This window comes from Erythrolamprus reginae, chromosome 11 (genome assembly GCF_031021105.1).
Source record: "Erythrolamprus reginae isolate rEryReg1 chromosome 11, rEryReg1.hap1, whole genome shotgun sequence".
Lineage (NCBI taxonomy): Eukaryota > Metazoa > Chordata > Lepidosauria > Squamata > Dipsadidae > Erythrolamprus > Erythrolamprus reginae.
Window position 1 is genome coordinate 18033104 of NC_091960.1, and position 71369 is coordinate 18104472.

A 71369-nucleotide genomic window follows, 5' to 3' on the forward strand; every position below is an offset into this window, starting at 1 on the left:
CTCTTCCCTGGTGCCTGGGGTCTCCCATAAATATAAGGGGTGCTGGGAGAGCATTCTGGTCAGCAAGATAGCCCAAAACAAGAGACGTTCTGGGAGGGGTGCAACAAAAGAGGAGGATTGTTTTTACTTGACGGGTTTCTGGGCTGGCTTAGCAGAGCCCTTTCGAGGAGTCCAGCTGACCTCCAAGCAGGTCGTGAGAAAGAAGGGGCAGGCCAGGGTCCCAGTGCAGGAAACAGACTGGAACGAGAGGGGTTGGGGATGCCGGTAACACATCCCTTCAAGATGAGCCCATGAGATAGCAGGCTACAGGAAACAGCTGTCAGGGTGTCCTAAAAAGCAGGCACTGAGAGGGGGGGGGGGAAACTGGCCACCAGCTGCTAACATTTGCTCAGCATCCTCCACTCCTCCTCCTCTTCTCCCTCTCCACTCCCCATCTCCCCTTCTCCCTTGTCTTCTTTGGCTAACCAAGAAGAACAAGGCTGTATACAATGCGCTTCTGCCTCTGTATATCCCGAGGATGATAAGGTCCCTTTGTTGAAATGCATTTTTTTTTTTGGTTCACTTCCACGATTCTTTGATGCACCTGACATCCAATCTGAACCTTGAGATGCCGGGCATGCGGTGAATCACCTCCCTGGCGCCAGTGATCTGCGGCACACACGACCTCACATCCTGCCCAATCTGACTGACACCCTTGCCGTTCAAAACTCTCAGGCGGTTGAAGAGTTTGGTGGTTATAAAAAGCCAGATTGTCCCACAGCTGCTGACGTTTCTTCCTTTTTCCTCTTGATTCTACCGGGGCTCTTTTTTGGAAAGCTGCTGTTTCTGATTTCGGCTGCCAGAGATCGGCTGGGCCTCCAGCCAGGAGGAAGGCGGAGAGAGTGAACTTTTTTTTAAAAAAAGTATTTGATCCATTGGTCCAAGGAAGTATAAAATCTTGAATTGGGCTACGCTTCTGGGAGCAAAGGAAGGGACTGTTGCTGGTAGAAAATAAATACATTAAGATGTATTATTATGTTGAACACCTTGATAAAGGCATTTGAATGCAAGGAGTCCTTTTAAAAACTAACTGCCCTTTTGGAAGGAAGAGGATACAATTAACTATGTTGTAATTGCATGAAATAATTTTGGAAATCCCTTCCTTCCTTCCTTCCTTCCTTCTTTCTTTCTTTCTTTCTTTCACTTTCTCTTTCTCATCTATTCTCCCTCTCATCTCCCTCTGGAATCAGCTCCCCCCAGAGATTCGTACTGCCCCCACCCTCCTTGCCTTCTATAAGAACTTGAAAGCCCACCTATGCTGCCAGGCCTGGGGTCATTAGACCCTAGCTTCTGGCTGACGAGTAGAAAATATGTCAGTTGTTAAAATGTGAATGAATGATTTTAATGCTCCAATGTTTTTAGAATAATTAACTATATTAATTGGATTTTAGATTTGAGTCCTCAGAGAGGGGCGGCATACAAATCAAGGAAGGAAGGAAGGAAGGAAGGAAGGAAGGAAGGAAGGAAGGAAGGAAGGAAAGAAGGAAAGAAGGAAAGAAGGAAAGAAGGAAAGAAGGAAAGAAGGAAAGAAGGAAGGAAGTAAATAAACAAACAAACAAACAAACAAATAAATGTGTGTCCAGTCACACGGCCAAATTAAAAAAATCTATTCTATTCTATTCTATTCTATTTTGTATCTTTGAACTTTGTAAAAAACAAAATAAATAAAAGTGCACATGTATGTATACATTAGAGTAGCTGTCCCATCCTTCCTTATTTCTATCGCTTTTAAGGCTCATTCTCTCACACCTACCCTCCAGGTTCAGAGCTCTGACATTCTGACATCATATAAAAGCCACAGATTCGGGGAAAGAAAAACCTCGGCCTGGAACTTCTCTCAAGCAACAACTGAAAACATGCCTAACCCCCGACACTGTTTTACCCCACTGCACGATTCAGCTCTGCTGAAAACTGATGTGGGTGGGGAAAATGTACTAGACTAATGCCATGACCAAAAGCAAGCACTCCTAGATTCACTGGAAGGGAAGAATGAGTAGAGCAGGCAAAGTCAGAAGGTTGACATATCTGCATTCAGAAATTTAAAAAAACCCAACAACACTAAATGGCCCAAAGCCAAAAAATAGCTTTTTTCCCATGAATCAAAAATATATTTTGAACAGGTCCAAAGACGGGCTACAAAAACGGTGGGAGGTTTTAAGCATAAAATGTATCAGGAAAGACTTAATGAACTCAATCTGTATAGTCTGGAGGACAGAAGGGAAAGGGGGGACATGATCGAAACATTTAAATATGTCAAAGGGTTAAATAAGGTTCAGGAGGGAAGTGTTTTTCATAGGAAAGTGAACACAAGAACAAGGGGGCACAATCTGAGGTTAGTTGGGGGAAAGATCAGAAGCAACGTGAGAAAATACTATTTTACTGAAAGAGTGATGGATGCTTGGAACAAACTTCCAGCAGACGTGATTGGTAAATCCACAGTAACTGAATTTAAACATGCCTGGGATAAACATGACTCTGAGGACAAAGATAAACCTCCAAGCACTTCAAGGACCCTCTAAAAGAATGTGAATGACCAGCTATCTGAAAGGAGTATAAATCCTTCCATTCCCTGCCATCCTGTCAGAACTGAAGAAGCTTCTTGGATGATGATGATGACGACAACAACAACATAACAACAACAACAGAATTGGAAGGGACCTTGGAGATCTTCTAGTCCAACCCCCTGCTTAGGCAGGAAACCCTACACTACTTCAGACAGATGGTTATCCAACATCTTAAAAACTTCCACTGTTGGAGCATTCACAACTTCTGGAGGCAAGATGAGCCACTAATTAATTGTTCTAACTGTCAGGAAATTTCTCCTTAGTTCTAGGTTACTTCTCTTTTAGTTTAGTTTCCACCCATTGCTTCTTGTTCTACCCTCAGGTACTTTGGAGAATAGGTTGACTCCTCCTTTGTGGAATCCCTGAGATATTGAAACACTGCTATCATGTCTCCCCTAGTCCTTCTTTTCATTAAACTAGCCATGCCCAGTTCCTGCAACCTTTCTTCATAGGTTTTAGCCTCCAGTCCCCTAATCATCTTTGTTGTTTTTCTCTGCACTTTTTCTAGAGTCTCAACATCCTTTTTGCATTGTGGCGACCAAAACTGAACGCAGTATTCCAAGTGTGGCCTTACCAAGGCATTATAAAATAGTATTAATGCTTCTGTGATCTTGATTCCATCCCTCTGTTAGTGCAGCCTAGAAGTTGGCTTTTTTGGCAGCTGCCTCACACTGCTGGCTCATATTTAAATCTAGGACTCCAAGATGAGAAGTGAAACGTCTTCAAAAGAAAAAAAACACAAGAAAGTCCAATTGCTCCTGAATGACTGAGAATGTCTACAGACATTTTGAACAGTGACTTGTTTCCAAAGTAAAATAGTCTCTCTTGAATACGGTTCAACTGTGGAACAAGCCCACGGGGTGGTTTGCTTAGAAACAAGACTGAAGGGGATTGCCACAACCACACTGTGGAATGGCTTTGGGACTTCCTAACCCATGTTTTACTTTTACGGTTCCCCATTGATTTTCTGCCAATGTTGTCTGGCGGAGCCTAGGGGAAGAGCCTTCTTTGTGTGGGGCCCGGCTCTTTGGAATCAGCTCCCACCCCCGAGATTCACACTGCCGCCACCCTCCTCGCCTTCCGTAAAAGTTTAAAGACCCATTTATGCCACCAGGCTTGGGGCCACTAGATTTTAGCCCTCTGATCAATGAATGTTTAATATGTTTATTTGAGTGGATGGTGGTGAATGTTTTTTTAAAAATGATATTAGAGTTTTTAAGTCTTTTTAGCTGTATTAATTGGATTGTTATGTTGTTATGTTGTTCTGATATGTTGTGAGCCGCCCCGAGTCCTCGGAGAGGGGCAGCATACAAATCCAATCAACCAACTAACCAACCAACTAACCAACCAACCAACCAACCAACCAACCAACCAATCAATATTGATGTGTCTCAAGCTTAGCAGCTCTAAGATAGGTGGAAGAGGAATTCTGGATGTTGAAGCCCATATGTCTTTTAAAGTTGTTAAGCTTAAGAAAGATTGGTCCAATGCCTGGGGGCCGTGAGAGTTAACATCACAGTCCCTGCTCAAAAAAATAAAGGAAACACTTAAACAACACAATGTAACTCCAAGTAAATCAAACTTCTGTGAAATCAAACTGTCCACTTAGGAAGCAACACTGATTGACAATCAATTTCGCCTGCTGTTGTGCACATTCAACTTTGTGCAGAACAAAGTATTCAGTGAGAATATTTCATCCATTCAGATCTAGGATGTGTTAGTTGAGTGTTTCCTTTATTTTTTGAGCAGTGTAGTTCACTTGATATGTATGAGTGTATGATTTAGTCTTGGGAGGTTTTATTGTTATTATAATTGATTGATTAGTTTAATGGAGTTTTACTGTTTAATAGTTGACTTTTTACTGTGCTATTATATTGTTGTAAGCTGCCCTGAGTCCTATGGGATTGGGTGGCATATAAGTCAAATTAATTAATTAATTAATTAATTAATGCTCACCTGGATATCTTTTTTCAAGATCATTCAAGGTCAAGCAGAGGTTGATGGATCATTCTTCTCTCATCTACTCAAAATTCCCTCTACCGGTTCTCCAGAACCTGTCAGAACCTGCTGGATTTCATCCCTGCCCTCCTGCGCCAGGTTGGAGCAATGGTTAAAGTGCAGCACTGCAGGCTACTTCAGCTAAGTGCTAGCTGTAGTTCAGCAGTTCAAATCTCACCATTGGCTCCAGGTTGACTCAGCCTTCCGTCCTTCCGAGGTGGGTGAAAATGGGGATCCAGATTGTTGGGGGCAAGAGGCGGATTCTGTAAACCATTAGGGTTGTAAAAGCACATTGCTATTTTCACTAAACTTGGTCTCCCAAGTTCCTGCAATTATTCTTTGTCTATTTTAGTTAAAGCCCCCTTGCAGACCCCAGTAGAGAACCCCAACCCACCTGCTTGTAGGCAGGCTCCCTTCCTCAACACACATAGACACACAACACAGAGACTTTCCCTGTACATTTCTGACACATTCCAAGAAACTACGGCTGGACCACTCCTCCTTGCACCCAAAGGCCCTCCCGGTCCAGCTTTAAAGTTTCCTTAAACAGTTTCTTTAAAAGTTTCTTAAAACTTTAAACAGTTTTAAAAATAAACTGTTTCAACTCCTACCCTCAAAACGTCGCTATGGAGCACCACACACCAAGACAACTAGACACAAGAACAGTTTTTTCCCCGAATGCCATCACTCTGCTAAACAAATAATTCCCTCAACACTGTGAAACTATTTACTAAGTCTGCACTACTATTCCTATTAGATTTTCCCCATCATTCCTATCACCCATTTCCTCCCACTTATGACCATATGACTGTAACTTGTTGCTTGCATCCTTAAGATTTTTATTAATAGTTATTGTTTCCTGATTGCTTATTTGACCCCTGTGACAATCATTAAGTGTTGTACCTCATGATTCTTGACAAATGTATCTTTTCTTATACGTACACTGAGAGCATATGACTCTGCCGTATGATTCTCAGCCACCGGTTAGGTCCCACAGAGTCAGCCTTCTCCAGATCCCGTTAACTAGACAATGTCATTTGGTGCACCTTAGGGAAAGAGCCTTCTCTGTGGGGGGGCCCAGCCCTCTGGAATCATCTCCCCCCCAGAGATTCGCACTGCCCCCACCCTCCTCGCCTTCCGTAAAAGCTTAAAGACCTATTTATGCCACCAGGTTTGGGGCCATTAGACCTTATCGCCCTGGCTGGAAGAGTGTAGCATGTTTTGCTGTGTGAATGGAAATGAATGATTTTAAATCTTAGCAGTGTTTTTTAAAGTTTTTTAGCTACGGTATATAAATTGGATTTTTAGATATGTATATGATATATTGTTTTTGATGTGTTGTGAGCATAGTTCCCTCTAAGCTGAGCAGTGAGCAATGGCTCACTTAAAAATCATCATCAACTCAGAGTTTTTCAAACCTGCCCAGAAGCCGAGAGGGAAAGAGTGAGAGGGAAAGAGTGCTGCCCAGTCCCGAAGGGACTGCTGCTCAGACACTATACTTTTCCGCCCACCCCCCCAAAAAATTAGAGGGAACACTGGTTGTGAGCCACTCGAGTCCTTGGAGAGGGATGGCATACAAATCTGCCTATCAAAGACTACTTCAGCTTCAACCACAACAACACAAGAGCACACAACTGATTCAAGCTTAATATTAATTGCTCCAAACTTGACTGTAAAAAATACGACTTTAATAATCGGGTTGTTGAAGCGTGGAACTCATTACTGGACTCTGTAGTATCATCCCCTAACCCCCAACACTTTACCCTTAGACTATCCACAGTTGACCTCTCCATTCCTAAGAGGCGTGCATAAGCGCACTAGAGTGCTTTCCGTCCCCTGTCCTATAGTCTCTCCTATATCTCATATATCTTCTCTACTATATCCTCTATAACCTTCATTATATATTATTAAATAAATAAATAAATAATAAATAAAGACAAATTCCTTGTGTGTCCAATAAAAAAATTCTAATTCTAAAGAAATCGCCCCCCTCCCGGGGGAGACGGTTCCTCCCCCACCCGCACCCCCAATCTCTTTAATCTGTTGTTACAAAATAAGGCTTCTTTTGTTGTGGGGGGGAGGAAGGGGGAGAGCCCGGGCCAGGGGTTGGGAAAGCGGAGCGAAAGCTGCCGGCGAGGGTCTCCGCCTGGCTCGCTCGCTAATGATGCCGGGTCCCGGGAGCGAAGCAGACTCGCTGACGCCAGCCTGGAAAAAAAAAGAGAGCGAGAGCCCCAGCCACACAGGCGGAGCGATGCCGGTATTGTTTTGCACGGCCTTACAAAGCTCAGCACCTGGATTCGGCTTGACAATGTTGGCATCTCGCAGCCTTCGCGGGCGGCGGGTCGGAGGGGGGAAGAGAGGGACGGGCTAGAAAGACACAGCCGATCTGTGCAGAGGGTGAGAGGAGGGAGATGGGGGGTGGGGGTGGAGAAAGGCCACCTCTTTTGAATTTATTTTTTATTTGTTTTCTCCAATACACAATAATACACAATGAAGGTTATGGAGGATATATACGAGTAGAATGTATCAAAGAGAGTACAGTGATCCCTCTATTATCGCGAGGGTTCCGTTCCAGGACCCCTTGCGATAATCGAATTTTCGCGAAGTAGCGGTGCGGAAGTAAAAACACCATCTGCGCATGCGCAGATGGTGTTTTTATTTCCACAGCAGCAGCGAGGAGCCGAAGATTGGGTTTCCCCGCCGCCTCGCTGCTGCTGCTTGTCCGCGCGCGTGCCGCCCGCCGCCCGCCCCCCGCGCTGTTGCTGGGGCCGCTTCTCAGCTGAGAAGCGGCCTGGGGGTTTCCCCGCGCGTGTGCTGCCCACCCGCCCACGCCGTTGCTCGCGCCTTACCGGGGCAAAAGGGGGAAGACCCAGGGAAGCCTCTGCCCGGCGGGGAAACTCCACCATCTACGCATGCGTGGAAGGGCACGCATGCGTAGATGGTGGAGTTTACTTCCGGGTTGAAAACTCGCGATATAGCGTTTAGCGAACATCGAGATCGCGAAACTCGAGGGATCACTGTATAGAAGAGAAATATAGGAATAAAATATAACTAGAGAGAATAGCAGGAAATATAAGAGATAAAAGAGATATAATAGATAGATGATAGATAGAAGAGATAGAAGAGGAGATATAGGAGAGACTATAGGACAGGGGACGCTAGGCACTCTGGTGCACTTATATGAAGGCTCTTGATTTTTCACTGCAGGAAGGCTGCCAAGGAAGAAGAGCGCTTTCTGTCTTTCCCTCTATCCAGGGGACAGAAGGTTCGCCAGCCCCAGAGAACCTGTGGGCCACAAAGTGTTGAAACAAAGGACAATGGTCAGGATTGTGCAGAGCATGCGTGCATCCAGGAAAGCCGTTTGGGCGGTTCATCCCTGAAATGATCTGCAGACAACCCCGTTGGGTAATTTTGGCCCCAAGGAACCAAAGTGGGCACAGAGAAAGCCATTTGGGGGTTCGTTCCTGTGATGATCTCTCATGCACCCCATTGGGTAACCTTGGCCCCAAGGAACCAAATTTTGTGCCAAGAAAGCCATTTGGGGTTTCATCCCTCAGATGATCTGCATGCACCCCCATTGGGAAACCTAGTTAGCCCCAAGAAACTAAAGTGGCTGCAGAGAAAGCCGATTGGGGGCTCGCACCCAATGATCTACATGCACCCCATTGTGTAACCTTAGCCCCAAGGAACCAAAGTTTATGCCAAGAAAGCTATTTGGGGGGTTCGTCCCTGATATGATGTGCATGCACCCCTGTTGGGTAACCTTGGCCCCAAGGAACTAAACTGGGCACAGAGAAAACCTCATTGGGAGCTGGCACCCAATGATCTCTCATGCACCCCATTGGATAACCTTGGCCCTAAGGAACCAAAGTATGTGCCAAGAAAGCCGTTTGGAGATTTGCACCCAATGATCTACAATGCACCCCATTGTGTAACTTTAGTCCAAAGAACCAAAGTGGGTGCAGTGAAAGCTGTGCGCAGTTGTGTGTAAATGGAGCAGCTGGCCTGGGAGGGATGTTGTGGGAAACTCAGGTTCAGATCTTGAATGAAGAAGAAAAATGGAGTAGGCTCTTTGGTTTCCTTTGAAAACTCAGCCCAAAGTGCAGTGCCTTGACTCCAGCAAAGGAGGACAGAAGAACAATCATAGCAGAAGAGAAGCAAGCACTCCACAAAGCCAGAACTGCAAATGCTGTGACAATGAGGCCCACACGTCTACCCAACATGTGGCAGAACATTTTGTGCCTGTATAGCCTTTACCAGCCACCTGTCCATGTTGTGGACAGCCCACAACCTGACAGATGTCAAGGTCCTCTTCCAACATGATGGACAAACTTCATCATTATTATTATTTATTAGATTTGTATGCTGCCCCTCTCCGAAGACTCATGTATGTTTGTATTTATTTTTCAATCAATCAATCACATTTCTACAGCAGACCATCACATAAAAAGCAATTCTAGGCAGCATACAATAATCTGATAAACATAGATATAGAAAACAATATAAAGATATTCCACATTTTGTTCTGCCTGGCCATACAGTTTGTATTTTGCATTGTGGCTGCAGATGCTTTTGCTCTGTAACTCTTCTTTGGAAATTGCAACTGTGGTAACCACAGCACCAGCAAGAGTAACATTATTATTGCTATTATTTCCCCTTGGTTACCGCTGGTTAAAAAAGACTTGCTAGGTTCTGTTTTGTTTTCTTCTCAAGACTTGCCTTGCAGATGCAAAAGTGAGATCAGCATACATTTCACAGGCAGAAATTCCTCTACAGAGTTCATCGGAAAGCTCCTTAAGAATCTTCCCTCCTAAATTCTCTGAAGTTTACAAAATTAAAGTTTAACCATGGAAAGGACGCTCTGATGCTCACAGATAAAGGATTAGTGGGAGGCATCTATTCATAGTTATCTGTGCAGGGAAAAGTCTGACTCAGCCTAAATGGTTAGAGTTGGTTTATGATTCTTTAAAATCAAACATTGCTATATGATTGTATATAAACTTGGAACTTTTGGGCCTGGGAATTTTGGCTGTAAAAAATTGACTCAGTTTTGCTAATACATCTGCAACATTAAATGTTCCTAATCAGAGACAGTTGGGGGTAGATCAGGGAACCTCAAACTTGGCAACTTTAAGACTTGTGGACTTCAACTCCCAGAATTCTACAGCCAGATATGATATGAATTACAATATTATGCATGGGTAATCTACAGATAGATTCAGGCAAAGACTCCTGGAAATGTAATCATCCAAGCCAGGGAAGGGCTGCCCATTGCCAGCACTACCGGCGTGCTCCAGGTGGCATGTGCAGGCATGTGTGTTGGTGTGAGATTTAGCTTCCTGCAAATGCACAGAAGCCGAATCTCACACGAGGACATTTGCGCACATGAGATTTCACCAAATCTTAATGATCTCTTTGCTTCTGCAACAAAAAATGGTGAAATCCCATGCACGCAAGCATCCACGCATGAGATTTCGCTTCCTGCTTATGCGCAGAAGCTGAATCTCACATGGGCGGGTGCAAGCACACATCAGGGATGCAGAGATGCATGCACATCTCCATTTTTCCAACTGGGACTGAGCACCAGACCATCCGTGCAGCAGCCCCCTACTAATCCAAGCGCTAACTAAGGACCCATGGATTATTAAGGGAGCATGTAAGAATGTGCAGTGAGTCCTCAACCTATAAACATTTGTTTTACAATGGCTTAAAATCATAATAGCCTCAGAAAAAGTGTTGTGCAACTCTTCAACATTACAATTGTTTCATGCATTCACAATCGCAATTCAGGTGCTTGGCAATTGGCTCATGATTAAAAGTACAGTGGTACCTCTACTTACGAACTTAATTTGTTCTGTGGCCAGGTTCTTAAGTAGAAAAGTTTGTAAGAAGAAGCAATTTTCCCCACAGGGATCAATGTAAAAGCAAATAATGGGTGCGATTGGGGAAACCACAGGGAGGGTGGAAGCCCTGTTTCCTCCCAGGAGATTCCTAGAGAGGCCCCACGGAGGCTTCTCCCTGCCTTTTCCAGTTACAGTTTCAGAGGTTCGGGTTTGTAAGTGGAAAATGGTTCTTGAGAAGAGGCAAAAAAATCTTGAACATCCAGTTCTTATCTAGAAAAGTTCGTAAGTAGAGGCGTTCTTAGGTAGAGGTACCACTGTACTTTACTCTTTTTTTTGATTTGTATGCCATCCGGAGAGGGGTGGAATATAAATCCAATTAATAAATAAAGTAAAAGTGGATAGTTAAAATAGTTAAAACCTCCACGTGAAAGCCTCCAAGTGCTTCAACAATCCTCTGAAACAGGGGTTTCCAACCTTTTCTATACCACACACCAGTTGTGAATTGTAAATTATTTTGCTACCAGTTCCTGCACATCTCTTCTGCATATGCGCAGAAGTGTCCTGGATGGGTGGGAGGAGCCTCTCACTGCCAACGCTACTGGTTCTAAGAACAGGTTCAAACCAGCAGAACCCACCACTACCCCACACCCCTATTATGCTTCTGATATATTCTCATGCTCCTTTAAAAATAATTATATACATATAAATTATACATATACAGTTTCATTTTGAAACTTCTAAACCCAGGTTTTTGCACCCCCTGGAATATCATTTCGAACTTCCAGTTGGGAACCCTTGCTCTAATACAGTGGTTCTCAACCTGGGGGTCGGGACCCCTACCAGATTACAGGTATTTCTTGATTTGCTATCAGAATTGAGACCGGAATTTCTGTTGCTAAGCAAGACAATTATGAGTCATCACAATCTTTTTCGCCACAGTTGTTAATCAAATCTCTGTAACTGTTAAGGCAATCATATACGTATAGTTATTAAGCTAATCGAGCTTCTGCATTGATTTTGCATGTCGGAACCCAGTTGGGAAGGTGGCAAACTGTGTTGGAATGGAGTGGAGTGGAATGGAACGGAATGGAATGGAACGGAACGGAATAGAATAGAATAAAATAGAATAGAATTCTTTATTGGCCAAGTGTGATCAGATACACAAGGAATTTGTCTTTGGTGCATATGCTCTCAGTGTATATAAAAGACAAGATACATTCATAAAAAATCATAAGATACAACACAATGATTGTCATAGGCTACAAACAATCAATATAATTCATAAGGATACAAACAACTAAGTTACAGGCATGCAGTCAAGTCATAAGTGGGAGGAGATGGGTCATAAGAATGATGAGAAGATGAATAGTAATAGTAATGCAGATTTCGTGAATAGTTTGACAATGTTGAGGAAATTATTTGTTTAGCAGAGTGACGACGTTCAGGAAAAAAACTGTTACTGTGTCTAGTTGTCTTGGTGTGCAGTTGTCTATAATGTTGTTTTGAGAGTAGGAGTTGAAACAATTTATGTTCAAGATGTGAGGGGTCAATAAATATTTTCACATCCCTCTTTTTGACTCATGCAGTATACAGGTCCTCAATGTAAGGCAGGTTGGCAGCAATTGTTTTCTCTAAGTCTGTGTCGGTCTTGTTGGGTTGCAGAACCAAACCAGACAGTTATAGAGGTGCAGATGACAGACTCAATAATTCCTCTGTAGAACTATATCAGCAGGTCTTTGGGTAGCTTGAGCTTCTTGAGTTGGCACAGAAAGAACATTCTTTGTGGTGCTATTTTGATGATGTTTTTGATGTTAGGTGTCCATTTTATACCTTGCAATATAGTCAAACCTAGAATTTTGAAGGTCTCTACTGATGGTATCTGATGGTATCTCGATCTTCACTGGAGGTGCTTAAACAGAGGCTGCATAGCCAGCTGGTGGAATGCGTTGATAGGGAATTTTGCAGAACAGTTGGGCTGGAAACCTCTCCGTTACCTTCCAACCCTATGATTCTATCAGCCCAGATTTCTTTTGATTTAGTTTCTGCACAGGTAGATAATTTTCCAAAGTAGTGAGCTGCAGCCCTTCCCCGTTTTTATTTTCTAAAGAATGCCTATGTGCCTAAAAACTGAGATAATGCTAGAGGCTGTTGGTTTCTTTTGTAATGTACAGAATCCCCATTTAACTTTTAAAAAAAACCCAGACAGATGGAACATCATCAGACCAAAGATTGTGAATGTATTGTGTCTGCTGGTACTTTGTGTAATCCTATCATGAAAAACCACCTCTAGAAACAGATAATCCTCACTTAGATCCCAATTATCTAAACTAATTGAAATTACATTCCTATTGGTGTTTACCGTGCCTGGGTACCATCATTTCTGCTTTCGTGACCTCCAGATTAGAGATCCAAACATCATGTGCTCTTCATGTGGCTGCCTGCAACATAAACCAGGTTCTCTGATATACAGGGTGATAGCTCACTGACGGGCAACAAGGTCAGAAGAGCATTATCAGTAGTAGAAGTGCGATGGCTTAAATTTAATCTGGTCAAACACCATGCCTCATTCTGCTTGATTTCCAACAGGCTACAAGAAGATAAGGCTATGTCTTCCTTTGAAGGCAGAGTTCTTAGGAGAAAAACAAATGAGCGAACTCATCCCCAAATTGAGGAGGACGAGGAGGAAAAGGAGGAAGGTGTCAGCAATTTCCACTCAGTAGAGTCCAACTTTTTGTCTAGCTTTCCTTAAACTGAGTTGTATTGAACAACAACTCCCATACTTAGAGCGTCTACCTTAGAGAAGGTTGGCAGTGACGTGGGATGAGTTGTATTTACGCTTCTTACTGGTTCAGGGTCATGCCGGGAGTGCGCTCCCATCGCTCCTGGGTTAAACTGGTTTGTGCATGCACAGGAGGCTTTGTGTATGCTCAGGGTGATATTTTTGCATACATTTGACTCGGGTGGATGGATTTCAAGCTGGAGGACTGATGCAGGAGTGTGTCTAGCCGGTTTGGCGAGGGGAGGGAGGAAAGAAGGAAAGAAGGAACAGAGGGAGGGATGAAGGGAGAGAGGGGAAAAGGGTGGGAGGAATGGAGGAAGGAAGGAAGGAAGGAATGAAGGGAGGGAGGAAAGCAGGGAGGGAGGGTAAAGGGGAGGGAGGGAGGAAAGAAGGAAGGAAGGAATAGAGGGAGGGATGAAGGGAGAGAGGGAAAAGGCATGGGAAGGAGGGAGGAAGGAAGGAAAGAAGGAAGGGAGGAAACGAGGAAGGAAGGAAACAAGGAAGGAAGGAAGGAAAAAATATATCCATCACCAAAATAAACTATAAGGGAAGGCCAATGTCACATTCTCTATTTACAAAGAAAACCAGGATAGCTTTCCAGCGTATAACATAAAGGGGTGATGGGAAGAGCGAGAAAAGGCCGGGGGCAATCACTTATGCGAACCGCTATAAAAGCACATAAACAAAACACTAGAAAACTGGCTGGTGCAGAAACAGCGTATGAAAACAGATCGGCACTCATGGTGAGGCTTGTATTTAAAGGAGCCCGCCAGCCAGGTGTCTTTAGCTGAGCTTGCCCTCCGATCCCATCCCCAAGAGCTTAAATTTGGGGACCACTGACCATCATCTGCAGTAGATGCCACCAGCTCCGGGAACTGCTTTTAGATTTCTTTGCAATGGAAGCGGCCCACTGGGAAAGGACGCAGGGGGGGGGCATGAATTGTACATCTTTCATGGCCAAATTGTATGTGTTGATTGGATTGCTGACTTGTGGGTTTTAACTGGGGTTATTGTTTTAATTTATATTTGACTTATGTTTATTATTTATACAGGTAGAGTGCTGTACTGCAGGCCACTGAAGCTGACTGTAGATCTGAAGGTCAGCGGTTCAAATCTCATCACCGGCTCAAGGTTGACTAAGCCTTCCATCCTTCCGAGGTGGGTAAAATGAGGACCCAGATTGTGGGGGCAATAGCCTAGCTCTGTTAAAAAAGTGCTATTGCTAACATGTTGTAAGCCGCCCTGAGTCTAAGGAGAAGGGCGGCATAAAAATCGAATAAATAAATAAATAAATAAATAAAATAAATATTATTAATTGTATTTTTATATTGTTGTAAGCTGCTCTGAGTCCTTCGTGATCGGGTGGCATAGAAGTCGAATAAATAATAATGATGATGTTGATTATGATGATGATGATGATGATAATAGAAACATAGAAACGTAAAAGACTTGGTTCATCTATTCTGCCTTTATACCATGGCCTGTATTTTATCTTAGGATGGATATATGTATATCCTAGGCATGTTTAAATTCAGTTACTGTGGATTTACCAACCACGTCTGCTGGAAGCTTGTTCCAAGAATCTACTATTCAGTAAAATAATATTTTCTCTCGTTGCTTCTGATCTTTTCCCCAACTAACCCCTTGTTCTTGTGCTCACTTTCCTATTAAAAATACTTGCCTCCTGAACCTTATTTTAACATATTTAAATGTTTTGATCATGTTTCCCCTTTCCCTTCTGTCCTCCACACTATACAGATTGAGATAATAATAATAATAATAATAATAATAATAATAATAATAATAATAATAATAATAATAATAATAATAATACTGAATGGTGGCAACACTATCAAGGCTATAAATACTTGGACCATACCTGTCATTAGATACACAGCTGGCATAGTGAACTGGACTCAAGCAGAGCTGGACAATGTGGACAGGAAAACCAGAAAATTAATGACAATCCATCATGCACTACACCCCTGCAGTGATGTTGACAGGCTGTATTTACCAAGGAAAATAGGTGACTATGTGAAGGAGAGTATGGACAGTTGGCGGAACAAAGCATTGCATGGCCAGTTCTTCGAGAAGATTGAAGGCAAAGTGGATAAAGAAAAGACCTGGTCATGGCTTACAAGTGGAACAGAAGGACTAATACTGGCGGCACAAGAACAGGCCATTAGAACAAATGCTGTCAAAGCCAGAATTGAAAAATCAACAGACGATCCAAAGTGCAGACTCTGTAAAGAAACAGATGAAACAATTGATCACATACTCAGCTGCTGCAAAAAGATCGCACAGACTGACTACAAGCATAGACACAATGCTGTGGCACAGATGATCCACTGGAACTTGTGCCGGAACTACCATTTACCAGTGGCAAAGAAATGGTGGGATCATAAGCCCGAAAAAGTGGTCGAAAATGAACAAGCAAAACTACTGTGGGACTTCCGACTTCCGACTGACCAAATTCTGAAGCATAACACACCAGACATCCTGATTGTGGAGAAAAAGAAAGTATGGATCATCGACATCACAACCCCAGGAGACAGCAGAATTGAGGAGAAGCAGCAAGAGAAATTAGTGAAATACGAAGATCTAAAAATCGAGCTGCAATGACTCTGGCATAAGCAAGTGAAAATGGTCCCAGTGGTACTTGGCACGCTGGGTTCAGTGCCAAAGGATCTCAGTGACATTTGAAAACCATCGGAATTGACAAAATCTCCATCTGTCAATTGCAAAAGGCTGCTTTACTGGGATCGGCAAACATAATTTGCCGCTACATAATGCAGTCATAGGTGCTTGTGAAGCACCTGATTGGTGATGAAATATGAAATCCAGCATAGTGATCTCATTTGCTGTGTTGTACTGTAATAATAATAATAATAATAATAATAATAACAACAACAACAACAGCAGCAGCAGCAGCAGCAGCAGCAGCAGCAGCAGCAGCAATAATAACCATAACAACAACAACTAGCAGCATCTAAAACTCTCCGCTGTATTTTGCCCCTCCACCCAGCCTTGCCTTCCCCCACCCGGCCAGGGTTTCGTGAAGGGTTAATCCCCTCTCTAAACAATCTGCTTGAAACTCTCTCTGGGAAAAGATCTGACATTCTCTGCGGCTGGCTCTGGGTTTCCCAGAGACGGGGTAGCCTTGGCCATCATTTTGGGCCCAGGGGAGATAATAAGGAGAGTGGATGCAGCTGTGCGACAAGGATGGGAATAGTGGAGGCTCATCATAACTAGAGCGGAGCCACCCCTAAAGAAAAGAGGGGAGGGGAGGAGGGAGAGGAGACGGAGAAACTCTCCTTCAACGCTGAGCTGCCGGACTGAGATTTCCAGCTATTTCAATTCAGGATGGCAAACTTGGATGCCAGCTTTCTCCGTTTAATTGCAGGGGCTTCGAATCCATGATGGGAACTTGGACAAGAATTATTATTACAGATTTAACAGAGTTGGAAGGGGCCTTGTAGGTCATCTAATCCAGAGGTCCCCAACCTTTTTTGCACCAGGGACCGGCTTTCAGCTAGACCAGTTTTCCATGGCCCGGTGGGGGGGGGGAGCTAGCTGTCAGCGGCGCCGTAAAAGGGGCGATCAAGAGAGGAATGGGTGAATGAATGGACGGAGGGTGGGAAGGAAGGAAGGAAAGAGGGAAGGTACAGGAACAGAAGAAGGGTGCAAAGAAGCAAAGAAAGGTGTGAAAGGGGAGAGTAAGAGAGGAAGGAGTGAAAGAAGGGAATGAGGGAGGAAAGAAGGGAGGAAGGAAAAGGAAAGCAAGAAATGGAGGGAGGAAAGGAAGGGAGGAAAGGAAGGAAGGAAGGAAGGAAGGAAGAAGGAAAGAGGGAAGGGACAGGAACAGAGGAAGGAAGCAAGGAAACTTATGAAAGGGGAGAGTAAGAGAGGAAGGACTGGAGGGAGGGAGGGAAGAAGGTAGGAAGGAGAAAGAAAAGAAATAGAGGAAGGAAAGGTAAAAGAGAGAAAGAAAAAGAGCAAGAAAGAAAGAAAGAAAGAGAAAGAAAGAAAGAAAGAAAGGCAACTTCAAAGAAAGGCTCACTGAGCATCTCTCACTCTCTCTCTCTTTCTATCCCTCTTTCTTTCTTTCTCTTCCTTTCTCTCTCTCCTCTTCCTTTATCTCCTCTTTCTCTCCCCCCTCTCTCCCCCTTTCCCTCTCTCTTTCTCTCTCCCTCTCTTGCTATCTCTCCCCCCTTTCCCTCTCTTTCTCCCTCTCTTTCTCTCTCCCCCCTCTCTCTTTCTCTCTCTCTCCCCCTCTTTCTCTCTCTTCTTCTCACTTTCTCTCTCTTGTTTTCTTTCTGTCTCTTTTGCTTTCTCTCTCTCTCACTCTTTCTCTCTTGTTTTGTTTCTCACGCTCTTTCTCTCTCTTGTTCTCTCTCTCTTGCTATCTCTTTCTCTCCCCTCCTTTCTCTCACTCTCTCTTTCTCACTTTCTCTCTATCTTGCTGTCTGTTGCTTTCACTCACTCTCGTTCTCTCTCCGTTCTTCTCAGCGGTGACGCGCGCACGCCCTGCCCGCCTCACATTTGCCGAGAGGACTTTCGCCCCGGGCTCTGGGGGTTTGCATGAGAGGCGGGGCCGGCGGAAGGTGATATTCAATGTCGGGGGCGCACGGGCAGTTTTGCGCGCGCTCCCTATCTCCCTGCTAGCCCACTCGGAATACGTATTCAAAATAAGAAAAGCCTTTGCCGGCGAAGGCTTTTCTTATTTTGAATACAGTATTCCGAGTGGGCTAGCAGGGAGATAGGGAGCGCGCGCAAAACCGCCCATGCGCCCCCGACATTGAATATCACCTTCCGCCGGCCCCGCCTCTCATGCAGCCCCCTTGCTGAGAGCCCGGGGCGAAAGTCCTCTCGGCAAATGTGAGGCGGGCAGGGCGTGCGTTCCGGGTGCGGGAGGAGCTGCGGTGAAAGGCAGGAGGTGGCAGAGGAGCAGAGGGGGCAAATCGGGCGGGCGGTGGGCAGCGCGGAAAGGCCGAGGGGGCCCTGGCGCCGCGGACCGGCTGAAAACCCCCAACGGCCCGGTCCCGGTCCGCGGACCGGCGGTTGGAGACCCCTGATCTAATCCAACCCCCCAAGCAGGAGATCCTACGCAATGATGGTGAAACTTTTTTTGTTTGTGTGCCAAAAATGTGTGTGTCCATGTGCTCGTATGCATGCATGTACCTACACCCATTCCCTCCCCCCCCACGCATGCGCACCCACCCCCTGTGCTGCTCCTGCACATGCACACAATCCCCCCTCGCACTGAAGGCTGTAACCGGAATGGGAAGGTGCTACGTTCCAGTAGCAATTTCCAGGATACGTGCACAGCTATGCGCCCCTGGCACACACACGTGCACCCCTGTGTGAAATTTGGCTCCTGGGCATGCACAGTAAGCGAAATCTCATGCGAAGATACTCACGCGAGATTTTGGCAATTTCGCCGATTTTTTGCTTCCGCACATGCGCGGAAGCAAAACTATCAGCAAAAATTGCCAAAATCTCACTTATGCATGCATCCTTGTGTGAGATTCAGCATGCTGTGCATGCGCAAAAAGGCAAATCTCACGTCGATGGGCACGTGCACGCCCACAATGGACTCGGGGTGCATCGGTAGTGCCAAAGGCAGTTATGACCCTCATCCTCGTGCATGTGCTCAGGCCTCGTTGAAGCTTGGGGCGGTGAGAAAACAGGCAAACGGGCAAACTGGAAGTTCAGAAAAACGGATTTACAGTTTGCCCATTGGGCAGGGTTTTTGCATTACGGCGGACGAAACAGGTTTCCCCGAGGCTGAAAATCAGCAGGCTCAGCTCACAAAATTATGGCTGCAGGAGAAATAGCATGAGGAGGGAGTATTTTTCCTGCCCTGAGTTACGTTTGAAACAGTAGTTAAGAGGCCGGATAATTAAAAAAACAAAAACAAAAATGTGTGACTGATCCATTTTTAATTTTTTTTAAAAATGCCTGGGATGCCTAGGACAGTGATGGTGAACCTTTTTTCCCTCGGGTGCCAAAAGAGTGTGGGCGCACACTATCATGCATACACGAGTACCCACACCCCATAATTCAATGCCTGGGGAGGGCGAAACAGGAGGCCCTTTGGAGGCCAGAAACAGTCTGTTCCTGGGTAAAAATGCCCTCCCCCCCCCCCGGAGGCTCTCTGGAAGCCAAAAACCGGAGCCTCTGTGTGAGCCCAAAATCAGGTGACTGGCACCCACATGCACATTGGAGCTGAGCTAGGGCAACGGCTTGCGTGCCAGCAGATATGGCTCCGTGTGCCGCCTGTGGCACCCGTGCCATGGGTTTGCCCTCACTGGCCTAGGACCTTCTCTCTTCATTTAGAGGGCAAGAGAGGAGGGGGATAATTCTCAGTAAGAGGAGAATGGAGGAAATTGTTGAAAGGAGTTGTAGCTTTCAGAGATTAGAGTGAATACATTCTTGGGTTTGAGGACATATAACACTTTTTTTGTTTTTTAATTCATTCAGCAGATTTATATAGTCGCCTGTCTCACTAGATGTGGGATTTGGGGCAGTGTACAACACAGCAACTATTAAAACTCCTTAACAGCCTAACCGCAATCAAAAATAAATAAAACAAATAGATAAAAACCAAGAAAACAGGAAAATGAACATCACTTAATCTTATTCGGACATGTTGTACAATGCTCGGACATGTTGTACAATCCCCAAGGCTGGTAGAAAAAAATATTTTAAGGGGTTTCCGGGAGGCTCACAGAGATGTGGGGAGGAGACTATAGCTTGCAACAGGGATGAGCTTTCACTTCACCTGTTCTCAGGTACCACCACCCTACTACAGGGAGTCATTGACAGCAGTGGGTTGCTCTCAGTTTGGACCACTTCTTAGAACCAGGAGTCATGGTGATGTGAGGCTCCGCCCACCCTCCTGGGACACTTCGCACACACACTCATAAACCAGTAGCAAAATTATTTACAACCCACCACTGGCACAGCTTAGAACTGTAAGGAACCGTGGAACTTCTGGCACCCACAGTACCGACCCAATTATGGGTCCTCTTTGAGGCAGTTAATAAGTGAATGCAGTGTTTTTTAAAGTGAGCAGCTCCATCATAAAGCAAGTCCATTCGTTTCTATGGGCATTGCATAAGTGTTGTAACTCATGATTCTTAATTCTTTTTCTGTTAAGTACACTGAGAGCATATGCACCAAAGACAAATTCCTTGTGTGTGCAATCATACTTGGCCAACAAGGAATTCTATTCTATTCTATTGTTTACAGGAAACAGGGCCCCAAAGTAGTTGGGAAAAGCGGTAAATATCATTTCTGATTGGCCCTGCCCCCATCTATTCTCTGGAGTAGAGTGGGAATATGGATTTTGCAGTATCCTTCCCCCAGGAGTGGGGAGGGAATGTGGATTTTGCAATATCCTTCCCCCAGGAGTGGGGAGGGAATGGAGATTTTGCAGTAGCCTTCCCCCAGGAGTGGGGAAGGAATGGAGATTTTGCAGTATCCCTTCCCTGGAGTTGGATGGTAATGGAGATTTTGCAGTATCCTTCCCCTGGAGTGGGGAGGGAATGTGGATTTTGTAGTATCCTTCCCCCAGGAGTGGGGATGGAATGGAGATTTTGCAGTATCCTACCCCCAGGAATGGGGAGGGAATGTGGATTTTGCAGTATCCTTCCCATGGAGTGGGATGTGGATTTTGTAGTATCCTTCCCCTGGAGTGGGGAGGGAATGGACATTTTACAGTATCCTTCCCCTGGAGTGGGGAGGGAATGGAGTTTTGTAGTATCCTTCCCTGGAGTGGGATGGGAATGGAGTTTTGCAGTATCCTTCCCCTGGAGTAGGGAGGGAATTTTGTAGTATCCTTCCCATGGAGTGGGATGTGGATTTTGCAGCATCCTTCCCCCAGGAGTGGGATGGGAATGGAGTTTTGTAGTATCCTTCCCTGGAGTGGGATGGGAATGGAGTTTTGCAGTATCCTTCCCCTGGAGTGGGGAGGGAATATGGATTTTGTAGTATCCTTCCCCTGGTGTAGGGAGGGAATGTGGATTTTACAGTATCTATTCCTTCTCCTGCCACGCCCACCAAGCCAAATCCACAGAACTGGTAGTAAAAAAAATTGGATTTCACCATTGCCTTGGCCTAGTAAATCCAATTCTCCAGCAGTTTGTCAATGGCATATTTCTCAACTTTCTCAACTGTTGTTGGTTTTTTTAAACTGATGAACATGCCAACATGTTTTCTTGAAAGCTCTAAGGAGGCTAGGTAAGGTGTCCATCTTGGCTTTAATTTATCCATGTGACATTCTGAGATGCCCTTCCAAGAGTGGCTAAAAATTGCAGCCTAAAACTGTCCTTCCCTAACAGCCGAAGGGAGAACCCATCATTTAGCCCTTCAAACATTGCTTGGTGCCAAGGGGGTGTTTGTACTGCAATGGGTCACAGGCAGAAGGATATGGCTAGTTTGCCATCTGGTATTGGAGCTTTTTAATCCCTATCCAATTGTCTCAGCTATCTTGTTTAGTTTCCGGCTTTCTCGTGGAGTCAAACACAGTGGCAGTCCGATGAGAAGGAAGCTAAGTAGGCAGGCGGTTGAGTTGTCAAGGGGCAATGACAGGAGAGGTCAGGAAGAACTTAAGGAAGACGTTACCAAGAGTGACAAATATGACCTGATCCCTGTACCCAGTGAAGGGCTGCAAAAAAATTTACGACTGCACTGTGGGCGTGGCTTTTTTGTGGGTGTGGCTTGCCGGCCATGTGACCAGGTGGAGTGGCTTGACCTTCATGTGATTGGGGGTGGTTTAAAGGTCATGTGACTGGCTTAAAGGTGGCCACTCAAGGGCATAGTTCCCTCTAAGCTGAGCAGTGAGCAATTGCTCACTTAAAAATCATCATCAACTCAGAGTTTTTCAAACCTACCCAGAAGCCGAGAGGGAAATAGTGAGAGAGAAGGAGAGATAGAGGAAGAGAGGAAGAGAGAGAAACAGATAGAAAAAAGAGAGGAAGGAAAAGAGAAAGAAAAAGAATGGGAGTAAGGAAGAGAGAAAGAAAATCAAAATCTAGTTTGAAACTAGCTCAACGATTTAAGTGGCATTTTGATATTGATAGAGTTGCCCTATTATGAGCTCACTGTTACAGACACACAGTACAGTATTTTATTTTGAAATTCTCTGAGGCAAAACAGGGTGGGTTTTTTATTTATTTATTTGTTTGTTTGTTTGTTTATTTAATATTTCTGTGCTGCCCAGTCCCGAAGGGACTGCCGCTCAGACACTATACTTTTCCGCCCACCCCCGAAAAAAATTAGAGGGAACACTGCTGAGTCTGGGTTAGGGTTAGGGTGCCTGGCTTCTCCTCGCCTCAAAGAGATACAATTTCCCTATCTATTTACTATTACTGAACATGCAAAATACATTACACCGCTCAAAAAAAAAATAAAGGGAACACTTAAACAACAGAATATAACTCCAAGTAAATCAAACTTTTGTGAAATCAAATTGTCCACTTAGGAAGCAACACTGATTAACAATCAATTTCACATGCTCTTGTGCAAAGGGAATGGTTGCGCAAATGAAATATTCAATGAGAATATTTTATTCATTCAGATCTAGGATGTGTTATTTGAGTGTTCCCTTTATTTTTATGAGCTGTATATTGAATTCTATGTATATATGTCATAGGTGTACATACATATTACGCACAGGCACACAAAAATATACATTATCTATTATGTAAACTCTATGTGTATGTACACACACACACGCACGCACGCACATCTCTTCTAAAATTATACACATTCAAACTCATTTGCTGCAATAGGAAAAATATATCCAGAGCCAGAAGGGTAAAAAAGAAAAAAAATATCAAATTTTTTCTACCATTTTGGCGTACCTGACCAAACTTTTTCTACCGGATCTGCGTACCTGATCATACCCATAGGAGTCCATCACTGCCTCTCCCGATCAAACCAATATAAAGCGGGAAAGGATGACATTGAGATAAATGGAGATCTGCCAAGAAAAGTCATGATAGGAGTGGACCTCAGGGAATCTTCGGTTGTTCCAAAGAGCCCTGGGTGTGTCAAATGAAGCCAAGCCAAAGCTTTGAAGGACAATCTTTGACAGATTTCTCCCGGCACAACCAGGAAATGACAATCACGTTATTGACTTTGGTTTGTTTAGTAAGTTATTTCCCATGGACAAAGGTGGCATTGTCAACAACGTTAAGTCTTGAGTTTTCCAGATCTTCCACTTAGGTGTTTACTTATGACCTAGCTCCTCCTGAGGAGAAGGCGAGACAAAGGGCGACGTGTCCTGTGTCTTTCCTTCTTCCGGAATAAGCTTTTATTGCCCTGGCTACAATACAATCAATCTAAATAAGCAAAGAGAAGTTTTGAATCTTTTTGCTAATCCATTTCAACTGAGCTGACAGGTCCTCTCCAAAACCTGACACTGCTGATTTATGGAACTTACTGCCACCAGAAGTAGAGCTCTTGCCTCCCAGTCAGGAGTTTTTGAGTTCAATCCAAGGTAGAGGCAGATGTAGGGTCTCCTGCTTGGGCAGGGAGTTGGAATAGATGACCTGCAAGGTCTCTCCCAACCAGTGAAGGATTGCATACTTTTTTACTACCTCATTGTGGGTGTGGCTTATTTTGTGGGTGTGGCTTGTCGGCCATGTGACCATCAAGGTCATGTGACCAGGAGGTGGCTTAAAGGTTATGTGACTGGCTTAAAGGTGGCCAACTTGACCTCACTCACGCCAAGGGTATGAGATTAGGGTTAGGGTGCCTGACCACTACCCACCTCAAAGAGATACAATTTCCCCATCTATTTACTATTACTGAACATCTAAAATATACTACTGTATTTAATTCTATGTATACATGCCATATCTGTACATACATGTTACACACAGGCCCACAAAAATATACATTATCCACTGTATAAACTGATATGTACACACACACACACATACAAGCACGCACTGCTCTTATGAAATTATACACATTCAACCTCATTTACTGTGATAGGAAAAGCATACCCAGAGGCCAGAAGGGAAAAAAAGAAAAAAAATTCAATTTTTTTTAGCCAGTTCTGCATGCCTGACCGTACCCGTAGGAGCCCATCCCCGCTTCCAACTCTGTTAATCTGTAAAGCTACACTGAGAGCCACCCCTTAAGTGACTTCAAATAGGTTACATTGATCAAAGTTTGCCATTCGGGATGTCAATTTGCAGTGCAGTTGGTCCTCGATTTATAACTTATTCATTTAGTGGCCATTTAAAGAAAAGCAAGATTTTCAGCATTGAGAAAAAGCGAAGTACAATCGGGATTTGCACTTATGACTATCTCAGCCCCAAAGTCACAGGATCAATATTTGGACATTTGGCGAATGGCATGTATTTATAAGAGTTGTGGCATCAGGGGTCATGTGATCACCATTGGCAACCTTCCCACCTGGCTTCTGACAAATTAAATCAACCAATGGGATTGATTCATCCTATCAATCAGATTCACTTTACGAGCATGTGGTTCATTTCATAACTCCAGTGATCTGCTTAAGGGATGTGGGGTGTTGTTTTTTTTTTAAAAGCTATAAAATCTCAACTCACTTAATTATCTTTCATGGCAATGGAAATACGGTTCCCAGTTATGGCCATAAATCAAAGACTACCTGTGTAGCAATATATAACTTCTGTTATATATTAGTAATTGAGTAACTATTACTAGGAAGCCTTTCGTTTTTGTTCTGAAGTTCACACAGCACAACTACCTGAGCACCTGTTGCACTGGAGACAGTGATGGGCTGCTGCTCCCACGGGCGGGGGGAGGTTGCAGGGGGAGGGGTAGTAAGCTTATGCACTATTTATTGAATATTTAATTAAATAATTAAATAAACAAAACCAATTAAATAAATAGTGTTTTTATTGTCCTTCCTTCTGTAGTACCTTAGTATGATCCTTAATTACTTTTAAAAGAGGAAATAATTAAATAGTATGTTTTTACCCATAAACGCTTCAATCATTTTAATCATTATCTAGAACTGAACTTTTATAGCAATGAAAGAAAATTGAGCCACTTGCCTAATCTGTTATCATGCTGAACGTTGCGGGTTCAGTACAAAACCTTCAAATGTTACTGTGCTCCTCAACAAATAATGCTGCCTCTATCATTTGTCCTTTTTGTGGCTATTCAAATAATGTGACTTAATCAATTGAAAAAGAGTCCAAGCACCTATTGAAAACTTATCTTGGTTGGTAAGCCACTCCCACCCAGTCACATGACCCCCAGGCCACATCCATACAATAAGCCATGTCCACAGTGTGGTAGTAAAAATTTCACTGATTGGAGGTGATGTGAGTGACCTCTGAATCTTGCAGATGAATTCTTAGGTGAGAATTACAATGTTCCCAGAAATAAAGGACTGTGGGAATGCCTGCAAGCAAGTATTCCAGACCTGAGTATAAAAAAAAGTAGGGAAGATATATCACATGGACTTTATTTTAATGAGAAATCAGCTAGTGTGATTCACATTATGTATCTGGTTCCAGATAATGTAGAACATTCTTTTTCAAAGTTGGCTGCTTTAAGAACTGTGGACTGTAATTTATTTATTTTATTTTTATTTATTTGTTTTGTCAAGTACATATTGATGGAATGCAATGATATAATAATTTTCATATAAATGATACTAGTAAAAAAGAAACATTAGGACGGGACGGAGGGCAAACTGGTACACTTATGCACGCCCCTTACTGACCTCTTAAGAATCGGGAACCTTAAACGTTCATTGGTTAGAAGCTTTGACAATAGGCTCTCATTGGTTAGCTGTCATTTGCTGAAAACATAGAAGGAAAGGTTACCTCAGGAATTTGCCTCATTGTATTCTCGTTACTTCCAATAAACATAAGGAGCGGACTGCCCTAATAAATAAGGAGCGGACTGCGGCCAGGAGCCAAATCTAATTTAGACATTCCTCAATGTTCTAATATCCGTCAAACACACACACTCATGAATCTTCAGGTTTTCCTCAGACAGCTGCATCTCTGCACAATAAACTTAAAGGGATAACAGCAGTTTACTAGCAAAGCATTTCTGGAACCCCAGATCTAGGACCTCCACCATTACAAATGTTGAAACTTCACACCTCTTTTCCCATAAATCCTCACATATACTGTCTGGGTGTGGTCAACTGTTTCTGCTTCAATATCTAGACTTTCTTCCATAGAGATTCACCTTCTAAAACTTTTCCCATAAAGATATTCCTGGCATCTAATAGGGGCTCCTGATCCCCAATGTCCTTCTCCTCCTTTGAATCAGACATTACCATCATTGGGGTTTCTACAGTCTCTGGTTTCCCCATTCTCCCTCACTCTCACTCTCTGACTCAGCTGTCAATAACACTGGACTAGGGTACCAAGATGGACAGGGTTCATCCTCCTCAGAATCAGTCATTAACAGGGCTGGTTGTGGACCCCTCACAACAGACAGAGCCTTCCAACGCCGGTTCTTGGAACTGGGCGGAACCAGGAACAACCCACCGCTGGTGCTCACACTTATGACCAGGCCATAGTCACACCAAGCCACAAACTAGGTGCTTAGCAATCACCTTGTTGTAGCATCCTGCAATCACGCGATCACCTTTGTGACTTTGCAGCTGGCTTTGGATGTGCAACATCAATGCAGAAGGCCAATAGGGAAAGTTTTCTTGTGATGTCTAGCTTAACGACTGATGCAAAAAGGTTTGTAAAATTGGGTGCAGTCCCGTGATGCTTCATTTAACAACTGCACTGCTTAATAACTAATTTCTGGGTACCTATTGTGGTTGGAAATATAAATATTTTGAGGTGCCCTTATTTAAAAAGCTTTCTCTGCTCATACTTCCCTGTCAGAATATTAAGATCTATTGCAGGAAATTACTCTGCAAGGTGTTATTGGGAGCTGAATATTACGCAGGAAAGGAATTCTTTTCCCTCCTACCCCCACAGAAGAGAAGGAATACCAAATTTACAATCCCTTCCTACACATACAAAGAAAGAGTTAATAAATATATCCTTGCAAAGGTGCTTGGGGTCCTGCCAGCCATTGTCTTTGCAAAGGGAGGCTTTGAAAGATTGCTAAATTGCAAATTTAATTTCCCAGAATTAAACTTCTGAAGTGAAGTGTTGCATCAGACAATTCAGGGCATTGTTAGACATTTTTAATGGCACCTCATAATCAGTGTGGGTCCTATTGGAGAGGTGTGCATCCATCCATATTTGTGTTTCCTCAATGGCAGTGTCTACTCAAATTTAATTTGAGGAGGACTCAAGAGTAATAGGTCTACTGTGTTAAAAAAAATGCATGCATGCAGCAACAGTAATTTCCTTTACAAAATTCAGAGTCTGTACTATTTTGCACCATTTTAATACTGTGGAGCAGTGATGGAGAACCTATGGCACGGGTGCCACAGGTGGCATGCAGAGCCATATCTGCTGGCACACGAGTCGTTGCCCTAGCTCAGCTCCAATGTGCATGTGTGTGCCAGCCAGCTCATTTTTGGGTCATATAGAGGTTCTGGAGAGCATTTTTGGCTTCCAGAGAGCCTCCCGGGGGATGGGTGAGGGCATTTTTACTCTCCTGCGGTTCCAGGGAAGCTTTTGGAGTCTAGGGAGAGCAAAACACGAGCCTACTGGGCCCACCAGAAGTTGGGAAACAGGCTATTTCAAGCCTCCAGAGGGCCTCTGAGGGGGTAGGGGAAGCTGTTTTTGCCCTCCCCAGGCATTGAATTATGGGTGTGGGCACTCGCACATGCATGACAGCGCCCGCGCATACTCTTTCAGCACCCAAGGAAAAAAAGGTTCGCGATCACTGCTGTAGAGAAATATACCCTAGATCAGGGGTCAGCAACCCGAGGCTCTGGAGCTGCATGTGGCTCTTTCATCCCTCTGTTGCAGTTCCCTGTCATCAGTCAGCACAGCAATTTTAAGAGGAGCTTCCAATTTGGAGGTGAGGTAGCATGGCATGCCAGGAGGAGACTCTATGGCAAGGTGAGGGTTTTCTGGACAACTGTACTATTGATAGGTTTTTGGTTAGGACTGGTAGAGGAAAAGGGACACCACGCTAGGAGGAATCTCTATGGTGAGGGAACCAGACTTCTGGTCTGCTCCTGAATTGAACTTCAGGTTCCGGTCTCGCAACTTTTTGCTGAGAGAGAAAGAGAGAGAGAGAGAGTGAGAGAAAGAAAGCAGGAGAGAGAAAGAGAGTGTGTGTGTGAGAGAGAGAAAGCAAGAGAAAGAAAAGAGAGAGAAAGCAAGAGTGGGGGAGAAAGAAAGCAAAAGAGAAAGAGAGAGAAAGAAAGAAAGCAAGAGAGAAAGAAAGCAAGAGAGAGAAAAGGAAAAAAAGGGAGAGAGAGAGAGAGAGAGAGAAATGAGCAAAAAGGGGAGGAAAAAAGGAGAAATGAGAAAATGATTGAGACAGAGAATGAGAGGAAAGAGAGAGAAACCAAAGAGAGAGAAGTGACTCTTGATTTAAAGCATATGATAAAAAGCACCCAAGGAATAAGAGAAAACCCCCCAGCCCTCACCTGTTTTTGGAAATGGTTCAAGAGTGTGTATACACACACACACACACACAAAGGCGGGGGAGACAGGGATGGAAAAAGAGAGGAGAGTGTCTTAGAGTGTCATTTTGTGTCATTTTGGTTGGTGGTGTGCCCCAGAATTTTGTAAATGTAAAAAATGTGCCATGGCTCAAAAAAGGTTGAAAATCGCTGGTCTAGTTGACCGGACCTGGACAAAGCTGACTCTGTGGGATAAATGCAGGTCAGTTGGCAAGAACCCAAACTGTGATCCTTTGACCACGGAGGTTAACTTTCAGAATTTTGAATCAATGTCCTAATACGTTTTTTGAAGAGGGATGGTCCATCATTACTTCAAACAATTGCTAAGTGACCGGTCATATGTCAAAGGCTATCGTACAGCAGGGCAATGTTCCATTCCAGTTACTGCTTGTAACCTCCAGGCTTCGAGTTATTGATGATATTGACTCTGCCCTACCATCTGCAAAATTTGTTGACAAGCATTTTGCACACGATCCCTGGCAAATATTTTCTTTTCTATTGCATAAAAGAGGCTTCATCAAAGTTGAAAGACAGTCAATGCTTTTCCTTTGAGGTGGCTGCCGCTCTAATTCCAATTGCGTACTTGACTTTATTGCCACAAGCAGTAGCGGATTCCTACCAGTACAGTCGACACCATCGCACCGGTAGCTAAAATTGAGCTGCATGTACAGATCCATGTCTCCGGCATGTGGGTGCGCACATCCGAGTAAGATTTTGCTTCTGAGAATGAGCAGGAAGCAAAATTTCACGAGGAGACATGCGCGCAAGAGAGATTTTAGTGGTTTTTGCTTTTGTGCATGTGCAGAAGCAAAAGAATTGCTGAAATCTCTCATGCACATGGGTGTCCGCTCATGAGATTTCACTTCCTGGGCATGTGCAGAAGCGAAATCTTGCTCGGACGCACCTGTGCACATGCTGGGGACTCGGAGCTGCGCACGCAGCACTCCAGTAGCGCTGAGAGTGGCCACCCCTGCCTGGCTACAAGCCTTTTTATTTTTAAGCTAGTTCCTTTCTCCTTCTCCTCTTCTTCTTATCCTCTCCATCAGCCCCTTTGCAGAACCAAGCTGTGGGGCCATCCAAGGCCAGGATTACACAACAGAAGGAGTAAATTAATCAGAGGTGTTTGCACAAGGGCTTAGCTGCCTTTAACCTTGGTTGGGGTGGGGGGGTGATAATTACAATCGTTTGTGGCTTGGTGCATTGTGTGAATCCTGACCGCTGGGTGGATTTGGGTTTCAGTGTACTAAGTCATCATTCAAATGGACCAATGTTGAGAATCAAGTTAAGGGCGCTGCAGGTACACAAAGTTAAAGCTTAAAGCTGCCAGTGTTGGAGGCCCCTGACCTAGATATTTTTCAAACTAAGCCACTTGAAGACTTGTGGACAAGTTCACACATATATTAAATTGGTTTTATTAACAATTAACTGGAACGGAAGCAAGTGATCTTTAACAGGCTGGGTAGCAAAAGACACATGCTAAAATAAAAGCAGTCATTTTAAAACTGGCAGCAGGCATTGTTATCCAATCAGCAGCTGGTACTCAAATGGCCACTGTTGTCCAATCATAAGATTTGCACTAGAACCTTTTTTCCCCTCGGGTGCGAAAGCACGTGTGCATTTGCTATCACATATGCGCAAGTGCTCACACCCATAATTCAATGCCTGGGGACAGTGAAAATGGCCTTCCCCCCCACTGGAGGCCTTCTGGAGGCCTGAAACAGCCCATTTCCCAAACTCTGGTGGGCCCAGTGGGCCCATTTTTTGTCCTCCAAAGGTTCCAAAGGCAAACTCCCTGGAAGCCAAAAACGCCCTCCCAGAGCCCTCTGGGCAAGTCAAAAATCATCTGGCTGGCACACACATGCACGTTGGAGCTGAGCTAGGGTAACAGTTTGCGTGCCAGCAGGTATGGCTCTGTGTGCCACCTGTGCCATAGGTTTGCCATCACTGCACTAGAAAGTACACAAGTAGTCTGCATCTTATGGCTACCATAGAGTCCGAAAATTTCCATTGTTAAGTGAGGCAATTATTAGATAAGTCTTGCCCAAATTTATTATCCTTTTGCTTGTAGTTGTTAAGTCTCTGAGTCTTCGGAGAAGGGCAGCATACAAATATAATAAATAATGACAATGATGATGATGATGATGATGATGATAATAATAATAATAATAATAATAATAATAATAATAATAATAATAATAATAATAATGTGAATCACTGCACTGGTTAAGTGAATCATGTGTTCATTCAGAGAACCTGGCTTCCCCCACCCCCTTTGACTTTGCTTGTCGGAACCAGCCGAGAAGGTTACAAATGGTGGTCACCAGGGGCAGGTTCCGCTTACCTTCCTACCCATGTGCTCTGTGCGCCATCGCAACATTTTGTCCGTGCGTCCCCCAGTGCGATTTTGCTTCCACGCAGAGGGACAATTTTCCTTCTGTCCATGCTCAGAGAGCTAAAAAATGGTTGAAAATTAGGGGGGAAAGGATGGTGGCACACAGGGACCAGCAAAGACAGCACTGGAGCCATGGCGCCCAAATTGCGTAATCAACGGGCCACTGGTAGAAACCTACCCCTGGATCACCCTGGGAAAGTCCAACTGTAGAAAAGAACAGAACAGAATAGAATTCTTCATTGGCCAAGTGTGATTGGACACACAAGGAATTTGTCTTCGGTGCTCTCACTGTACTTAAAAGAAAAGAGACATTTATCAAGAATCATGAGGGACAGCACTTAATGATTGTCTTAGGGGTCAAATGAGCAATGAAGAAACAATCAATATTAATAAAAATCTTAAGGATACAAGCAACAAGTCATACACTCATAAGAGGGAGGAAATGGGTGATGAGGAATGATGAGAAAAAACTAGTGCAGACTTGGGTAAAAAGTTTGACAGTGTTGTGGGAATTATTTGTTTAGTAGAGTGATGGCGTTTGGGGAAAAACTGTTCTTGTGTCTAGTTGTCTACAGTGCTCTGTAGCAACGTTTTGAGGGTAGGAGTTGAAACAGTTTACGTCCAGGATGCGAGGGGTCAGTGAATATTTTCACAGCCCTCTAGTAACTATATACTACAGTAAATATATGCCAGTTGCCGTGCACCCAAATTTTGATCACACAACTAGTGGGGGCATTACAACAGTCCTAAGTATGAAAAACGGCTGTGTCACTTTTTTCAGGCCATTGTAACTTCAAACCGTCTCTAATTGAATGGTGGTAAATTGAAGACTAGCTGTACCCTGAAGGACAAGGCAAAGGTAAGATAAGTAGTCTCGATTTCCTGCTTAGTGAGGGAAAAGAGACTCAATTCCAATTCACAATTCCCTTGGAATGGAAGAGTAAAAAAAAAAAAAAGGAAACAATGCTTCAACTTCATCCATTGACCAAAGAAGAGGGATTCCCACCAATTCTATTAATCTCTCCCCTATTTAAAGGAAGCCAAAGTTAGTTCAACTCTTCAAGCAACACCAGGGATAGCATTTAAGCCATGCAAAGAAAGCTTTAAATAAAAAAAACCAACAGATCCCTTTAATGAGTAACAGAGGCGATGCACTGACTTGTGTAAGATCCAAAGCTCCCCCCCCCTTTTTTTCCTGAATCCTTTTTGAAGCCTGCACAATTGCAATATTGATCACCCTCAATATCAGAGCCTGTGTCTTTCAGTGCAGGCACCGGCTAGTAAATGGGGGCTGCGAGGAGGAGGAGGGAGGGACGCATAGCAATGCTTTGAATTTCCCACAAGCAGCTGGTTTAATTTACCACTGTGGGAACAGAACGCTGGACAATGCTTTGATCTGCACCAATTCCCTAAAAAGTCATTTTTCTCTCATTCTTCCTCCAAAAGGGAAGCTTCTTGGAGAACCCACTTAAATACGGGAGTGACATATAGGCTTTTAATATTCTTCGGATGAAAAATAAGGGCTCTGTCCGCAAACCCAAACATGTTAACACAGCCCTGAGCTTAATGAACCTTAGTTCCTTGGAAGGTGGTGCCAGCTTGTAAGGAAAAAATCTTCCCAATGCTAAGCCATCCAGAGAAAGATCTTTAGCTGTCACCAGCCTTCTCTCAGTTAGATTTGCACAACTGTTAAGGAACTTATACTTTTGCCTACCTGTGCATAGGTTGGCATTGTCTTTCATGGTAGGGCATGGACTGTAGCCTGAATCGATGTTTAAATATTTTGAATCAGTTTGGGTGCAAGACTAATGGGACATCTGTGTAAAATTCAGGCAGGTTTAAAACAGACCTGGGCAAGGCTAGTTTAATGAAAAGAAGGACCAGGGCAGACATGATAGCAGTGTTCCAATATCTCAGTGGTTGCCGCAAAGAAGAGGGAATCAACCTTTTCTTCAAAGCACCTGAGGGTAGAACAAGAAGCAATAGGTGGAAACTAAACCGCCCCGAGTCTTCGGAGAGGGGCGGCATACAAATCCAAATAATAAATAATAAATAAATAAACAAGGAGAGAAGTAACTTAGAACTAAGGCGAAATTTACTGACAGTTAGAACAATTAATCAGTGGAATAGCTTGCCTCCAGAAGTTGTGAATGGTCCAACACTGGAAGTTTTTAAGATGTTGGACAATCATTTATCTGAAATAGTGTAGGGTTTCCTGCCTAAGCAGGGGATTGGACTAGAAGACACCCAAGGTCCCTTCCAACTCTGTTGTTGTTGTTGTTGTTGTTGTTGTTGAATAGGTGTGTCTAAATGGTGGCCCGCTTGAAGCCCTGGTCAGCTAGTGTAATGCATTCCCCATGAAACATAAAAATATTTTTTTAAAATAAAGGAAGATTGTTATTTATAAACATAATATTATATATTTTATATGTGGCCCAAAGACAATTCTTCTTCAATCAATGTAGCCCATGCAAGCCAAAAGGTAACACAATCATGGTTTAAAGGGATTCTTGCCTTGGCTTGGGTCTATGGATCCATCGGGTGGGGGGCATGAGGTCCTCACAAGTCATCTACAAAGGCTTGAAGAAATATTCTGATTTAAATAGTTAAGTCTTGGTGGTCCATGGCCACAAAAGGTATTTAAGGGGGGTTTGTAATGAAGAAAAAATTAAGAACCACTGATTTAAAGGAAACCTATTTTTCAGTGGGAAAACCTAGTAACAACAAAGAAAATAAAATGATCTGGCCAAATCATTTTAATCTTTCCTCCCTCATTTCCATTCCGATTTAAAAGAACCAATAAATATGCAAAGCTAAAAGTTCTTTCTTTCTTTCTTTCTTTCTTTTTAAAGCACTTAAACATTTGATTTGGGGAGAAAAATCATGAACTCTCAAAAGAATTTCCTCGCTTCGAACTTGCTGAGACTGGAACCATTTCTCACTTGTCTATGGCATCATTCCGTTGATTGCAAGCCGCCAGGAATCCTGGATTCTGGAACGGGGAGATATTCCCTCCGCCTCCCCCAAAGCCAGCATTCTTTTCCAAGAGTTTGAGGTTAGCCTGGTATGATCAACATTTACTCAAGAAATACGTTCCCACTTTGCTGCCCTCATTGTTACACCATCTATCTCCCAAATCTTATCTTCCAAAAAAATCACATTTTAGTAGATTGGAAAGGGGGTGTAAAATAGCCCATCAATATTAGTTTGGCTTCGAATAAACAGTATTCTTGTCTTGCCACTACTGTAGCCATTGTCACTAAAGCTTTAAATATTGGGGGTGGGATGATGTCTCCAGGTTTGCATTAATGCATTAATTACTGTACTTTTAAAAGTACAGTACTTTTAAAACAAAAGCTCAGCTTTGTGAGGTGGGGTTTCCACCCAACCGCCCCAGCCAAACCAAATGAACAAAATAATACCATAATCACCCATTCTCATAAAAGAGCTACAGCACATACTATTTTGCAGCCCCCCCAAAAAAAACTGCCTTAGAGGCAGGAACAGAGGTGATTAGCAGAAGGAGAAAGAGAAGAAGAAGAAGAGGAGGAGGAGGAGGAGGAGAGAGGGGAGGGGAAGGGGAGGGAGGGAGGAAGGAAGGAAGGAAGGAAGGAAGGAAGGAAGGAAGGAAGGAAGGAAGGAAGGAAGGAAGGTCCTTTGGAGAATGAAGACGGAACAAGGAGGATATTTATATTTTTAACTGTTTGTTTTTATTTATTATTGGTAGTATACAAATAAAACAATGTTTACATACATGGTACTAGTAAGAGAGAAACATTATTAGGGTGGAGAAATGAAAGCCAGATTGGGTTTTTATGTATGTCGCCCCCCCCCCGCCGAAAAAATGTTGCATTATGTACACTGCTCCAAAAGGGGGGGGGGGACACACTTAAACAACACAATATAACTTCAGCAAATCAAACTTCTGTGAAATCTAACTGTCCACTTAGGAAGCAACACTGATTGACAGTGCTGTTGTGCACATTCAACTTTGTACAGAACAGAGTTGTGTTATTTGAGTGTTCCCTTTATTTTTTTGAGCAGTATATTTCGTTCCCGGGTTGGACCCGGCTTGTTTGCAAAATCACGAGTTTTGGGACAAATCAGATCTTTAAAAACGAACAATACCAGGCCTTTCCTGGGAATCGGACGCTGCATCCAATATCTCTTCCCTCCAAGGAGGGCTATCGGTTATCACTTCGCAAGCCCCCTCCCCCCCAAAACGCGAAATTCACGTTTAAGATTAGCAACTGGCCCGAATTTGCAAAGTGATACACGATCCTCCGATTCTGTTCCCTGATTATTTACTATTTTATTTTTTGGCACCGGAAAGGGGCTCGATTCCAGAAATAATAATCATCATAATAATTTTTTTAAAAGCAACGAAATCACCTTCCGTGCTTTTGAGTTGAAAAAATCCAACGCACTACCCAGTTCAGCAGCGGAAAGAAAGAAAGAAAGAAAGAAAGAAAGAAAGAAAGAAAGAAAGAAAGAAAGAAAAGGCGCCTTTGCAAACTCTTCCCAAAGTTTTGCAAAACCAGGACTCCCCCTTCCTCCCCCGAAGCCCCGCCCCCTCGGAGCCCCCAGGCCCCGCCCCCACCCTCTCCTCATTGGCCACCCGTGGAAGGGGGGGGGAAGGGAAAGGCTTCGCGGTGCCTGAGCCGGCGGAAAGGTTGCCTTGGCCACGCATCCCTGTGTGAATGCATGACGTTCGCAAAGCTGGCGCCAGGCTGTCTGGAGCTGCGAGTTAGATCAACACAGCTGGAGGGGCAGAGACACAGCTGGGCAAAGGGAGCAGATTCCTCAACAAAAAATAGGATTGTGAGAAAAGTACTTAAACAAAAACAGTTCAAACAAAAGCCTTAATGACATCCTTTCATAGAAAAAAAGAAAAGAGAGAGAGAGAAAAGCTCGCAGGACTTGGGATAGGGGCGGGATAGAGTGGAGGGTGGGGGGAAGAAGGGAGTGGGAACAAAAAAAAGCCAGAGGGATGCTCTGGAGGGGGGCAGACTGGGTGAAGGGCGAAAGCGCAGCCAAAGAGGGGCTCGCGGGCGGTGTACTGGGGCAGAGAGGGAGAGGGTGGACGCTGCAGCCGGCCTGGAGTTTACTTGGCGTGAGTTGCTTTGTGGGACTGTCATGAGCCACCATCAGCACCCCCGAAGAAAGGACCAGATTAAACCCTTGGAGGCACATCCATTGCGCAGGGAAAGATGTCCAAGGAGTGGGCTGCCCGCTTGCGTGCATTCTTGAATCCAAAAGATAGCAACTGCATTTAGGACTGGATTGTGCATTTCTTAAAGCCAGCGTTTTGGTTCCGTGTATAGAAATTGCCTAAACATGGAATAGGTAGACAGACAGACAGACAGACAACAGAACACAATTTTATTGGCCAAGTGTGGACACACAAGGAATTTGTCTTGGTGCATATGCTCTCAGTATACACGATAGATAGAATAGATAGAATAGATAGATAGACAGACAGACAGACAGACAGACAGACAGACAGACAGACAGACAGACAGAAAAATAGAATAGATTAGAATAGAATAGAATAGAATTTTATTGGCCAAGTATGATAGAACCAATTAAGATGTTCCGCCCCAGACGCCTGATGGACCCTGAGGGCTTTCAGACGGCGCTTGGGGTTATACCAGAGGCACTTGTCCACAGTTCGGCAGAGTCTCTTGCGGAAGCCTGGAACAAGGCCGCAGCGGAGGCTCTTGACCGGATTGCGCCTTTGCGACCTCTCCGAGGTGCTAGACCCCGTAGAGCTCCATGGTTCAACGAGGAGCTCCGGGAGTTGAAACGCCAGAAGAGACGTCTAGAGAAGCGATGGAGGAAGAGTAGGTCTGAATCCGACCGAACACTTGTAAGAGCTTTTATTAAGACTTACAAAGTGGCGCTCAAGGCGGCAAGATGCGCGTACCATTCCGCCTTGATTGCATCAGCGGAATCCCGCCCGGCCGCTCTGTTTAGGGTGACCCAATCCCTTCTTAACCAGGGGGGAGTTGGGGAGCCCTTACAGAGTAGTGCCGAGGATTTTAACACGTTTTTCGCTGATAAAGTCGCTCGGATCCTGGCCGACCTCGACTCCAATTGTAAAACAGAGTCGACTGACGAGTCAGTCGAGGTGACTGGGGCACGTACTTGTCCACCTGTCTGGGAAGAGTTTGATCTGGTGACACCTGATGAAGTGGACAAGGCCATTGGAGCTGTGAGTTCCGCCACCTGTTTACTGGATCCGTGTCCCTCCTGGTTGGTTTCGGCCAGCAGGGAGGTGACACGGAGCTGGGCCCAGGAGATTACCAACGCTTCCTTGGGGAGGGGAGTTTTTCCATCACTCTATAAAGAAGCACTCGTGCGCCCCCTCCTCAAGAAGCCCTCCCTGGACCCAGCTGTGCTTAATAACTATCGTCCAGTCTCCAACCTTCCCTTTATGGGGAAGGTTGTCGAGAAGGTGGTGGCACTCCAGCTCCAGCGGTCCTTGGAAGAAGCCGATTATCTAGGTCCCCAGCAGTCGGGTTTCAGGCCCGGTTACAGCATGGAAACCGCTTTGGTCGCGTTGATGGATGATCTCTGGCGGGCCCGGGACAGGGGTTTATCCTCTGTCCTGGTGCTCCTTGACCTCTCAGCGGCTTTCGATACCATCGACCATGGTATCCTTCTGCACCGGCTGGAGGGGTTGGGGGTGGGAGGCACTGTCCTTCAGTGGTTCTCCTCCTACCTCTCTGGCCGGTTGCAGTCGGTGTTAGTGGGGGGCCAGAGGTCGACTCCTAGGTTTCTCCCTTGTGGGGTGCCTCAGGGGTCGGTCCTCTCCCCCCTGCTATTCAACATCTACATGAAACCGCTGGGCGAGATCATCCAAGGACATGGGGTGAGGTATCATCAATATGCGGATGATACCCAGCTTTACATCTCCACCCCATGCCCAGTCAACGAAGCGGTGGAAGTGATGTGCCGGTGCCTGGAGGCTGTTGGGGCCTGGATGGGTGTCAACAGACTCAAGCTCAACCCGGATAAGACGGAGTGGCTTTGGGTTTTGCCTCCCAAGGACAATCCCATCTGTCCGTCCATCACCCTGGGGGGGGAATTATTGACCCCCTCAGAGAGGGTCCGCAACTTGGGCGTCCTCCTCGATCCACAGCTCACATTAGAAAAACATCTCTCAGCTGTGGCGAGGGGGCGTTTGCCCAGGTTCGCCTGGTGCACCAGTTGCGGCCCTATCTGGACCGGGACTCATTGGTCACAGTCACTCATGCCCTCATCACCTCGAGGTTCGACTACTGTAATGCTCTCTACATGGGGCTACCTTTGAAAAGTGTTCGGAAACTTCAGATCGTGCAGAATGCAGCTGCGAGAGCAGTCATGGGCTTACCTAGGTATGCCCATGTTTCACCATCACTCCGCAGTCTGCATTGGCTGCCGATCAGTTTCCGGTCACAATTCAAAGTGTTGGTTATGACCTTTAAAGCCCTTCATGGCATTGGACCAGAATATCTCCGAGACCGCCTCCTGCCGCACGAATCCCAGCGACCGATTAGGTCCCACAGAGTGGGCCTTCTCCGGGTCCCGTCAACTAAACAATGTCGGTTGGCGGGCCCCAGGGGAAGAGCCTTCTCTGTGGCGGCACCGGCCCTCTGGAACCAACTCCCCCCGGAGATTAGAACTGCCCCTACTCTTCCTGCCTTCCGTAAACTCCTTTGCCGTCAGGCATGGGGGAACTGAAACATCTTCCCCTGGGCATGTTTAATTTATATATGGTATGCTTGTGTGTATGTCTGTTAGTATATGGGGTCTTTTTAAAATCTTTAATATTTTAAATTGTTAGATTATTTATGATTTGTTTCTACGTGTTGTGAGCCGCCCCGAGTCTTCGGAGAGGGGCGGCATACAAATCTAAGTAATAAATAAATAAATAAATAAATTTGTCTTGGTGTATAGGATCTCAGTATACATAAAAGAAAAGTTCGTCAAAAATCATAAGGTACAACATTTAATGATAGTTCGGGCACAAATAAGCAATCAAATCCTATTAGAAACCATATAGAAACCATTAGAAATATAAATTGTAAGGATACAAGCAACAAAGTTACAGTCATAGAGTCATTACAGTAGTGGGAGGAGACGGGTGATGGGAACAGTGATAGAAAGATAGATGATATGGATATGGTTCAGGGGTCCCCAAATTTGGCTACTAGGAAGACCTCTGATATAAAGAGATAGTTGTAGTTGGAGAATGGGAGATGGAGGGAGCAGTCTTACGGTAGCCCAGTGTGGTTGGAGGAACCTAGTTTGAAAAGATCATCTGGGAATTCTGCCATTTCCAATTTTGCAGCCAGACGGGCTGAAATCAGTGATACTTGTACCAACCTCCAGCCCAACATCTTTGCCCCATTTTGCAACCTTCCTTGTCCCAATGGATAAGAGAGTCATTGCAATTGTGAAGTTAGCAACCCTTAAGGGAATCTGGCCTTCTCCATGGACTTTGCTTGTTGGAAGGTCGCATAAGGGGATCATGTGACCCTGGGATGCCACCAACAATATGAGTCAGTTGCCAAGCATGTGAATTCTGATCATGTGATCGTGGGGAAAGGCTCATAAGTGGTCATAAGTGTGAAAAACAGTCATAAGTCATTTTTTTTCAGGGCTGTTGCAACTTAGAACAGGTGACTAAAGGAACCATTGTAAGTCAAGGTATACCTGTAAGGATGGTCTGATGCTCTGGTTGATACCCACATCAATTGGCATAGCATGTTTTGGGGTCTTCAAAGTTGAGAAGCCGCAGAAGGTGATTTTGTTCAAAGTGAACCAACCTAGCGAGGGAGAGTTACAAAACTGGAAGTTGGGTTTCCACCCCCACCCCGCTGCAAAGAATGGAGGTTACTCCGAGGTCAATCTAGTCCGTTGCCTTTCTTCTGAGCAGTGAAAATTGGCCAGGCCAAAGAAAGGAATGGAAGGAAGAATGGAGCAGTTACTCAAATGTAAACCATTCAACCAATTTTGAATAACAAACATGCAAACTCAAATGTTCTTTTTTAAAAAAAATTCCCATTCATCCCAAGTAACTTGGACTGGAATCGTTTAAGGAGGGTGGTGTGTGTGTGTCCCCCCCCCCCAGTGTATCAAAACATCAACAAAAGTTTATTTTTAAAACAGGGAAATATAAATGGTAATGGTGGTGGAAAAATATGATATCACGGTGCGGCAAGAGAGAATGAAAAAGAGACGGTACAAGCCTAAGTAACAGAATAGGACAGAACATAATAACTTTATTATCACTTTAATGTAGACTGTTTGGCATACATTAAAATGAAATTTCGTCCCATTCATCTCTCACCACCTCCATTATACACCACATAAACATGACAAAGAAATATGCTTATACCCTCATACCCGCATATATTATATGACACAATCTAATTCAGATGTACACATGTACATGGTGAGAAAAACATGTGGCAAGTTTAGTGGATGGATGGCCTTGGGAGCAAAGCCATTACAGAATCTGGTAATTCTACTGGAAAATACCTCAAAACCTCCTCCCAGAAGGGAGCAACAAAAAAAGACCATGAAGGAAGGTTCAGAAAGTAGTTTTATTTAGAGAAATTGTGGTAGAATAGAAGGAAAAGGTGAGAATAAATAGAGGGTAGGTAGTCTGGATACATTCTTCTGGGGAAGGGCAGGAATAATCTTACCCCACTTGCTTCAAGATTACACTTGAGACTGGATAATTACTAGAAAGAATCAATTGTCCTATGCAAATGCTGCTGTAATTGCATATTTATTTAACCTAGATGCCATGATGTTTTGTTTGTAACACCAAAACAAGATCTTGCAAGCTTTGTGTATGCTAACCCATACCTTCAGATTTCACAGCAAGCTTCATTAAGTGGAATGGAATTTACTCTTGAGTAAATAGGAATGCAGTCTTATTCTTTTCATTTCATTTCCAAATAATCAAATGGAGAGGGAGGTCCAATAATCAAACTTTATGGGCTGCTAACTTGTTGACTAATTACGTTATAGCGTCATGTTCAAGCAGGTGAGATAGAAACCTAGGTTGCATGTGGGGGGGGTGCTTTAGTGTAAAGTTTGAACCTGTGGTGGTGTACATAAGTGCACCTTTGTGCCTACCGTTCCTGTCTAAATTAGGGGAATTCTATAACTGGAACTTCCATGGCAACTCAATACATTTTCCTGCTTGGTCTCGGTTTGCAAAATTGAAGCCCAAACTTTACTTCTACAAGCCTGAAACAAACTTGTAACATGGTCCCTGTACCTTTACAGGTGGCCATCGACATACAACCACAGTTGAGCCCAGCATTTCCTAATTCTTAAGCGAGACAATTAAATGGGTTTGTCCCATTTTACGACCTTCTGGACACAGTTGTTACTGCGGTTGCTAAGTCAGTAATATGCCAGTAAGTAAATTTGACTTCCCCATTGACTTTGCTGGTCAGAAGGTCACAAAAGATGATCATATGAGCCTGGGGCCTTTAAATTTTGATCATAGCAATAGCTTTTAGACTTACATACCGCTTCACGGTGTTTTATAGCCATCTCTAAGCAGTTTACAGAGAGTCAGCATATTGCCTCCCACAATCTGGGTCCTCATTTTACCAACCTTGGGAGGATGCAAGGCTGAGTGAACCTGGAGCCTACTGAGATTCCATCTGCCAAACAGCTGGCAGCCAATGATCCCCAGAAGTAGCTTGCAGTACTGCACTCTAACCACTGCACCACCAAGGCTCTTAAGGTCCCTTCCAGCTCTATTCTGGTTGACTAAACAAATGTTCAAATCACGGCAGGAAAAATATTTAATTATTTATTTTATTTATTTATTTTGTCAGGCATGTAATCGATAACAGATATAAAAACATAATTATGAATACATAAAATGGATATTAATAAAAAGGAACATAAGATAGAGACAGTAGGCACACTGGTGCGCTTATGCACGCCCCTGAAAGAATTCTTAGTAATGGGGTGAATAAACAGACAAATTGAGGTAAAGGATGAGTACAACCTAAAATTAAGAGATACAAGAGATAATGAATATTTATTTATTTATTTATTTATTTATTTATTTATTTATTTATTTATTTATTAGATTTGTATGCCGCCCCTCTCTGTAGACTCAGGGCGGCTCACAACAATAACAAGAACAATGTAAAAACAAATCTAATAATTAAAACAAAAACCCACTAAAACCCCTATTATTAAAAGCAAACACACACGCAAACATTCCATGTGTAAACTGTATAGGCCCGGGGGAGATGTGTCAGTTCCCCCATGCCTGACGGCAGAGATGGGTCTTAAGAACTTTACGAAAGGCAAGGAGGGTGGGGGCAGTTCTAATCTCCGGGGGGAGCTGGTTCCAGAGGATTGGGGCTGCCACAGAGAAGGCTCTTCTCCTGGGTCCCGCCAAACGACATTGTTTAGTCGACGGGACCCGGAGAAGGCCAACTCTGTGGGACCTAACCGGTCGCTGGGATTCGTGCGGCAGAAGGCGGTCCCGGAGGTATTCTGGTCCGATGCCATGAAGGGCTTTATAGGTCATAACCAACACTTTGAATTGTGCCTGGAAATTGATCGGCAACCAATGCAGACTGCAGAGTGTTGGTGTGACATGGGCATATCTTGGAAAGCCCATGATTGCTCTCGCAGCTGCATTCCACACGATCTGAAGTTTCCGAACACTTTTCAAAGGTAGCCCCATGTAGAGAGCATTACAGTAGTCGAGCCTCGAGGTGATGAGGGCATGAATGACTGTGAGCAGTGAGTCCCGGTCCAGATAGGGCCGCAACTGGTGCACCAGGCGAACCTGGGCAAACGGCCCCCTCGCCACAGCTGAAAGATGTTTCTGTAATGTGAGCTGTGGATCGAGGAGGACGCCCAAGTTGCAGACCCTCCCCGAGGGGGTCAATAATTCCCTCCCCAGGGTTATGGACGGACAGATGGAATTGTCCCTGGGAGACAGGACCCACAGCCACTCCGTCTTATCCGGGTTGAGTTTGAGTCTGTTGACACCCATCCAGACCCCAACAGCCTCCAGGCACCGGCACATCACTTCCACTGCTTCGTTGACTGGACATGGGGTGGAGATGTACAACTGGGTATCATCCGCATACTGATGATACCTCACCCCATGCCCTTGGATGATCTCACCCAGCGGTTTCATGTAGATATTAAATAGCAGGGGGGAGAGGACCGACCCCTGAGGCACCCCACAAGGGAGAGACCTAGAGGTCGACCTCTGACCCCCCACTAACACCGACTGCGACCGACCAGAGAGGTAGGAGGAGAACCACTGGAGAACAGTGCCTCCCACTCCCAACCCCTCCAGCCAGCGCAGAAGGATACCATGGTCGATGGTATCGAAAGCTGCTGAGAGGTCAAGAAGCACCAGGACAGAGGACAAGCCCCTGTCCCGGGCCTGCCAGAGATCATCCATCAATATGTCTGGAAGATAAGCTATAGTGATTGATTTGGGAAAAAAATGAAAATTAATTGATTTTTTTCCCTGTACTATTGTTTTTTTTAAGTGGAAAATGAATAAAAATTAATAAAAAACATTTAAAGGAAAATTAAAGGTGGTAGATCCAGGCAACAAAAATAGGAGGCAAGAAGGCAGCATTAGAATAACAGTAGATATACCTAGAAGAATATAAGTATATATATAAATATGGATAAGGGAAAAGATATAAGTTTAAGAGTAGCAATGTTGGTATGAAGTTAGGATTTTGAATTGCTTGTCTTAACTATAAAATGGACTAGAGGTACTTAGGGAAGGATAAGAGGGAGAAAGAGGAAGTAGAAAGGAAAGGGAGAGAGAGAGAGAGGAGGGAAGTAGGAAAGAGGGAAAGAGGGAGAAGGAAGGAAGGAAGAGGGAGATAGAGGGAGGGAAGTAGTATGAAATATAGAAGGAAAGCAGACAGGAGATAAAAGTACAAAAGGTGCAAATTTAGGATATTTATGGCATTTTGGACAGAAATGTATAATTATGTATGTTTTGATTTTATGATAGAGGTATGGATGTTTAAGTAAAGATGGTGAAAAAAATAAAAAAATCTTTTAAAAAGGAATAAGGTGAGGTCACAATCAATGATGTTGATGATGATGAAGAGGAGGAAGAGGAAGAAGAGGAAGAAGGGGAAGAAGAAGAAGAAGAGGAAGAAGGGGAAGAAGAAGAAGAAGAAGAAGAAGAAGAAGAAGAAGAAGAAGAAGTAGTAGTAGTAGTAGTAGTAGTAGTAGTAGTAGTAGTAGTAGTAGTAGTAGTAGTAATAGAACAAATCATGTGATACTGCGACCTGACCATTGAAACTACAGAGCTATGGATGAAACATGTAACAGTGATACCCATTGTCATCTGGGCACTTGGTACCATGTCCAAAAATTTCACAAAACACATCAAGAAACTGCAGCTTCCTGCAATAACACCAGTGGAACTGCAGAAAACTGAACATCATCTATTTTAAGAAGACACTTGGTAGAACACATCAAGAAACTGCAGCAACCTGTATCAACAATTAGTCAATGGTATTTGTGACACTTTTTAAAATGTTCAGTTGACTGAGTTTCATGTTTAATGAATAAAAGAGATGATGATGATGATGACAATGACGATGACATTAACAATAACAACAACAACAACAATAGTAATAATGGGGCTACCTTTGAAAAGTGTTTGGAAACTACAAATTGTGCAGCTGCACCAGCAGTCATGGGCTTGCCCAGATATGCACATATCTCTCCAGCACATCGTGGACTGCATTGGCTGCCAATTGGTTTCTGGACCCAATTCAAAGTGTTGGTTAGGACCTGTAAGGCCCTACATGGCATGGGACCATTGCGGGACTGCCTTCTGCCGCATGAATCCCAGCATCCGGTTCGGTCTCACAGAGTTGGCCTTTTCCAGGTCCCATCAACCAGACAAAATCATTTGGCGGGCCCTAGGGGAAGAGCCTTCTCTGTGGGGGCCCCAGCCATTTGGAATCATCTCTCCCCAGAGATTCGCACTGCCCCCGCCCTCCTTGCCTTTCATAAGAACTTGAAAACGCACTTATGTCGGCAGGCTTGGGGTCACTAGACCCCAGCCTCTGCCCAGTAAATATATTGGATGTGGCAGTTTGTATGTGATTGTTCGATTTTAAGTGACTAGTTTTAAGACAATTTTTAAATTAATTATTCTATTAATTGGCTTAGAAATATTTTATATTATATCTTTTTAATCGAAATGTTGTGTCACTCCAAGTCCATGGAGAGGGGCGGCATATAAGTCCAATAAATAAATAATAAATAACAACAACAACAACAACAACAACAACAATATAAAACACACACTTGGAGCATAACTTGGTGAAAATATTTGGTCACTTGACCTGTGTGAGTTGTTAGCATTCCTAATTAAGCCAAATTCATCTGCATATTTGGAAATCATCGGGGTGATCAGAATATGCCATGGGGCGTCCCAGAAAAGAGGCATGCCTATTATTTAGAAATACTGTATAGGCAAGAGGATTAGATTGACTATTTGTGTCAGATTATTTTGGGCCAGTTTATTTTCCAGTTCATTTTATAGTTCTCACTCTTCCCCTACCCCACCCCAAGTATAACAAAAGGTGGTCTCTTAAAAGTCTCTCAGTCATTCCTCCCCTTGGGCATTTATTTATAAAATAAAAGATTTACGTGTGCAATCCTCACTTTTCCCTGCAGTCTCAACACCGCAGAAACTCCTGTTTCCACTATCCTGTACTTTGGGATCCGATCTGTTTTCTCCATCATCATAACCTCAGCTCCCCCCCCCCGCAATTACTTTTCTTTCTTTTCCTTTTTTTTAACCCCTTTCCTTTTTTTTTCTTCTTTTAAACTTGGTCACAAGATAATTCCTGACGCCAGAAAGTCTGGAGGTCATATGAGTAGCAAATTGAGGAACAAGGCGGCACTAAGTCCGTACAAGTTTTTTGCCTCCCCCAATAATGGGAAGGCGGGAGCGATGTCAAACCTTGGGAAACGTTACCGTTTTAAAAGCTTTTTCAACGTTATGGCTTTTAAAACATTTAAAAATAAATGGCATGTACGGTTCTTATTTACTGTTGGGTTTTAAATGGGTTTAAAAAAAGGTTTAATATTATTCTGTGATGTTTTATTTTTGGGTTGTGAGCCGCCTAGAGTCCCTGGGGAGTTGGGCGGCATACAAATGTAAACAAACAAAAATTAAAATAAATTAAAAGAGATAAAGAGATAAGAGACAGAAAGATAGACAAAGAGACAGATAGATATAGAGACAGAGAGATAAATAGAGATGTAGAGATAGATAGATAGATAGATAGATAGATAGATAGATAGATAAAGAGAGAACGATGAAAACTTAGGGGGGGAAAGGAAGGCAGAAAAAAGGGGGGGTGGAATCTGGCTATTTTCTATGGACTAAGTATCTGGCGCCTCTCTCTACTCCACTCCCCACCTCCTTAATCGTTATTTTAATCAAAAAGCAAAGGGGGAGAAGATGCGACCGACGTTATCTTTGGAAAGGAGCCCGACTTTTTCCCTGAATGGAAGTGAATGGCGGAGGGAGGGAGGAAGGGGAGCGGTGTTGGACCGGCTTAGCCCCTCCCCTCCCCGCACACCCGAACTTCCTCATTCCTTCGCTACGTCAGCCAATAGGAAACCCGCTCCGACTGCTTGAGCCGCAGCCGCCTCGCGAAACGTTCCATTCCAACCTTTTCGCTGTCATTGCAAGTGGCAGGGCGCTCCGGATTCATTTGCATAAAGAGGCGGGGCCGGCGTCCGAGCGAGACAAAAAGCGGCGCTGTCAGCGCGCCGGGGAGCTTCGCGGAGTTGCAAAGTGTCTCTGCAGGGCCGACTCGGAGTAAGTAGAAGAAGGAAGATCTCGGCGGAGAAAGCTCGGGGTTTGTGCGTTTTTTAAAACCTTTCCAGCCTCGTCTGGCTCGCCTCCCTCCCCTCCCCTCGCAAAAGCGCACCCCGTCTTTCCCCCCCGCCCCGCACCCCGGTCCTCCCCCGCCTCGACCATGAAAGCCATCAGCCCGGTGCGGTCGGTCAGGAGCTGCTACGAAGCCGCCGTGTGTTGCGTGTCGGAGCAGAGCCTGGCCATCGCCCGGGGCGGCAGCAACAAGAGCCCGGCTCTGGAAGAGCCCATGAGCATCCTCTACGACATGAACGATTGTTACTCCAAGCTGCGCGAGTTGGTGCCGGGCATTCCGCAAGGCAGCAAAGTCAGCCAGGTGGAGATCTTGCAACACGTCATCGATTACATCTTCGACCTCCAGATCGTGCTGGAGGAGCAGGCGAAGAAAGGGCAGGAGCCCTCGAGCGAGGCTTCGCTGCTCTCTTTGAAAGTAAGTAGATGCTTGAGTAGTAGATGCTTGGAACAAACTTCCAGCAGACATGGTTGGTAGCTGGATTTAAACGTGCCTGGGATAAACATATGCTGTTCAAAAAATAAATAAATAAAGGGAACACTCAAAGAACACATCCTAGATCTGAATGAATGGAATATTCTCATTGTATACAAAGTTTGACTGCACAACAGCATGTGAAATTGATTGTCAACCAGTGTTGGTTCCTAAGTGGACAGTTTGATTTCACAGAAGTTTGATTTACTTGGAGTTATATTGTGTTGTTTAAGTGGTCCCTTTATTTTTTTGAGCAGTGTACAGTATATCCATCCTAAGATAAAATACAGGAAATAGTATAAGGGCAGACTAGATGAATTGTGAGGTCTTTTTCTGCTGTCAATCTTCTATGTTTCTAATCTGTGGGAACTGAAGGGACAAAGTAAGAAGACATGCGGTTAGTAGAATTTGAGACAAAAGTGTAAAGAATAAAGTAGAATTACTTTATAATATGTAAATAGATATATACTGTATACTGCTCTTGAGTTAAAATGGTATATAGAAAATATGCCCCCATTTTGGTGGAGGGGTATGAATGTTATTTGGTGGTGGGCACTTTGAGGATTGAGCTACACTGTTATGTGTTGTGTGATGTTTTACTGTTATTATAAAAATCAATTAAAATATTTTTTTAAAAGGGAAGTGGAGGGATTTAGTGCCTTAAGGACCAAGTGACCCAGACTCCTTAATTAATTAATTAATTAATTAAGTTATTTATTGGAGTTCCTGTACCGCCCCTCTCTGAATAATGGTTTACAAGGTATAAAGAAAAGTAAATTACAATAAAATAAATTCAATTAAAAATTACAGAGCTATCTAAAATCCCTAATAGTATTAAAAATCAATCACACTCATTTGTACAGCAGTCATACAATCATTCATTGGCCAAGGAGCCTAAGATCTAATGGGCCCAAGTCTTTATACATAAATGAGTCTCAAGACTCTTAAGGAAGAGGAGGGTGCGGGCAGTATGAGTAGGGGGAGAACTGATTCCAGAGGGCTGGGGCTCCTACAGGGAAGGCTCTTCCTCTAGGTCCTGCCAAATGACATTGTCTGGTTAACAGACCTAAAGAAGGCCAACTTTGGGACCTAACTGGTCACTGGGATTCTTTATTATTATTTATTAATAATTTAATAAGTTATTATATGTATTATTTATTAATAATTTAATAAGTTGTTATTGTTATAATTGTTATTATTGTTGTTGTTGTTGTTATTATTATTATTATTATTATTATTATTATAATATGAATAATTGGAAGCGACTTGTAGGTCATCTAGTCCAGCCCCACCCACCTCCGCTTGCTCAAGCGGGAGTCCCTACATCATTTCGAACAAATTGTCTCCTCGTCCCTAGACTTGTTTCTCTCTTTTTCGCCCTACCTATCGTGCTTAGTCTTAAGAACTATAACACCCATCGTCCTGCAGAGTACTATAATGTTGGAGTCGTCCACTGGGGCTTCTCACTGAAGCCGCCAGAGCGATGACAGGGCGAGCGGCTTCTGGCAAGCCTTTTGTGCCGCTCCCCACGCGCGCCCCTGGGTCAAGAGCTGCTTCCTTGGTGGAGGAAGGGGGGAAGAGGGAGTTGGTTATCCTGGGTTTGTCCTGGAACAAGACCTCTAAGGAATCTATTTAGGCAAGGGGGGGAAGCGCTGAGGATTTCCACTGCCCACCTAAATTTGAGCGTCCACTTTAAAAAGTTCATTTCCTTTGAATTTTGGATTTAAGTTCTATTATAAGTTTTTTAACTGAGCGTTCAGTCTCATCTTGGGTGGGGAGGTGGGGAAACGAGATGACCCCCTCCGAATCCATCCAGAATTAAACTGGATTAAAAATTTTGGCCGTTCTGAAAAAGTAGATTCTCGCGGGAGGTAAAGAAACAATGAATCTGGCAGTTGCGATTTTGCCCCTCAAATCTTTAGCAAAAAGCCAAAGGTGTACACAATTGGAAATAGACCTGAAATCCAGATTTACTCTGAGAGTAGGACATGTTCAGAGTGACTCCTTGCTTACGTTTTCCTTGATAGGAAGTCCCATTTAAAAATAAATAAATCTAGGGGTGTTTTCAAACAAACCTACTCATGTTGTCGCTTTCCTTTGCAAGGATCTTTTTGTACAGTACTTCAAAATAGCTTAATGGTGAGTTTAAAAAATAGGATTTGAAATATGAGTTCCAATTCAACTGGTGGGTTGATCCAATAGAGAATCTCAAAAGCTGTAGTTAGCAAAGCTGTGCTTGTTGGCAGAGAGGAGTAAGTAATTGAGATTTTAATAAATAAATAAATAAGCCTACAGGTCTGGACATTGATACTTTGAGGAAGGTAAAAGTATTAAAAAAAATTATACTCAGTTTCTTTTTTCTCTCCCAAAGGCAGCTGAACTTGCATCGGAACTCTGCTCAAAGGAGGAACGGACCCTTTGCCACCACTAAAGGCATTTTAACAGGTACGGCCAGCTTGAGTACGACCACCTACCCACTCAACCAACCCCTCCTCCTCTTTTTTAAGCCACCCAAACCCCCTTGCGAGGAAGCCTTGTTTGAAGGGCTTGCTGGCTTAGCGAAACTAGGTTACCCATAGTAGCCTTATATGACTCCTCTCACGCTAAGAGAATGTGTCTTTTATGCCCCTTGGTTCCTGCTGCCAATTTTGCAGCAGCTTGGACATTTTTCCTCCTCTTATTTTTTTCCCCCTTCTATTTTGCCTGTAAATGGAGTCATTATTTTTACAATGTCATTCTTTTAATAGCTTTAAGTCTCTGCAGCTGCTTAAACAGCCCTGTTGAAATGAGTGAATCAAGAGGCACTCTGCTCTCTCTTTCTCTCCCTTCCCTCCCTCCCCTTTTAGTAGTCAGGAGACACAGCTCTACAGTTGTCCCCCCCCCCCCCCAGCTGGAATCTGTATAATTTTAGACCCATCTGCAGCTATAAGTTCCTAAAGAGAAGAGCCTGTGGCTTTTCTCTCTTTGCCTTTTGCCCCTCCTTGCCTCCCTTCCCCTTCCCTTTTGGTTGTTTTGGTGCCAATTAGCCGGCCCCCAGCTTGAGTATTGGCGGCTGATTCCTTATCAGCTGGAGGTACATAAAAAAAAAGTTTTCCTTCCAGGCGCCAGGCTGTCTGCAGACCTGCCTCTGATCTGTTGCTCAAACTGACAACAGCTTTTTTTTCTCTTTCCCTCCACCCATTCAGGCTGCAGGTGTTGGGATCCTGACACTGGGTTTTTCCTCTCCCAGCGAAAAGAAAAAGAAAGGGAGGCGAAAATAAAGAAGGAAGGAAGGAAACAAAAAATAAAAAGACCTTGACTGGAGCAAGAATTCTATGAAACTGGGCAGCCCTCAAATGGACGGACCACCCTCCCCACAAGATAAACTCTGGAACTTGAGATCAATCACCCAAGGCAAATTTCTGGACTGGGTCTTCCAATAGCAACTTTAAAAAAAATACTCCTGTGTTACTTTTCTCCTCCATCAGCCTGAAAACAAAAGAAGAAACTGCAAGCCAAGAGTTGGGGGTGCTGGCTGGTGGTGGGGAAAACAAACTTTGCCTTTTGTTGTCAAATTACTTGGATTGCTGCATTGCACAAGAAGGAACTTGGTATCCTAAAGCAAAAGGTAGAAGAAAGGAGGGAAAATGGAGAATCCTTCTTTGAGCCACCCAAGATTTGTTACTGCACACTGTTTGGGCCAAAGAGAGCTTTAAAATGCAGAATGTGGACTTCATTCTTCCACAGTTAAAATGCTTTGGTGTGTAAAAGAAATCTATGAAGAGAGCTGTTTTTTTGCTCTTTTTTTTAAAAAAAGAAATGAAGCAAAAAAAATGCAGATAACACAGCTTCTTTTGTATATTTTGGATTATAGTTTTTTAACTTCGGTTTGGGGTGGGGGGTGGATGGGAAAGGGGATGTTAAAACTATGAAAACTGAACTCACTTGAGGCTGATTGAGTCTCATGAGTTAAATTGTTGAACTCTATAATAGAGATGACATTTGTACCTTTTTTTGGCAGGAAGGTGAAATTTCTGTTTCCGAGAATTGTATTTGCTTTGTAAAAAAAACCCAACCAAAAAAACTTTTTATAAAAGTTTCTTAATAAATTTTAAACTTTTTTTTAATTCCTTGGAATTTTTTACAGGGTTTTTTTTTTTTTTGGTCTGGGAGGAGGAGAGACTAACTTAACATGCGTGGGCACGTCCAAATATAGTTCATCACATGCTTAAGTCACTATTTTAATGTGGGACAATTATTTAGTTCTGGATGCTGAAAAAAGTGATCTTCCAAAGACCCATAATATGCTGTAAATTGTAACTTCCTGGGATAATTATAACTCCATTGGTAATTATTTTAAAAACTAAATTTAGCCCCACATTTTAAAAGATTGGCCTTGAAATCCAGAAGGCAGTCAATCTGAGAAAAGATTTAGAACAGCTTCTGCTTGTTGATTGCAGCAAGGCAGAACATTTTAGTGTTATTAGGGGTATTAAGTCTAAAATTCCCTATTGCCAAACACTTTCTTGCAAACTTAAGTTGGCAAACATTACTGCTTTAGTATTAGAAAACTGTGATAATCTTTCCAGGGGAAAAGTGCTGAAAATTTGTCAACCCCTATTAAGCAACAAATCTCTCTGGATCTGGAAGTTGAGCAGTTGAATTTATTAGTAAGTTTCCCCACCACCACTACTCTATCCTGTGTTGCTAATGGAAGGCAGATAGATACCAGCAGGAGTGTGACAAATTTGGAAATTGCCTCATTGGGTATGGAAACTTGCATGATTCTGCTAGCCATAATTCAGCTTCTATTTGGCCTGGTATGGGAGCGAATTCAGTTCCTTGTTTCTGTGGTTGGGAAAACCCAGCTTAGTTGGACTGTAGTGAAACAAGCCTACATAATTCTAAACTCTGCTTGGGGATTTGGCTTCGTCAGGGTGTAGTTTTTCAGTCCTCTGTTAGTCACTGGACCTTAACCCATCTTGCAGATTTGTACAGCTAGTCCTCAACTTAATGGTCCCCATTGAGCCCATCATTTATGTCATTAACTGAGAAATTTGTTGCTCACTTCTTTTCTTGCCACATTTGTTAAGTGAATCAACTGCAGTTGTTAAAATAGTAATAAGGTTGTTAAGTGAATCTGATTTCCCCCCTTGTCAGAAGGTTGCAATAGTCATAAATATGAGCCAAGCATCCAAACTGGCCAAGCATCTAAATTTTGTTCATGTGACCATTGGGATGCTGCAAGGGTCATAAGTGTGAACAATAGTTCATAGATCACCTTTTTCAGTGCTGTTGTAACTGATCAGTCACTAAATGAACCGTTGCAGGTTGAGGACTATATGGTTTAAAATTGGTCATTACCCAGAACTTGGATCCATAAGCTTTCGGTACCTAGAGTCCGGATCCATAATGCTTGTAGAAAAAAGGAATGGTATAAATGTTAATAAATCAACATTGTGTAATATGATCTGTGAACTGGGCCACATAGGTAAAGAAATAGCCATTACATTGAAAATGTTGTGTTCTGAAGTTCTGTTAAAAATATATTCAACAGGTCTTTCTTAAATGGTAATGCCACCATGCATACCATACTTGCTTTCTGGTTCTTGTTTTCTTCATCCTCTTGTAAGCTTAGAGCAGGAGTATGGTATACCACGCTTAAAGTTGACAGTGTAATCAGGATGGACTCAGGCTGATGACAGGATGTTGCCTACCAAGTTGCATTCAAAGCAGGTGCACCTAGGATAAAGTTACGGTGTACCTCAATCCAGACAATTATGGCTTACTCAATAAAGGGAGCTTCATGTGATGGGTGAACAAGCCCTGTGTCGCACTACTTCTCTTAAACATCAATTACATATTTCAGTACCTACTACAGTAGCTGAAGGGTTCTGCACACATTAGACTGCAAAAGTAAGTTGAAGGTACCCAAAGATATCCTAATAATTTCCATTTACTTTTGGTGTTTGGCCAGGAGTTGTTAGAACCAACTATAAAGAGCAATTGAAGGCAAATAGTTTTGGTGTGATAGCAGTTGCCAAGGTTCCTAAACACCCTATGAGAAAAGTGAACTACAGATATAATAATAACAATAATTTATTAGATTTGTATGCCACCCCAGACTCCGCAGATTCTGGGGGTTAAAAACATCTCAGAAAATGGTAGAAAGCCAGGAAGGGTGCCATACGGTTTCCATTTCTAAATTTGCCCCTAAATTGATTTAGAGCATTTGGCAAGACATGTGGACCCCTACACTCAAAATTGTTTTCATGCTGGCTGGGGACTCTGGGAGTTGAAGTCTTAAAAAGTTGCCATGTTTGGAGAACCCTGGTTTAGAGGACAAACCTTTTACACTGCAAAATGAAACCATCCAATTCTGTATTTGATTGTTTTTATAATGGAAATACAGTACTGAAGTTTTGACGTGCAGGCATTCCCAGAAAGCTGTTTGTGCTAGAAAATAATTGATGCATACGATAGTTCAAAGATATCTGGCAATGTTAGGAGAACCTCACATCTGCCAATATAACTGATTGATTTACAGCAGTATCTCACCACTTTTAAAACTTTTGTGGATTCAACTCTCAGGATTCCCTAGCCCAGGGGTAGGCAAAGTTGGCTCTTCTATGACTTGTAGACTTCAACTCACAGAATTCCTGAGCCAATCATGCTAGCTCGGGAATTCTGGGAGTTGAAGTCCACATGTCATAGAAGAGCCAACTTTGCCTACCCCTGCCATAGCCAGTAAGAGTTGGCTGGGGACTTAAAGTTCTCCCATCTTAAAGCTGCCATGATTGATTGGAACATAGGGTCCTATGGGGATATGCTACTAAGGAGAAAGAAGAGAAGGCGTGAGAAGTTGCAGTTTAACAGAAATTAATGCTGGGACTTTAAGATAAAAAGGACAGAATTAAAGCAGGGCTGGTTGGGGAATCCTGGGAGTTGAAGTCCAGAGATCTTTAAAGTTGCCAAGATTGTAATAGTTGCAGCAATTATCATAAGCACCAGCCAATATAATAATACCTCTTCCAGCATCCACATTAGTTTCAGGCATGAGGCTCCACAACAAACCCAGGCAAAATGTTTTAAAGTTGCTTGTCTCAAAGCATATGATTGATGCAGTCAGGTTGTCTTTTTTTCTTCTTCCAAATCCTCAAGCTGTTATTTATGTTTTGATGTACTGCCAGTTCTCTTAGTATCACAGGGTAAAGGTCAGATATGTTAACCAGCCTTGCTTGACAATCTTTGCTCAGTCCCTTGCTTTGAATCTCTGCTCTGCTAACGTTCAGTTAATAGTTGCTGAGGAACCTAGTTGGTCCTGCTTACCTTCACTGGAGATTGTGTGCTCAAAACTAGTTTGCAACAGTAACAGCAGACAGGCATACAATTATTTGTTTGAGTTTCTCTTAGGAGGTTGCCTGAAATTAAAAGCCAGCCTCCTTGTCATATTTAATTAGTATCTGGCTGTTATAGTTTTTCTTTAAAAAAAAACTGAGCCAGACCAGTTTCAATCATGACAATCACATTTTTAACTTCAGTGATTTTAAATAGATTAATGAATTGTGGGAGGTCAAATTACTTCCATTAATTTATTCCTGAGTTGTGTAATTTAGAAACTGGATTAATTCAGTAACTGGATTTAAGAGTTATGAAAATTGACCTATTGAGGAATTGATTGTTCAATTGACCCATCAACTAATCCATTGTTTTATATTGCATTTGGAACAGAACTGGGATTGTCCTTCTTAAAGAATGTCAGGAGTTGCCAGTGATACAATTCAGTTCAGATTTTTCTTTCCCTTCCACATGACATGAAATAGATCCCGTTGGTTTAATTTTATCTATTCATAGTTGAGGCAAAGTGAAAAAATGCTGATTCTTATGCAGTCAAATAATGATTCTATATCTCCAAGAAAAGATGGTTAATAAGCTTGCAATGCTACAAGTTTGCAAAGCTGCTATATATTAATAGGGGAGTGGATAGGACTGGGATAAAATAGGTCCTTAACTGCTTTAAAGAAGGATGGTCACAGAATCTTAAGCCATTGGAGAAGAGAATGAGTACTCTCCACTAAACAAAGTTTAGACTTACAGAACTGCAGATGCTGACTAGGGGGTAGCATAGATAGAATATATTTTCTTTGCTGCCCTCTATTGTTTATCGGCAGTTTTGCAGCTTAGATGTAATTAATTAGAGACAGTTGGGCAAAGTCGCCCTTGGTAGGACTGGAACTTTTACAGGAACAAGACTTAAGGACTATTTATTTTTTATTAAATGTATAGGCCACCCAACTCACTTTTCAAGTGATATACTGTATACAATATTATACATATTCTACATATTATTATACATCCCCTGGCTTGATTCAGTGGTGGAGGCAGACAGTTCCACCCACACTTCCCCCCGAACGGAGGCATGAACATCGTCATTTGTTTCCCGGGCGCAGATGTTTGTAACTTTGAACTCTTTGCCTTCCTGTCATCAGTCGGATGCCTGCTGGGGTAGAGAGGGAACGTTCGCCTCCAATCTCTGTTCATAACAGGTGAAGGGAGAAAACCTAATCTCTGCAGCAGCCCACCCGCAGAAGCAGAGGACATGCCACAAGAAGATGGCATGTGTTCCCTGCCCCCCCCTTGGAGAGAATGGTACAACCCACTTCACTGAAGTCAATGAAGGACTGAATCGCCTAGTTCTCACCCAGAATTATGGTGCATTTCCTCCATCCTTTGTCCAGAAAGTTCATATATCCTAGTGAGCTATATGATTGGTGTCTTGTAAATCAAGCTTTATTGGCTTAGCACATTACATTAACTTAAGTAAGGGTGATTTATTTCATCAGCTGAGATTAAGGAAATTTATGGATTAGTTTAATTGTGGTTTTACTGTTGTTTATTTTGTATTTGACTTATTGATTTATTATTTTATTGTTGTAAACTGCCCTGAGTCCCATGGGATTGGGCGGCATATAAGTCATATAAATTAAATTAAGTTAAACTTGGTCTCCTCCCTTGCTATTCCATTTTTTTCTAAGATTAGTAAATATTGCTTTCGCCTAGGTAGAAGTTGCCACCTTCTCTAGTTCTGTTGCTACAAGTTTACACGTGGCTTGAGGTACTCCAGGAACGAAAGCCCAGCACATTTCCTATATAAAAAAAGGAAGTGTAGATCTAGATAACATTTTTGTATTATAATTGATACATCTAAAATACTACTATATTTTATAACAAAAGGTTCTTATTCTTCCAGATGTGTTGATCATCTCCTAGAATTCTCAGCAGTGGTTATACCAGCTGGGAAATTCTGAAAGATAGAATGGCTGGGGAATTCTGGACATGGGATGCTAAGTCCCCACAAGTAGAAATGACCAAAGTTGAGAAATACTACTTCAAAGAGAAATATAGACTACCCATGCCGGATAAGTATCCTGTGAATTGTCTCCCAATTTGTTACCAGATGCTAAGCAGATCCTGTTAGGAAGTCTTTCAAATGGAAAAAAAATTCAGAAGCAGGCCAGACTTCTGGAAGGTCTTCACATAATGTCACAACTCATAGATGAGCATCCTTCAGGTCCTATGGCTCTTTCAGATTATAGCTGCAGAAGAGATGTTGTAGACAGCAACTTTGAGGTATATGTAATAATCAATGAGTTGTTTTGTGTCTGTTTCTGAAATGGGGCTGTAGTAGAATTCCCATATCATAAAGTAGGATTTTCGAATAAGCAACACTGCCTGAATGGATGGATAATTCAACAAAAGGCAAACTATATTATGACTTAATGGGATGAGATGAATTGGTGGGCCAGTGGTTAGAGTGTAGTACTGCAAACTGCTTCTGCTGACTGCTGGCTGTAGTTCACCAGTTCAAATCTCACCAGGCTCAAGGTTGACTCAGCCTTCCATCCTTCCAAGAAATCATATTGTTGAGGGCGATACGCTGTCTCTGTAAACTGCTTAGCAGTATATACTGTAAGTGCTATTGCTATTGCTAAGAGCTATTTATTTATTTGTTTGTTTGTTTAGATTTGTATTCTGCCCCTCTCCAAAGACTCAGGGTGGCTATTGCAATATTGCTATTGCTATCTCAGCCACAATCAGTTTATTTATTTATTTACTTATTTTATTTTGTCAAGTACATATTGGTAGTACTACATAAATATAGCACTGTTTGTATACATGAGATTGTTCTAATAAGAGGGAAACATTAGGACAGGAATGGTAGGCACGCTGGTGCACTTATGCACGTCCCTTACTGACCTCTTAGGAATCGGATGAGGTCAAGAGTGGATAATCTAAGGATAAAGTTTTGGGGGTTTGATAACAAAACTACAGAGTCTGGTAGTGAGTTCCAGGCAGTTTACTTTACTTTCCACCCAGAAAGGGGGAGGGGCGGGGGGAAGCTAGCATATCTTGAACGTTTCATGTTTTGTTCAAGAAATTCCCTTCAGCTGGGGCAGAAAATGGGGCCTGTCCCTTGGCAAAGGAGGATAGTTAGCAAATATGAAGATGACTCTTCTGGAGGTGATTCACAATTCAAATTTGGCATTTTTTGTTCATCAGTATGATTCAGTTGTGTTTCTCCTTAGGACAAGCTACTTTAGAGAAATCTAAATTGAGGGTTCAAATAGTCAGTAGTCCGTTCAAATAACATCAGCAAGACAGGATGAGGTCAATGACAATGATCTTTTAATTTAATTTGTATTTACCGGTATATGTATCCTGCCTTTATTACTTGACAAATATCTCCAGGTGGCAAACCTACCCAACACACCTTCCTCCTACTGCTTTCCCCACAACAGCAAGTCTATGAGGTGGGTCAGACTGAGAGAGAATGACAGGCCCGAGGGCGCCTGGCTGTCTTTCACGGCTCAGGTGGGACTTGCACTTATGGGTTCAAGCCAATGGCTTCCTAGCCTGGTGCCTTAACCGCTAGACCAGTGGTAGCTAATCTTTTTGCCATCACGTGCCAAAAACAGGAGCATGGGGGGCAGGTACACCCATCATTCAATGAGCCCCTCCCACTGCGCATGAGCTCGATCCCACCCACTTTCCCCACTTTTGGCACGCGATGGCACAGTGGGCTTTCCTGGAGGGTGGGAAAGCTGAAAGAGGCCCCCCATAAGCCAGAAACACCTACTCAGAGCCCCTGCAACAGTGATGGGCCCCACCCGATATGGATGGGATCGGTGATCCATTAATGGTTTTGGATGGGTTCCGGATGCGGGGCTGGCCGTGCGCATGCCCAACATGTGTGCGTGTGCCCACATGCAAGATTTTGCTTCTGCGCATGCGCCCAAAATGAAATCTCATGCAAGGATGCTTGTGCGGGTGAGGTTTCGTGCGCATGCGCAGAAGCAAAAAAAGAGAGGGCAAAATTGCTGAAATCTCGCCTGCACAAGCGTTGTCGCATGAGATATTACTTCTGGTGCATGTGCAGAAGTGAAATCTTGCATGGAGGCATGTGCACACATGTCGGGTGCGCGTGCCTGTGCCGGCCTCAGAATCCCGTATTAGCAGGAAAAAAAGTCAGTGGAACCCTTCGCTTAGTGATGGACTACCAAACTTTTTACTGCCACCCTGTGGGCGTGGCTTATGCATTTTGTTTTAACATATTTCAGTGTAAATTGGGTGCTTTGGGGTGGAGCACCAAATTTTGCTACTGGAACTGCGTTCCTGACCGTTCCCGTAGGAGCCCATCGCTGCCTTCGCTGCTCTGCGCGAGCCCTTTTCTTTTCTCAAAACAGGCCGCTGGAGACTCCTGGGAGCATGCACATGCACGCTGGAGCTAATCTATGGCAATGGCTCTCATGCAAGCAGATATGGGCTCCGCATGCCACCTGTGGTACGTGCACCATAAGTTCACCATCACAGCCCTAGACCAAACTGGCTCAAGAAGACCAGACAGGAGCAATTCAGGATAGCTGTTGCTTCAAAATCTGGTGGATTCACCCTCTATACAATCCTGCAGGTGATTTGAAACATAATTTGTGGAAGAAGCTATAAGCCCTGTCCATTTGAAGTCCAACAGACTTCAACAAAGAGAGACTTTCTGATGCCTCCTCTTCCCTCTCCCTCACTGCTATAGGACAGTATTTCTCAACCTCATGAACATTACAATGTGTGGACTTCAGCTGTGCTGGCTGGGAAATTCTGGAGGTTGAGGTCCACACATCTTAAAGCTCCAGAGGTTGGGAAACACCATTATAAGGTATATGTGTTCCTTTCACCAGACATCGGGCGATATTCTGGAGAAGAATTTTGAACTTCAGCAACAGGTTACGTAATACAATAGTTGAGGTTGCATCTTGTACTATAGCCATAGCCTCCACCTGGATGTAAACCATAGTTTTTAAATTACAAAGGCTTTGTTCATAAATCATTTGCATAAAACCAAATCAATCACCTCATGGCTTAGAGTCAGGCATGAACCTCTTACTTACGGGATCATCTTCTCCTTCATGTATCCCAGCGGCTGATCAGGTCCCACAGAGTTGGCCTTCTCCAGGTTAAATCAGCTAGACCAGTGTTTCCCAACCTTTTTTGAGCTGCAGCACATTATTCACATTTACAAAATCCTGGGGAACATTGAGCGGGGGGGAGGGCTAAAAAAAGTTTGGACAAAAAAATTTCTTCCTCCCTTTCGCTCTATTTCTCTCTCTCTCCCTCTTTTTCTCTCTTCCTTCCTTCCTCTTTCTTTCCCTCTCTCTCTCCATCCCTTTGTTTCTCCCTTCCTTCCTCTCTTTTTTGCTCTCTTTCTCTCTCCCTCCTACCCTCCCTCTATGTCTTTCCCTCACCCTCCTTTCCCCCTCTTTCTCTCTCCCTCTCTCTTTTTCTCTCTCCCTCTCTTGCTATCTCTTTCTCTCTTGCTCTCTCTCTCTTTCTCTCTCTCTCTTTTGCTTTCTCTCTCTTTCTCTCTCCCCCTTCCCTCTCCCTCTCTCTTTCTCTCTTTCCCTTTCTTGCTATCGCTTTCTCTCTCTTGCTATCGCTCTCTTTCTCTCTCTCTCTTTTGCTTTCTCTCTCTCTTTCTCTCTCTCCCCCTCTCCCTCTCTTGCTATCTCTTTCTCTCTCTTGCTATGTCTCTCTTTTTTTCTCTCTCTTTTTTGCTTTCTCTCTCTTTCTCTCTCTTGCCCCCCCTCTCTCTCCCTCTCTTGCTATCTCTTTCTCTTGCTATGTCTCTCTTTCTCTCTCTCTTTCTTGCTATCTCTCTCTTTCTCGTACACCACGCTGCAGCAGCGGCATTAGGCAGTAGCCGCTGGGTGGCAGCAAGGTGGTGGGCTGCGAGCCAGAACTCCAGGACAGAGGCACTGACGGTGGCGGCTGGACGTGTTGCTAGACGCCGTACATGCTGGCGTTGTGCTGGGCATGGGTGTGGGGCTAGAGCCTCCATCCCGGCCCAGCCAGCAGGCAAGTGCCAGCCACGCAATGCCAGCATGTACGGCGTACAGCAACATGTCCAGCCGCCGCCGTTGTTGCCTCTGTCCTGGAGTTCTGGCTTGCAGCCGACCACCCTGCTGCCACCCAACGGCTACTGCCCAGTGCCGCTGCTACCGCCACCCTCCCGCTCACCTGCTGCCGCCGCCAGGGAAGCTCCAGCTGGGCGGGGCGCTGCAGCTGCCAGAGAACTTGGAAGGCGCAAAGAAGGAAGCTCAGCTTCCGGTCTCACAACTTTTTGCTCTTTGCACTCTCAGCAAAAAGTTGCGAGACCAGAAGCTGAGCTCCCTTCTTCGCAGCACACCTGACCATGTCTCGCGGCACACTAGTGTGCCGCAGCACACTGGTTGGAAAACACTGAGCTAGACAATGTCGCCCAGCGGGACCTAGGGAAAGAGCCTTCTCTGTTGTGGCCCCAGCCCTTTGGAATCAACACCCTCCAGAGATTCGCATGCCCCCCTCCCCCCTTCCTCAAGAGCCTAAGGACCCATTTTTGCTGATAGGCTTGGGGCCACTAAGACCAACATCTAGCCCTGGCCAACAAATGAATTCATGTTTGACTGAATACGAGTGACTGGTTTTTAAAGAAATTTGGGCTTTATTATGTATTTTAAATGCAGATTTCTACATGTTATGTATTATTATGTTGTGAGCTGCCATGAGTCCGAGGAATAGGGCGGCATAGAAATCTAATAAATAAATAATTAAATAAATAAACCCCACCATAATTGAGGTTCGACTACTACATGGGGCTACCTTTGAAGAGTGTTTGGAAACTACAATTTGTGCAAAACGCAGCCTCGCGAGTGGTCATGGGCCTTCCTAGGCATACCCATGTTTCACCAACACTCCACGGCCTGTATTGGTTGCCGATTGGTTTTTGAATGCAATTCAAAGTGTTGGTAATGATCAATAAAGCCCTACATGGCATCGGTCCAGATTACTTGTGGAACCACCTTCTGCCGCATGAATCCCAGTGACTGGTTAGGTCCCACCGAGTCGGCCTTCTCCAGGTCCCATCAACCAGACAATGTCCCCCCAGAGATTCATACTGCCCACACCCTCCTCGCCTTCCGCAAGAGTCTCAAGCTTGGGGCAATTAGATCTAGACTCCCTGTGATGTATGACTGCGATTGAATTTGTTTGATTCATTTTAATATATTGGGTTTTTTTTAGCTTATGTACTTTTTTAATTAATTAGATTTGTCTTTGTATTCACTGTTTTATATTGTATCCTGTGAGCTGTCCCAAGTTTTCGGAGAGGGGCAGCATACAAATCTAATAAATAATAATAAATAATAATAATAATCTTCTCCATTAACATTGTATTGCTAACTGGAGCAGTGGTGAAATCCAATTTTTTTACTACCGGTTCTGTGGGCATGCCTTGATCAGTGTGCTATGGCTTGGTGGGCATGGCAGGAGAAGGATACTGCAAAATCCCCATTTCCTGCCAATCAGCTGGGACTCGGGAGGCAGAGAATAGATGGGGGCGGGGCCAGTCAGGGGTGATATTTACCCAGGGAGAAGATGGCATGGGATGCAGGGAGGAGGCATGCTCTCTGCTCTCCTGCGCCACAGGCATCTCTTGGTGCGGTGATGCATGCCATCTTCTTGCACTGCATACCATCTTCTCAGCGCGGTGAGGGAGAAGCTGTCACACAAGCACCGAAGCAAAAAGTAAGGCAGGCAACAGGTGGTGGAGCACTTGGGCCGGGCAGGTGGCGAGAGCAACTTACCTGATTTTTGTGGTTTTCAGCTTTTTTGCTTCTGCGCATTAGCAGAAGCAAAAAAGGCGGAAATCGTGCATCCTCGTGTGAGATTTGGCTTCTGCACATGTGCAGAAGCTGAATCCCATGCCAGGCATGCACATGCTTGTGCGCGCGGGCTCCTGACTCATTCTGGTGATGCTGGGAATAGTGGCCTGCCATGTATTTACCGGTTCCCCAAACTACTCTTAATTTCTGCTACTAGTTCTACAGAACTGGTCAGAACTTGCCATGTTCATAAACAAAGAAACAAACACATAAATAATGGCAAAGACGGCTCCCTGTAGGAGGAATATTAACCCTAAAACCAATGCAGTAGTTTCTTCCATGAGCAATCAAGTTTCTGGGTCATTTAGAAGAAGAAAGGCTAGGACGGATGTTTATCACAGGTGCATGCACGAGAGAGAGAACTGGCCTGATTTGTTTTTTAAAAGCAGAATGCGGGACTGATCCTATCTACATGGTTAACCAAGCCATTATTTTCTCACAAAAAAAAAAAAGTAAAAAATGCCTATCTGGAAGTAGGGCCAGAGAACCCCAATGGACAATAGAACCGACCTTTCCTAAGCCCATAACTCATCTTTTCCCCAGTAAGTCTCTTCCTGCACCTGGAAATCTAACTTGCAAAGAATATTAATGTGAGAATCCTTCTCCCTGGAGCAAGGCCAGCATCCTCAGGTGCTAAGAAGGTAAAGACCTACATGTTCCAGCAGGAGCTCCACTGCTGACATCTAGAATCTCCTGGCCCTCTTTGCTAACCTCTGTTCAACTCACTTCTAGGGGTAAGCAGTGATGCCTAAAGCAGCAATAAGTCATCTGCAGCCCCGCAGACGGGAATCAGCCATAGTTTAGTTCCTGAAGTCCTTTTATGGGCAATTCTTCTGACCTTTGGCAAGAGTTACCCATCAACTGTTGTTTGGCAGACAAATTTGGAAAGGGTCACTCCAGTAGTGGTTTGCTACCGATGTGGTGCACCGGTAGCACCACCAGATTGCACACGACCACTTCCGTGCCAGTTCTATGGGCACCACCATCCTTTTTTCTTTAATTTTTCATATTTTTTGCTTTGTGCACATGTGCAGAAGCAAAATCTCATGAAGGGACGTGGGCAGATACAAGATTTGGGTGATTTTCTTTCCTTCCGTGAATGCGCGGAAGCAAAAAAAGTCACAGTCATCTCATATGCGCGCATGTCCCCTCGTGCAATTTCAGTGCCATGCACAGAAGCAAAACACACTGGGGACATTTGCACATAGCACACGCAAGACAACTGAAGCTGCGCATGAAGCGCACCAGTAGCGGCAATAATAGTAATCCACCCAGTGAAGGCTGCAATTATTTTACTACCACACTGTGGGTGTCTCTTATTTTGTGGGTGTGGCTTGCCAGCCATGTGACCAGGTGGGAGTGGGATTGACGATCATGTCACTGGGGGTGGTGGCTTAAAGGTCATGTGACTGGCTTAAAAGTGGCCAACTTGACATCACTCATGTCAAGGGTTTGGGTTAGGGTGCCTGGCCTCTCCTCACCTCAAACAGATACAATTTTCCTATCTATTTACTATTACTGAACATCCAAAATATATTATTTAATTCTATGTATATATACCATATATGTACATACATATTATACAGAGGCACACAAAAATATACATTTACATTATCTACTGTATAAACTGTATATGTATGTACACACACACACACACACACAGCTCTTCTAAAATTATACGCATTCAACCTCATTTACTGCAATAGGAAAAACATGCCCAGAACCCAGAAGGAAAAGAAAGAAAAAATCAAAAATTTTCTAGCGGTTCTGTGTACCTGACCGTACCCATAGGAGCCCATCACTGAATCTGCCCCTGGGTCACTCCATCCACCTTGGGCTCTTGTCTTGCCCACCCCTTCCTTCATACCCACCCACCTGTTGAGATCTGGCTTCTCTCACACACAAATGGTTGCTCAAGACCCTGAGGCTTAGGAGAAGGAAGGGCAGCATCTGCTTATCTTCTTTGTTCCGTTTCTGGGTCCAGAAGAAGAAGACAAGTTGAGTAGGGCGGCCCCATCTGGGTGAGCCCACTGGCCTAATCCAAAAACTGCCTCTTGCTCTGAAGGAATGTGGTTTGGCTGAAGATATCTCCCTGAGTGTTTCTGGGTTGCTTCAGTTTCCTGGCTTAAGCAAAGGTGAGTCAGTGACACAAATGCCTGGTTGGAACCAGAACCTCGAAGTCTTGGCTGGTCCGCTGTCAGAACCAGAATGACTGGTCCTGGAACAACCCTCCTCCCACAGAGTAACCTGCCATTATTTAGGAGACTAAATCCACCCACAGTGACTTCTACATCACCTTTACCTCTGATATAGATGACTTCCCCGACCTAGTGCCTCCACAAGGACTGGACTCCCAGAATTTCCCAGTTAGTTTGGCTGTTGGTGAGAATTCAGAATTGGATTCCTTATTCCTTCCTTCCTTCCTTCCTTCCTTCCTTCCTTCCTTCCTTCCTTCCTTCCTTCCTTCCTTCCTTCCTTCCATTTCTAGATGGCACTTCTCTGTAGATTCAGGGCGGCTTACAGAACAAAAATAAATAAAAAATAGAACACGTAAAAAACCCAACTCATCTAAATCTAATCTAAAACGCCAATTGTTAAAAGCAGTCATCTACATTGATTCCATCACAATCATACATTCGACTGGAGCAAGATGCATATGCTCATTGGCAAGGCCGCCATCAGGAATTTTGGGGGCCCATACAGCCTAAGTGTCTGCCCCCCCCCACCATTTTAAAACTACTGCCTCCCAAATCCCGTGCCATGTCACCATGGCCACACACCCTGGGCAAGCCCTCCCCTAGCCCTCTGAGGTCAAACACAGCCCTGATGTGGCCCTCAATGAAATTGAGTTTGACACCCCTGGCCTAGAGGCTAAATCCTATGACCAAGGGCTAAGAGAAGGAGTATGTTTAGCTCAACAATTAGAAAACTGAGGGGGAATATAATAGTAGTTTCCCAATCCTTAAAGGGCTGCCACAGAGCAGATGGCATCTATTTATTCTCCATGCCACCTGAAGGTAGTACAAGAAGCAATGGGCGGAACCTCACCAAGAAGAAATACAATCTGGAAATAAGGAAAAACTTGGGACTGGGCAGCATATAAATAAATAAATAATAAATAAATAAATAAATAAATAAATAAATAAATCCCTTCTTTTTATTAAAAGAAATTAATAATTTAAAAAAACCAAAATCCATTACTATTAAAACTAAAACAACCAGCAAAACTATTAATAAAAACAGGTGAGGGCTGGTTTTTTTTCCTCTGTTATTATTTAAGTGCTTTTACCATATGCTTTAAATCAAGAGTCACTTCTCTCTCTGTTTCTCTCTCTTTCCTGTCATTCTCTGCCTCAATCATTTTCTCATTTCTCTTTTTTCTCCCTTTTTTCTATCATTTCTCTCTCTCTTCCTTCCACTCCTCTCTATCTCTTTCTTCCTCTCTCATCTCTCTTTCTTTCTTTCTTTCTTTCTCTCTCTTTCTCTCTCTTGCTTTTTTCCTCTCTCTCACTCTCTTCCTTCCTCTGTCATCTCTTTCTTTCTTTTTCTCTCTTTCTCTATCTTGCTTTCTTCCTCTATCTCACTCTCTTCATTCCTCTGTCATCTCTTTCTTTCTTTCTCTCTCTCTCTCTTTATCTTGCTTTCTTCCTCTCTCTCACTCTCTTCCTTCCTCTCTCATCTCTTTCTTTCTTTCTCTTTCTCTATCTTGCTTTCTTCCTCTCTCACTCCCTTCCTTCCTCTCTCATCTCTCTCTCTTTCTCTCTATCTTTCTCTATCTTGCTTTCTTCCTCTCTCTCACTCTTCCTTCCTCTCTCATCTCTTTCTTTCTTCCTTTCTCTCTCTCTTTCTCTATCTTGCTTTCTTCCTCTCTCACTCTCTTCCTTCCTCTCTCATCTCTTTCTTTCTCTTTCCCTCCTCTCCTTTTTTCCTTATCTTTCTCTCTTCCTTCTCTCCTTCCCTCTATCTTTCTCTCTCCCAGTCTCCTTCTCTCTTTCTCTCCCACTCTCCATCTTTATCTTTCTCTCTCTCCCTTCTCTCCTCCATCTTTCTCTACTTTCTCTCTCCGCCCTCACATTCTCTCCCCTTCTCTTTCTCTCTCCCCCTCTTCCTCTTTAGGTTTATCTTTCTCTCTCTCTTCCTCCCCCTCCCTATATCTTTCCCTTTTTGTCTTTCTCCCTCCTCCTTCTCTCCTTCTCTTCCTCTATCTTTCTCTCACTCTTTCTTTCTCTAAAAAAAAAAGACACAACAAAATCCCGGCATTGAAAACATCTGGGAGTTGCAGGGAGCCAGACTTTCGCAGTGCTCCAACACAACACCCCTCAATCCCTTGAAATCACTGCGGGGTTTCATCCCCTGCGATCGGGAAGACTTTCTAGCGGCTGAAGTTTAAAAGTTAAAAGTCGAGAGGCCAAATGGGCGCTGCATCTTTCATCGCTCTCCTCCCCCTTTCTCCTCCCCCTCCCCCCGTCCCATGGACTCCAAGGGTGGCTGCTGCTTCCCAGCTGATGCGGTTTGCAGGCACTTCTGAAAAAGCCGTGCTGGGCCCCCGGGCTTTTCTTTTGCGCTCCCGGAGCTATTCAGCATGCTTGGAGAGAAAAGAACCCCCCCCCACCAAGCAGGAGTGGCCCGGCATTTGGTGAGTGAGCGGCCTCCGACGCTCAATATTCATGTGCCGGCCCGGGCCCGGATGAGGCGAGTGCCTGGCCGCTCAAGCCTCGTTCCCCAATGCTGCGTCGCCGCCACCCCGAAGGGGCTCCTACCTTCGCCGCACGCTTTATTCCAGGACCGGGAGGACCATGCTGCCAAAGGCTCCGTCGGGGCTTTGAGTCCTGCCTCGCGAGGGCCAGAGGGTGCGCCTTTTTCGTTGGTGAGGCAGGCGGCCGGCAAGAGAGGGCCGGTACTGTGCATGTGCGAGGAGCTGCTCACTGGGCACAAATTACTGCAGGCGCCAGGAGGCCGGCTAGCAAAACCGGCCCCCCCTCATTTTTCAATTTGGCCGGGCCCCTGACGCCACTCCCAGTATTACCGGCCTATCGGCGGCCCTGCTCATTGGCCCCAAACCCGATGGCAAAGATGAGTTTTTAAAACCTTGCAAAAGGCCAGGTGGGTGGAGGCTATATGAAATTGTGGAGGGAATTGATTTCAAGGGGGGGGGCTGCCAAAGAGAAGGCTCTACTCCTAGGCCCCGCTAGCTGAGAAGGCCGACTCTGTGGGACCTGACCGACCACTGGGATACAAGAGGCAGGAGATGGTCCTGTAAGTAAGTATGGCTTTATGGGTCATGACCAACACTTACATCTGTCCTGTATCTGAAGGACAGCCCATTTTGGGGAACATTATCATCTCATTGGACTACAAACTGGACAGTCTTAGAGGAGATCAACCCTGACTGCCCTTTAGAGGGCCAGATCCTAAAGCTGAAACTCAAATACTTTGGCCACCAAATGAAAAGGAAGGACTCATTGGAGAAGAGCCTAATGCTGGGAAAGATTGAGAGCAAAAGAAGAAGGGGACGACAGAGAATGAGCTGGCTGGCTGGAGTCACTAAAGCAGTCGATGTGAGCTTAAATGGAATCCGGGGGAACGGTAGAGCACAGAAAGGCCTGGAGGAACGTTGTCCATGGGGTCGCAATGGGTCGGACAACTAAGAACAACAACAAAAATAATCTCATTGCTGCCTGCATTCACACAGTATTTCTAACCAGACCTGGTACAGTTCAATTCATGTTCATCTTGACAGACTGTACATTATACATACTATATAGAGAAAAGGTTTCCCTGTTGGTCATGTCCAAATCTAGGGCATTGTGCTCAACTCCATTTCTTGGCCAAGGGTGCCAATGTTGTCTGAACACCCTTCTGGTCATGTAGACCAGTGTTTTCCAACCTTGGCAACTTGAAGATATCTGGACTTCAACTCCCAGAATTACCCAGCCAGCATTCGCTGGCTGGGTAATTCTGGGAGTTGAAGTCCAAATATCTTCAAGTTGCCAAGGTTGGAAAACACTGATGTAGACAGCATGACTATATGCCAAAGACACATGGAACCATCTGACTTTCCCACCGAAGTGGTACCTATTTATCTACTTGCATTTGCATCAGTGGTGGGTTTCTACCAGTGCAGTCTAGACCATTACACTGGTAGAAACTCACTGATGATGCAATTTTCAGTGATTTTTCCCCCGGTGTCTCCATGTCAGCAGAAACTCTCCTGCCCGCCCTTGTTTGAACACCGACCTTTATTTTTCATCCAAAGCACAGCTGAGAAGCTCCTCAGGTGTATTTCAGATTGTAAGGAAGTCCCGAGTATGTGGGGAAGTGAGATCGCATGATGGGATGCGTGCACATGTGTGCAAATTTCAACTGGAATCTGCCCCAATTTGCATATGTTTGAACTGCTAAGTTGGTAGGAGCTGGAGCAAGTAACAGGAGCTCATCCTTGCGCGGAACTCAGGTCTCAAATCTCCAGCTGAAAAGCTTAGCATCTTTAATCGCTGAACCATGGTGCCTCTGTATATACATACATATGTACATACCAGGGGTGGGTTCCTCCCGGTTCGGACCAGATCACCTGAACCATTAGTGACCTGCTGGTGATATAATTTTGGTGTCAAGGATCCGGTTCTGCTTGTGCCAATCCGTACTTGCCACCATCTTTTTTTCCTTATTTTTTGGCTGATTTTACTGTGTTTGGATGGCTTCTCCTCGTTCTGTCCTTTGAAAAAAGCCCTCCTGCCTGCCCCTGGGTTTATTTCTTCACCCGAAGCACAGCTGATCAGTTCCTCAGCTGTGTTTCGGGCTGAATCCACCTTCTGAGCATGCAGGGAAGTAAACGTGTCTGAGGGGACACACGCACGCATGAGTGGAGTAAACGTGCGTGTGTGAAATGTCACAATGCGAATCAGTGGCAAAGGTAAGTGGAACCCATCCCTTGGTACATACATACATATATGCATACATACATATGCTCTCTACATGGGGCTACCTTTGAAGAACGTTCGGAGACCGCAGGTGGTACAAAATGCAGCCGCGCAAGCAGTCCATGGGCCTTCCCATATACGTCCATGTTTCTCAAGCCAATTGGTCTCTGGACGCAATTCAAAGTGTTGATTATGATCTATGAAGCCCTACATGGCATTGGGCCAGATTACCTTCAGGACCATCTTCTGCCTCATGTATCCAAGCGGCCAGTTAGGTCCTACAGAGTTGGCCTTCTCCAGGTCCCGTCAGCCAGACAATATCAGTTGGCGGGGCCTAGGAGAAGAGCCTTCTATGTGGCAGCCCCGGCCCTGTGGAATGAACTCCCTCTGGAGATACATACCGCCCTCTCCCTCCTGGTCTTTCATAAAGCTTTGAAGACCTACCCCTGCCGGCGGCCATGGGGGCTGTGAATGATGAGATTGTCTCCAAACGATACCATGTATAATTGATATGGATAAATGTGTATGACTGTCTATGGGGTTTTGATATATTTTTTAGTAATTTGTATATCCTTTTATAGTAACTTAGATTTCTTATATAGTTACATTTATAATGTTGTACACCACCCTGAGTCGCATCAAGAACAGTGGCATAGAAATCTAAATAATAATAATAATAATAATAATAATAATAATAATAATAATAATCCCAGCGGCTGGTCAGGTCCTACAGAGTTGGCCTTCTCCAGGTCCCGTCAACCAGGCAATGCCGTCTGGCAAGGTCTAGGGGAATAACCTTCTCTGTAGCGGCCCCGGCCCTCTGGAATGAACTCCCCCCAGAGATTCGCACCGCCCCCACCCTCTTAGTCTTTCGTAAGGCCTTAAAAACACATCTCTGCCAGCAGGCCTGGGGCCATTGAAATTTTAACATCTACCCCGGCCTATGACTGAATGATACAATGAATGTGGGTGATTGGTTTTTTAAGTATATTGGTGTTTTAGAATTTAAACTATATGTTTTTAGTATTGAAGTTTTTAGTGTGTTTTAATATTAGATTTCTTACATGTTTTGTATTTACTTGTTGTGAGCTGCCCTGAGTCTCAGGAAGAGGGTGGCATAGAAATCAAATCAAATCAAATCAAATCAAACCAAACCAAACCAAACCAAACCAAACCAAACCAAACCAAACCAAACCAAACCAAACCAAACCAAACCAAACCAAACCAAACCAAAAAAGCATATGGCTTTATGCTTTCCACGAGAGGTGTGACAAATATAGAAAAACAAAACAAATGCCCATCCAGAAAAAAAACAGACAAATCATTCTATGAGGCCTGTTGGGTAAATCCAATTTTTGTGTAGAAAGAAGCAGGTGTGTGTGTGTGTGGGGGGGTTTGCTGCCAGCCCCCACCAGCCCTATGGGACGGTGCCCTCCCCACAGTGTGGGTGGACAAAAAAAATGTGGGCCAGGAGGAAGCGAGGTGCTTGGGTGTGTGAGATACGAGTGCATCAGGCATCAGGGATGACGCAGAGAAGAGGCCCAGCCTGCCTCATACATGTGGTGGCAAAGATGCAGCCACGGAGCTGGTTACCTTGATCTTGTGCCTCTGAGGC

General features: G+C 44.1%; 1 protein-coding gene across 1 annotated transcript; it reads left to right on the top strand.

Moving 5' to 3' along the window:
- Positions 1-46989: 46989 nt before the first annotated feature.
- Positions 46990-51713, top strand: ID3 (inhibitor of DNA binding 3). Its single transcript, XM_070764940.1, has 3 exons — positions 46990-47550; positions 49979-50052; positions 50793-51713. The coding sequence occupies exons 1-2, from the start codon at positions 47224-47226 to the stop codon at positions 50036-50038; spliced, it is 387 nt and encodes a 128-aa protein (XP_070621041.1). The 5' UTR covers positions 46990-47223; the 3' UTR covers positions 50039-50052; positions 50793-51713.
- Positions 51714-71369: the final 19656 nt, after the last annotated feature.

What these genes read in the sequence shown, in the direction of transcription:
- ID3 (XM_070764940.1), top strand. Translation starts at nt 47,224, where the DNA reads ATGAAAGCCATCAGCCCGGTGCGGTCGGTCAGGAGCTGCTACGAAGCC. An exon ending in CTTCGCTGCTCTCTTTGAAA is followed by an intron (nt 47,551 to 49,978) that starts GTAAGTAGATGC and finishes TCTCTCCCAAAG; the next exon opens with GCAGCTGAACTTGCATCGGA.